This window comes from Quercus suber, unplaced genomic scaffold, assembly GCF_002906115.3.
Source record: "Quercus suber isolate HL8 unplaced genomic scaffold, Cork oak 2.0 scaffold_293, whole genome shotgun sequence".
Classification (NCBI taxonomy): Eukaryota; Viridiplantae; Streptophyta; class Magnoliopsida; order Fagales; family Fagaceae; genus Quercus; species Quercus suber.
The window spans coordinates 54264-107523 of NW_027069749.1; the positions used below are offsets into that span (position 1 = coordinate 54264).

The 53260-nt window shown below is 34.3% G+C and overlaps 3 protein-coding genes across 3 annotated transcripts; all 3 read right to left on the minus strand.

Moving 5' to 3' along the window:
• Positions 1-1819: 1819 nt before the first annotated feature.
• On the minus strand, positions 1820-5867 carry LOC136071192 (probable leucine-rich repeat receptor-like protein kinase At5g63930). Its single transcript, XM_065782192.1, has 2 exons — positions 5396-5867; positions 1820-5269 (listed from the first exon to the last, which is right to left on the minus strand). Exon 2 carries the CDS (start codon positions 5210-5212, stop codon positions 2126-2128), a length of 3087 nt encoding a protein of 1028 aa, XP_065638264.1. The 5' UTR covers positions 5213-5269; positions 5396-5867; the 3' UTR covers positions 1820-2125.
• A 9871-nt stretch (positions 5868-15738) lies between these two features.
• LOC112006491 (protein PIR) lies at positions 15739-48585 on the minus strand. Its single transcript, XM_065782193.1, has 28 exons — positions 48458-48585; positions 48171-48248; positions 46195-46314; positions 46038-46108; positions 45814-45906; positions 40927-40996; positions 40658-40722; positions 40106-40301; positions 39821-39972; positions 38524-38617; positions 38191-38406; positions 34988-35199; positions 32877-33024; positions 31617-31785; positions 31456-31532; positions 29568-29738; positions 27769-27845; positions 27575-27677; positions 25495-25614; positions 25250-25393; positions 24377-24526; positions 23969-24112; positions 23491-23578; positions 22743-22870; positions 20689-20896; positions 17401-17573; positions 16490-16705; positions 15739-16175 (listed from the first exon to the last, which is right to left on the minus strand). The coding sequence occupies exons 1-28, from the start codon at positions 48536-48538 to the stop codon at positions 15981-15983; spliced, it is 3759 nt and encodes a 1252-aa protein (XP_065638265.1). The 5' UTR covers positions 48539-48585; the 3' UTR covers positions 15739-15980.
• Positions 48586-50820: 2235 nt separating this feature from the next.
• Positions 50821-51330, minus strand: LOC136071188 (protein trichome birefringence-like 10). The gene has a single exon (XM_065782187.1). It carries the CDS (start codon positions 51328-51330, stop codon positions 50821-50823), a length of 510 nt encoding a protein of 169 aa, XP_065638259.1.
• Positions 51331-53260: the final 1930 nt, after the last annotated feature.

Here is a 53260-nt window from a genome sequence, read left to right on the forward strand (position 1 = left end):
CGCTTGCAGATGTAAGGGTGTTTATTTGGAAGTGAAATATGGTGGATGGAAAATTTTGGAAGAAAATGGGAATGAAATTTTTTTTGAAGTGTATTTGTTGTGTATGAAGAGAAAAATAAATAGTGAGCCTTAAGTATTTCTCCCTGAACCCACAAAATTTTTCTCTCCAAAATGGAGAGAAAACTAAGTGGGAATGAATTTTTACTTAGATTGACAAAATGCCCATGTGCACATAGGCTTCTTCAAGTTGCCTTTATTTATTTTTTTTTCTTCTCCCTTGGCGAGTAATGTTGCCTTATTATTATTATTATTATTATTATATATGGGAAGTTACCTTTTTTTTTTCCTCTTTTGGGTAGTAATGTTGCCCTTCTTTTTTTTCCTTTTTTTTCTATTTGATTTTCTAAGGTCTGTGCGTGATAATTATTTATTTATTTATTTATTATTACTATTTTGGGACATGATTTTTATTTTCTTAATAAATTTGGTGATTGCTTTTTTTGTGGTTATTTGTCACTTTTTTTGTTTTAATTGCATATTCTTTAATAATGGTATATAAGTAAATTTAATCAAACTCATTTTTTCATCCTCCACTTTTCACTCTCAATCAAAAAAAAATTAGAGAAAATAAAATTTTTTTCTACCTTCCACTTTTTCACCCCTTCAACCAATGGACCCTTAGGGTCTGTTTGGATATCCGTTGAAAACTTAAAAACACTAGTAACAAATAAATTTAAATGTGTGAATAATGTCGTGGAACCTATGTTTAATGAAAAAGTTGCTGAAAAAGAGGTTGTAGTCTTGTGAAAGTGCACAGGACCCACTGATGTGAATAAAGTTTGAGAAACACGCTTCTCCAAAAAAAAAAAAAAAAAAGGAAAACGCAACGCACAAACCTTAGGGTGTTTGGATTTATGATTTCCATAACTCCATAACTCTGTTTCCAGAACTCATAACGTCAAAAATGGTGGGACCCATGACTCAAAAGCTTGTTTGGATTTTGTTTTCTAGTTGTTTCCAGTTTTTGTTTTCATCACTTACAGTTCTCTGATTTTTGAGTGATGAGTTATGGAAATTGAAAACATATTTTAGTGTTTTCAGTTTTCATAACTTTGTTTTCAATGGCAATTTTGTAATTATATTCACATGGTGGGACCTCATTACATTGTATTGTTAACTCAACTCCTGAAACCAATGTCTCCTTCTTTTTCTCTTTCTTTCTTTGCCTTGTTTTCTTTTTTCCTCACTTCTTGCTTTCTCTCCACAGCTTCCTTCTCTCTTTCTTTCTTTTTCTTTCTAACTCCTCACACCGTGCTTCTTCCTTTCTTCTTCATGATAAACACAACGCACTCCACCAGATCTGCCAAGCATCTCAGTGATTCTCGCTGCACCTCTCTACCCTTCATCGGATTTGCTCTATTTTTCTCTTTCTTTTTTCCTTACCCATTTCTTTTCTCATCTTCATCTCTGGCTGTAGGTTAGGCAAGATGATGGCGCCTGGGTTGGTATGGTATTTCATGGTGATTTCAAATTTCTGATCTGATTTGTAGGCGTGAGTTTGGACTTGAGATGTGTTGTGAGGTTTGGATTTTTGAGATGTTGTTATGGGTGTGGGGTTTGATTTGTGTGTGGCTGTGGTGGGTTTGGATTGAATGTAGAGGAAGAGAAAGGTGAGAAAATGTGAGAAAAGTTTGCAGGGTTGCTCTGTTCTTCATCCATCTAGGTTTGGTTTTTTTGTTTTTTTTTTTTTTTTGTGCCGAAGCTAGTATGGTATTTTATGAGAGCGGAGCATTTAAAGAAGTGATTAAATTCTGTGAGGACTTAGTGTAAACCCTTTGGTTTAATTACATCCTACAATAAGGACATGCCACATTATTATATTACTAAAACATAAATACATCTAATTAAAAATGATAACATCTTAATAATACAATATTTCAAATTGTAAATAAAAGGCCGATGTGGTGTTATTAGGTGTGGTAGGGTGTATTAAGTTTTAAAGTAAAAAAGTTGATGTGGTAATGTTTTACACTCTATCCTTACCAAATTCGGACTCCTTAAAGAAATATGATGTGCCAAGAATTTTTTTTTTTTTGAGAAGTGATGTGCTAAGCTAATAAAATGTTTAAATATAAATTATATTTAAATTCAATTCAAATTTATTTATTAAAATAGTGACATATAAAATTGTAGACTTCAAAACTTTATGTTGCACAAGAGGTGAAAAGGGCTGATAGGATAGCTTACCAGGGGCAATGTAGCCATAAGAACCAGCAACTGCAGACATTGATTTAGAATGTGGCAAGTCAATCACCTTTGCCAACCCAAAATCCCCAACATGAGCTTCAAACTTATCATCAAGCAAAATGTTATTGGACTTTATGTCACGGTGAAAAATCCTAGGCTTGCAATCATGATGCAAATAAGAAAGGCCCTCAGCAGCTCCAAGTGCAATGATGAACCTTGTTTGCCAATCAAGACTACAGGATGGTCCATGAAGTAACTCTCCCAAACTCCCCTTTGCCATGTACTCATAAAGCAAGAGACTGGCACCCTGGTGGTAGCAGAAACCATGTAGCTTTACAATATTTCGATGCCTAATTTTCCCGAGTGTCAAAATTTCAGCACGAAAGCTATTATCCACATTGTTGCCCTCTCTGTCTGATGCTAGCTTCTTAACAGCAATTATATGATCTCCAGGCAAGACAGCTCTATACACAGTTCCACAGGCGCCCTTTCCAATTACAAATCTGTCATCAAAATTATCTGTCGCTGCAACCAAGTCCTGGAAACTAAATCCTTCCTTTGGAGAGAAGTAGATGTCAGAAACAGGAGAAGAGAATTGTTTATCTTGCTTAGGAGCAACCGTGTCAATCGGACGTGCCATGAAATATATGATGACTGTGATAAGAATGAGAGAAACCCCACCAATGGCTGCTGAAATTATAGCCACAATTTTTCCTAAACGGTTTCTGTTCTCTTCTATATCTTGAGGTAAAAGAGGTGGTGGTGCTTCATTACAAGGCTTAAGAGGAGCACCACAAAGTCCTTTGTTTCCCATAAAGCTGCTGCTATCCATTTTCTGAATTTGTTTAAAGGGAGGTATAGATCCTGAGAGCTCATTGAATGAAAAGTTGCAGCCAAGTAAGCTTGAAAGATTCAGCAAAGAATCTGGAATTTCACCACTCAAATTGTTGTTGTTGAGCAGAAGGAACTCCAACAAATCAAGACTTTCAAGCTCATAGGGAATCTTTCCAGAGAGATTGTTATAACTGAGGTTCAATGCAATCTGCAAGCTCGAAAGGGTTCCCAATTCAGCCGGTATACTACCAGAAAATGAGTTACCACCCATTTGTAGCTCAGTTAAACGCAATAGCTTGCCTAGTGACACAGGTATTGTACCAGAAAGGTTGTTCTCCGAAAGTTTGAGAAGCTCCAATTGGGAAAGTGTTCCTACCTCATCTGGCAAAGCATCCACAAAGTTGTTGTGACTGAGATCTAGTCTTTCAAGCTTGTTGCAGCTGAAAATCTCAGGTGGAATCTTTCCAAAAAGAAAATTTGAAGAGACATTGAATGTAACCAACAAGGAGAGGTTACTAATTTCTCTTGGCAACTCTGATGTGAAGCGGTTGTATGAAAGATGAAGCCTTTGCAATCTTCCGCAGGTACCAATTTCTGGAGGAATAGGGCCACTGAACTCGTTCTGATCCAACTCAACTGCGGAGAGATTTACCAACTTGCACAGACTTAATGGAAAACTCCCTCTAAGTTTGTTTCCAACAAGACGAAGTTGCACCAATGTTTTGCAATTTAAGATCCCAGTTGGGATATTTCCTGTGAGCTGGTTGGATCCCAGGTTTAAGAAACTCAAATTAGAATTTTGGCAAAGATGACGTGGAATTCTTCCTGATAGAGAGTTCTCTGATAAATCGATCAACCAAATTGAACTATAAACTCCAAGTCCTTGAGGAATGCTACCCTCCAGTGAGTTACTGAAGAGTTGAAACTTACTCAAATTAGTCAGATATTGAAATCCAATAGGAATGGAACCGTTGAAATAGTTAATTGACAGATCAAGCTTACTCAAATTTTTCAAGCTGGTCAACTCATCTGGGATAACACCAGTAAACTTATTTGAAAAGAGATACAGCAATTGCAACCCGGTTATCTTAGTTAGCTCAATTGGCATCTGTCCTAACAAAGAGTTCTCTGAAAAATCGATCTCCACTGCTCGAGAAAGATTTCCAATCTCTCTTGGGATTGTTCCATTCAAAATATTTCTATACAGGTATAATTTTTCAAGAGCCATAAGGTTCCCAAGCTCAATGGGAATTGGTCCTTCAAGATTGTTCTTATAGAGAGCCAGAGTCGTTAGACTTGTGCAGTTGCCAAGCTCAGCTGGAATGGTACCAGAAAGCAAATTGGACACTAGGTTCAAATATGACAAATTCTTAAGCATTCCAATCTCTTTTGGTATCTCACCAGAAAACTGGTTTTCAGCAAGTCCAAGCCACTCTAAGCCCTGACATCCACTTATCTCTGGAGGCAAGCTTCCTGATATCAAATTCTGCCCAGCTCGAAAAACTTTCAATGTTTTAAGGTTTTCAAGAGATGGTGGCAATGATCCACTGATGTTATTGGAGTATGCAATCAATTCTGTCAAGGAAGAAAGGTTTCCAATCTCCGTCGGAAAAGGTCCAGATATTTTATTGTTGCACAAATTCAAGCTCTGTAAACAAGAAAGTCTACCAATTTCCTTAGGAATCTGGTCTTCAAATTTATTGTCGTTCAGGAGAAGAAACTCCAAAGCTGAACAATTTCCAATCTCTTTAGGTATTTTCCGAGTCAAATCATTAAAAGAAACATCAAGATAAGTCAAGTGAGCCAATTTGCCAAAGGCTGGAGACAAATATCCAGATAGATTCTTGGAATGCAAATCAAGAGCGTACACCACCGGATTGGAACCTTGGGTGCAGTTCACACCAATCCATCCACAAGGAGTTGAATCACTAGAATTCCAATTATCCAGATTATTAAAATTGTCAACAAGACTTTTTCTTATTTGTAGGAGGTATTGACCTTCAGGGTTAAGCCCTTCCAATGTACCAAACAAGAAAGCACCCACAATAACATATGTAGTGAACAAATAATATGATATCATTCTCTCCATACTCATCAAATTCCACTGAAAACTATATCCCGGAGGTTGCATTCACAAGATGGATGACTATTGAATTTCCATACCATAGTGGACCATAACATGATTTACCTAGTTTAAGTATAAACACATTTTTCAGAAAACTTGTTTAAGTGTAAAAATGCGAAGCAATCATGTATGCAAGCATATGGATCAAACAAATAAATAAAAAGATTGAGAAAGACTCATTTTACGTACCTCTGAGTCTGTGATCAGTCAGTCAAAGAGAAACCATCTCAGTACTAAAATAAGAATTTTATGGGAATTCTTGCTAGCAAGGAGAAGTTGGATTCCCCAGAAGATTTTGCACTAAGGAAAAACCTTAATTTGGTTTTGACCTGAAATGAGTCATGCATTGAATATGGCTGATATTTTTGGGTTTTAGAGCATGAATCTAGTTCAACAAGTTGCAACTTTGTATAGTCTTAATAATGAAAACAAGTTCAATGGTTAGCACAAACAAGGGGGAGACTGAAGTGGAAGTCACTGTTGTTTGGTCAAACTCCCTCAAACAATAATGATATTGAAAAGTAATGGTTCATTAATTTTCACCCAACAAAATGATTTAGATGATTGCACTCTTTGTGTGAATGAGAATTATATGAGAGAGAGAGAGCCTCAAGAGAATGAGAATGTAATGGCCGACCAAGATGAAGCACGCTTTCTCCCTTCTCTCACTCGCCCTGTCTATTATATTTTAGTGCTTCCCACAGTTCATTCATTTCTTTATTACTTTCATGTTCTCTTTTGTTTTCACACACATAACACAGCACAAACCTATGATGATAATTCTAGGATAGTCTTTGAAAGCCATTATTGGTGTGGAAATATATATGGTATCATTTTCCTTTCATACACTGTCTCAATTTTTTGGTTTGTTTCGATATATATCTAGGTAGTTGAAGACATGAAAAATAGTAGTCATGGTTCTCATGAATTACACTTGGCTTTTTGACCCCAAATGGTCTTAGAGTTTTGCAATAGTTTTCCATTTAATAATGCTATAGATAAGGAATTTCTTATGGTGTTATATTAAAAAAATACTTGAGAGAGAATAATAAATAAAATAAACAAACAAACAAACACAATAATTCACCTTAAATTAACTTGTTCATTTATATAGATTTATTTATGTAGTTGTTTATTGTGTGTATCACCAGTCACTTGTTTATTTATTTACGTTTACGACATCTTTCTCCTACTCTTGCTATTTCTTATTTCTTATTGGTTTCTTAATTTGTTTGGATCTTAAAATCATGTGGATCGAGAAGTCATAGGAATTGTAAATCCAAATTTTCAGTGTAAAATCTAAGAAATTTTTTTCTTTTTTTCTTTTTAAACTTAACCATCTTGGACTAAAAATGCTCATCAACATTTTTTTAATTAATAAAAGTGCTCATTGACTCATTATTCATGAGATATTTATTTTTTATACTGCTGATAGTTAGTCAAAACGTTTTCTTTTAATGATTTAAACTCCTTGTACATCTGACTCTCGGAAAAAAAAAAAGAAAAAAAACTCCTTGTGCATCTTTAATGAATTTTATTTTTAAATGTTTTCTTGGCGATATAAAGTTAAACATTCATTTTTATAAAAGATTTTGTATCTTTTTTTTTTTTTTTCTATTTTTAGCTGAAAAACTTAAATCTCGATCTTTATTCTCTACTTCACAAGAATTTTGTATTTATAAAATGACTATTACATCAAAAGTGTGTGATAATAACGTTTAGGTTTATATCTTAACCTCAAAGGAACATACATATAATAAATATAACTAAAAACCTTTTAAAAAAATTGAAATCAATCTTAGGTTTTTTTAGGTGTCTTTCGCTTCAGCCTCCGTGGCATGCATATACTTGACGATGACACCATAGATCATGTAAAAGAATTTTTACACCTATGATTCCATTTTATCAAATTACTATATAAAATTATGTTTTGTCATTGCTGACGAAGTCCTGCATCATGGTACTTAACATATCCTAAAAAATTTTGAGTAATATATATTTAAAGTATTGGTAATCAGATGTTTATATGGTCCCTCTGCTAGTTCAATTAAATTTCAGTAGAGATATAAAATTAATAAGCAATACGGCTTAAAGGTTACCCTTTTATTTTTGTATGTGTCTTATTATATTCTGGCATTTGCAAAAACAAAAATAATTTTTTTTAAATAGTGTATGCCTTATGGTACAGGTCCACTCCAGGTGGCTGCCACAATTACAAGCACAATGATAAAAATCACAAAAATGAAATTGGATAAATTAATATTACCAAAAGTGATCGTGTACCTTGTCGTCTTCTTTAACTTCATTTTTAGTTTTTTTCTTTCTTTCATTTAATTCCTTCCAATTGCACTACAAAATTAGAGTATGAATTAGGAGACATTAGTTCCACAAACAAAATGGTAATTAGAAGCACTGGTCATTTTAACTGTAAAAAAATTAGCAAATCCCCCAACCATATGGTAAAGTTTTGGACGCATTTTTTTTCTCAAATCATATTTGCTATAACCTTGTCTTGTTTTGAGTTGTGGTGGTATTTTTATTTATTTTATTTTATGGTAACTTAACCATTATAATTGGGCAAATAACAATTATCTTGACTCTTTATTTTATTTTATTTTATTTTTTGGTTTTTGTTCCCCATAACAATCCAAAAAAAAAAAAAAATGAAATTGAGTTTGAGAGTTTCACTTCTCTCTGGGACATACGATTAAGAGTATAATTATTTGTAATTTAATAGATGGACAAAACTTATGTACTGTTTTTTAAATTCTTCTTTTAAGATTCAGTCATATGAAAAGCTTAAAAGAGGAAATTAATGAACAACACATTAGAATTGTAGTTAAATTTTACTCTTAATAGATTATAAGTATAATAGTTATAGAAACTGTGTAGTACAATTATCTTCCATTTAAATAGGGGAAAAAAAAAAAGAGTGTTCCCCCTTGTCTATAGATGAGTTTTATCATTGAAATTTTAATGTTACAGGAAATTACTACAAATAAATAAATAAATAAATAAAAAGTAATACAATATAAGAAATGCAATTAAATTTAATTAATTTCATTAAGCGTGCACCAAACTGTGAGCTAATCATGAGGCATTGAACTCACAACGCCGTCCATGTGCACTCCACCCGTCCACTTTCTAACTATGGGGCCTATTGGCACACTTTTCCAAGCGGATATTGCACGGAATCCAGAGCTTTTTTGTTTTTAATTTTCTGGGTAGAGTGGGTCCGATTAGAGCTGGTGTTTGGATTTAGCCTGTTTGGTAAGATTTAAGCAAAAGTATAGAGTTTAAAAACTATTTTTAAGAAAATTTTATAAGAAAAAAAAAGAAATTAATTTTTTTTGACAGTTTGCATTTTCTATAAAAGTGGTGTTCAAAATTTTCCTAATATGGTTTATTAACAATTGTTCTAAAGACACCAGTTAATATGATATAGGCGTAAATGCACTTTTAATTTCTACCCTTTGCACTTATTCTATTTTAGTCCATACCTTTTATTTTTACCACTTTTAATCTCTAAACCAATTAACGTCTGACATTTAGGTCCTTTCCGTCATTCAACCAACGACAAAAACTGATGTGGCAAACAGAAGTAAAGTAAATACTGACGTGTCCATTAAAATAATATTAAAAATACTACATTAGCATCCACGTCAGCTTCCACGTTAGCATCTAACCTTAAAAAATAAATTCATCAATTTTAAAAATTATAAAAAACAAAAAAAATAATTAAAAACAAAAAAATTTTGGAACTTACCCAGAATCCCAAGACGTCTTCTTCCATCTTCCTTTTCTCTCCCAGAAATCATCCTTTTCCTCCTCCTCCGACTCGCCCAAAACCCACCCCGACCTGAACAACCAACTCGACCAGACAGCACAACCGAAGCTCCATGTCATCAGCCCGGAGCCCTACATCTCCTCCTAGTTTTACACCTTCCACCCAGAATGATCCACTGCCTCCTCGAGCACCGCTTGGCCACACCGGCAGAGATCCACGCCATCTGGAAAGACCACAACAAGGACACCGCGTACCTCACCGCATGGAAGCGAATCCAAGACAAGCACGCCGTCCTCTTTTTCTTGTTGAACTCTTTAAGCAAGTTCCTCCACTTCTCTCATCTCCGATGAAATCTATCTTGGTGCTTCATCCTCGACGTTCGCATTGGCCATATCTAGGTTGAGTTTGCTGTATTTGTTTTGGATTTTTGATAAGTTTGAAAAGGGATGATATGGGTTTTTGAAAATGGAATTTTTTTTTTTTTTTTTTTTTTTGTGAAACTGAAAAATTTGTTTGGTTGCCAAGAAAATGTATAAGAGTATCTTAATTTTCCTTAAAACCAATCTAAGTTCAAGGATGGAGTTCTTCACTACCTTGAGTCCATTGGTTGCCACGGTTTGTATGTGTTTATGTTTTTGTATTTGGTTGACAAGAAATGAAAAGAAAATGCTAGAAAATTTGGGTGTGTGTTTTTATATTTAAATCTGGGTTTATGTTCATTGTGTTCATTCTGGGTTAGTCCATATAGATCTAAGTTTCACAATTTTTTTTTTTAATTATGTTTTTTTATATAATTTTTAAAACTGATAAATTTATTTTTTAAGGTTAGATGCTGATATGGATGCTGATGTAGCATTTTTGATATTATTTTAATGGACACGTCAACATTTACTGTGCCTCTATTTGCCACATCAGCTTTTGTTGTTGGTTGAGTGACGGAAAGGACCTAAATGTCAAGCGTTAATTAGTTTAAGGACTAAAAGTGGTAAAAATAAAATGTAAGGACTAAAATAAAAAAAAAAGTGCAAAATGTAGGGACTAAAAATGTATTTACGCCTATATGATATATTATTAATAAAGTATAATAAAAAATTTTGACACCACTTTTATGAGAAATATAAAGAGTTGTCAACAATATTTATTATTTTATCATTCTCTCAACAAAATGTTTCTAAAAATAATTCATAAACCAGTGCTCTTAAGGCATTAATCGGTTAACATTTTTCATCTTTTTTTTTTTTTTTTTGAAAAGAAAAAAGTAATTGATTATTTTTACTTTTTTTTCATAAAAGAAGTCCTGGGCATTTGTTAGAACATCCACAGCAGAGGAGCTATTTTTTTTTAGCTATTTGGCATCATAAAAAGTTACTTTATCTATTTTACCTACTCATTTTACAAAAAATCCAGTATCAGTAGATTTATTTTAGCTTTCAACACAATAAAATAATATATGCATCACAATAAAATAATGTATCTACTACAATAAAATAATTCATTCCACTACCAAAAAAACACCACAAATTGATCAATGGCACAATCCACAATCACTGCCAACCAAGAACAACCACCCAACAACAACTAGCAAGTCAAGAACAACCACCCACAACCACTGGGTTTACGAAGCTAATTCTGGCAGCAAAGAATGGAACGGGGCCTAGCTTCAACTCAGCTATGGCGGTAGCGGCACGATAAGCCTTCGGTGGCATAACCCCATAAACGACAGAAATATTAACCCCAGCTTTCTCCCAAACAACACTGTCTTGAAGAACTCGACTTATGCCTCCGCCGCCACCAGGCCTCGACCACACATCGTCCTTAAACTTAGCTCCACCATTAGCGCCTTCGATTGCTTTGCACACACTATCCAGTGCTTCCCTTATCATTTTCTTGAAGCAAGATCGGACGGTGGAGGATGATGATGATGGGGAATCATGGTCGTCGGATTCATGGAGGAATGTGTTGGGTCGTTCGGTTTCTGGGATTTCTTTTTCGATGGAAACTGCGAATTGAATTGTTGTTGTTGTTGTTGTTTTGAGAGTGAGATTGCGGGTTTGGGTTTTGGAGAAATTGAAGGAGAGTTTGGTGGTGGGTTTTATTTTGGGTGAGGTTGAGGTGAGAGGGAAAAGAGTGAAGAGAAGCAGGAGAGAGAGAGAGAGAGAGAGAGAGAGAGAGAGAGTTTAATAAAAAAAAAAATATTTTTAGCTATAGCACCATTACTGTAACATGTATTTTAAGTATTGGTGGTGCTAAAAATAGCAATACAGCACCACTATTGCTAGTGCTCTTAATGAACTATTTTAGAAACGTTTTAATACCACTTTCTTAGAAAATATAAAAAGTTGTTAAAAAAATCAATTATATTTTTATTTCCCATAAAAAGATTCTAAAAATAACTCATTAACAAATGCTAATAAGACATTTGTTAATATTTCTCTTTTCATAAAAGTGGTATCAAAACTTTCTTTAAATGATTTATTAACAAATGTATTAAGTACACCTGTTTACCGAACCCTAGATTTAATTCCAAAGAATTTCTCTACCATAATTTTTGTCACAATTCTATGTAATTGTTAACTATTTATCAGTTTTATAAAGATTTACCACTTTTTCTTCACCATTTATTGTTGACTAAATCAATTGTGACAAAAATTATGTCCAAAAGCTTTCTATATATATTTATGGAGAGAGAGAGAGAGAGAGAGAGAGAGATTTAGCTTTTGAGTTAGAGATTGATAGATATTGTGCGAGAGAGATATTTAGAGAGTTTCATAATTTCATAAGTCATTATAAAATTGAGTTCAAATTCTATTCAAAACCCTAATTAAAATTTTGGCACATCATATTCTCTTTAAATAGTATAATACATGGATTTTAAAACTAAACAATTGAAAGAACCGAAAAGAAAATGGATTCAAGGTTTCACCAGGTATTTGGTTGGAAGTGTTAAGGATGAAAAATAAATGAAAAGAGAAATGAAAATGTCATTGGTAAGGGGAGGAAATAAAGTGGAATGAAAATGTAGTGGGGGGTTTTTCTTTTTGTACCCACAAATCTTTTTCTAGAAAACATGTGAAGTGAACTTGAGCCAGGTAAAATGTCAAGATTACTACCACTTTTCCATCATTCTGCTTTTGATAATAAGGGAACAATAATAATAAATCTCTATTCTTCCACCTTTTCATCCTCTCTACCAAACACACATAGTGAAAACACACATGCTCTTCTACTTTTCTATCAAAAAGCTAGTTATCTTTGCAATGTTTTAGAGCAATTACCCAACATAGGTAACCTTTCAGAAGTGCTTTTTCATTGGAAACTCATTGTTCATTATCTATAGTCATCCATATTTGATAGTATAATAGTAATAACCGAGATAAATTCACAGTTGTATATAGTGACAACTTAGAGAAATTCACAAGATTCTCCAAAAATGTTTTATTTATTTATTTATTTTATTTTATATTTTAAATATAGGCTTTTTATATATATATATATATAATTTTAGATCATGGATGTATGAGTTTGTTGAATATTCTTAAGACCTAGTTTGTTTGCCTATATTGGAGAAATCGAACGCATCGGTAGCTTGTTTGGTATGCGATATGCGTTTGGTAGGTAAGAAAGATTGGAGGTGAATTAATTTAATATGAAAAAAAAAAAAAAAAAAAAAGGATTTGAGATGGGTTAGTGAGGCTATGACTTTAGTTTGAAGATNTAAATTTACTATAGTGAATTCTATTTGGATTAAAACAATGCAATAATAGACATTTGTTGAATAGTGTTTTTATATTCTATAAAAATTTTGTATTCAATTAATTTAAAATGTTAACAGATTCCGAAGTAGAATTTTTTATATATTAATTAATTTATTTTATACCTTTTTATACATATCTAATTTTCTCTATATATGCATCATTCCACACGTTACCTTAACGAAATTTATATATTATATTATTATTATTATTATTATCACTTAAGAAACCGAACCACCGTCCATGAGGTGAGATGTATTGTTATGTTACGAACTTGACAAAAGTATGCTTAAAAACCACACAACATGCCATCACAACAATATTTTATATCCTTTCTTTATTTTTGCTTCATAAACTGATTAATATATATATATATATATATATCCTTGAAGCCTTGAAGCCTTATGAGCTGGTGGGAGAATTCCTATTTTGTATGAAAAATGCTAGGACCAAAAAAAAAAAAACAAGTACACAAATTTTGCTACAACTCATCAAGTCACGAGTTATAGTAAAAGTTATATAATTTTTTTGTAGTACTAAGCTACTAGCATTGTTCATTTTCTATTACTGACATTTATTTGACCCTACTTACATAAAAGTGGGTCAAACCACCATGCACATATATTTTTAATCATATGTCCCATATAACAAGTCATGTGACTTGGCTTATTCAAATAAATTTATGAGCGATTTTTTTTTTTTTTTAATAAGAGAGTTTCAATCTATTTAAATAAATTTATGAGCATTGTGATTTAAACATGTAAATGGTTTTTTGAATGACCAATTTATAAATGTAAATGGTTTTTGAATGACCAAGTAATGGGTTGAAGGAAAATTTTCTAGACTGATTTGGAGTGAAAAGTTTGTTCTTATTGGTATGAGTTTGTTGAATATTCTTAAGACCTAGTTTGGTTGCCTATATTGGAGAAATCGAACGCATCGGTAGCTTGTTTGGTATGCGATATGCGTTTGGTAGGTAAGAAAGATTGGAGGTGAATTAATTTAATATGAAAAAAAAAAAAAAAAAAAAAAGGATTTGAGATGGGTTAGTGAGGCTATGACTTTAGTTTGAAGATGAGATTAACGGAAGTGGCTGGATAGGATAACGTGGCTATGGGTTTCAATGTCAATGGTGGTTTTGACTTTTTGGGTATTCAATGGCAATGCGATTAAAGAATAAATTAAAAAGACAAAAAAATTGATTAAAAAGTTAGGTACAATTCCTTAAATTGATTATAATAAGTTTTTCAATCAAATTCAAACATACGGTTGTATTGACAAAAGAAAGCTAAAACTCAATACTTATATATTTGAATTTAATTAAAAAGATTAGCGCACTACACTTAAAGTATTATATCTAAATTTTACGCTATTCTTTTTACTAAAAAGAATTAAAAAAACATAGAAAAAAATTTATTATTATTATATTATTGCAAGCTAATTTGCAACAAGCTTCAATACAACTAACAATAAACTTCCGTTTTTTTTTCTTTGGCGACCATCGTGACTTACTTACTTGGGTGAAACCACAGTAGCCCCTAACCTCTCCCGAGCTGTAATATTATTTTAATGAAGTATAAAAAGCACTATAGTGGCAAGAAAGTGAAAAACTGAAGATGGCAAGCTAATTTTCATCATATTGCCCTATGCAAAAAAGTGAAAAACTGTTTTTGTTGCTCTCTATTTAGAAAGTTTTATCCATTAGTAAACTTCAGTTGCCATTCCAACTTATCTTGCAGATGTTTACACTATTATTATTACTATTATTATAAGAAACCGAAAGGTCCAACCCACCGCCCATGATCCATTGAAGTGAAGTATTTTTGTTATGTTACGAACATGACAAAGTATGCTTAAAAATCACACAACATGCAATCACGTCATTTTTATATAATGTTTTCCTCTAGAGTACGGCAATAATTTTATATCCTTGGAGCCTTCCCTCCTGACCTGGTGGAAAGTGTGCAGAGTAGACCAGAGAAAATTGAAATAAAAACCCACATCTCATATCTTATCACTTAGTAGTTAGTCCATCTTTACCAACAGAGACGGAACTAAGATTCAAACTTAATGGAGGCTGAAGTTCTTTGTTGAAAGATTTTAAAAAATTAGAATATCAATACTAAAAGTTGACAAAGTTGCATTATTAACATTAATTTATTAATTATTATTTGTATTTTTTCTTTTGAAAAAACATTTAATAATAGAATTTTATAATCAAGAGTTTTGCAAGTCAATTGGTACAATTTTAATATTTTCAAGGTTTAACTAATGTGTAAATGAAGCGATTAATATGTAGCATAGTATCTCTATGAATATGAGAGTAGAGTCATTTGAGAGCGGCATAGAGCTCTCAAGTGAGAGGGAGAAATTGGGTAAAGGTTATTGGGTTTTTGTGATTTTGTTATTTTTTTTGTTAGGATTTGTAATTGATTTGTTGTTATTGTTTTTGCTTAGACTGGATTTATGATTTGTCCAAAGATTTTCTTATTATCTGGATATGTGCATTTTTTATTATTATAGATTTTTCTTGTTATTTATTTGTTGGATTTCTTGGGTCATTTTGTAAATTTTTTGGGGAGGGGGGGCCAAGTATATAAATTTAAGAGCCAGAATTAAAATTGTTTTTGTTAATATATGTACCAGTATATATTTTTTTTTCAAAGGTTTTTTTTTTTTTTTTTTTTTGGGGGGGGGGGGGAGGGGGTGGGTTGGTGGTGGGCCCCGCTCAGCCCTGGGTCAGTTGAACTGAAAGTTCTCATCTGTTGTAAAACAATTGCTGGACAGATCCAGAGATGTACTGTTTATCGGTGTGCAAAGCATGAGACCATTAAACTAACATCTAGATAGACAGTAGGATGAGATTTGTAAGATTTGTTACAATTGACATTGAGATAGTGCTTTGAAGCTTTCGTAGCTTCGGGTGCAAAGTGCGAGTACCCATAATTCAGATGGATTTCTGAAATTAACCCTAAAAACTCAGAAGAAAATACTAATCCAAAGTCAACAAAGGTCAAATAAAAATGGTATGCATCCATGATTCCCACAAGTTTGATTAGGCTAAGTGGCTAACAATATGCGTTTTCATTATAACATTTCTCCATCAAGAAATAGTAGTGATCTCTCTCATTACATTTCAATTCCAACCAGCACATATTACTTGCTTGAAAAAAAAAAAAAAAAAAAAAGGAAGGAAAAAAGGGATAGAAGTTACAACTTACAAGAACCAGTAAACTCAGGCTCCCTTCTGTGGCAGTGTTTCAAAGGCAGAGACAGTGTTCTCGAATTTAATCCGATGCAGAGGGGCACCACTTTGCTTGATAGCACAAGCTGTCTTCTCCTCGAGAGGACAACGAGCTTTCAGCATGGAGAATACATGATTGTTCAACCTCCTTGCTTTCTTCATTGCTTCCAACAGTGCTTCCCATCCCTAGTTTAAAAGAAGCATGCAGTCATAAACACCACCAAAGAAATAGAAAAGAAAACTAGAATGCCAGAACTTCGGCGGTTTTCCAATTTATACTGGACTGGGTTCTATAGAAGAAAAATAATAATAATAACAATGGAAAGCAAAAATTACTACTAATTTTAGAGCACATGAACCTTGGTACTGCCAAGATTTCTCTAAAACGAAGATGCACTAATATAACTACAGAAAAGTGATTTCACATGTATTTTGACTCCACAAACCTCCACCATCTCGAGTGGTCTAGAACAGTAAGTTCAAGACATAAAAATATTTACCTGGCCAAAATGAGGACTTTTATCAGTTTTATGTGTCGGTGTTATTGATACAGCTTCAACTTCAGCAACATTGAGGACCTGATATGAAAAATCAAAAAGCTCAAAATGCATCTGTTGCCCAAGCAAGTATATTATGGTGCAACCACCCCAAGCAACTGAATCACCAAGCTCTTCATGATTGTTTGATGGTACTTGAACAGTCTCTTCTAGATATCCCTATGAAGTACAAGAACCAGAACAAGTTAGCAGAAAAACAAGATATTCAAATATGCACATATTCCTAGAACCGAGGTAATGACAAAATTAATAGTTCATTGAAGCTTAGTTCTCAACCATTTCAATCAAGACATAATTGCAGGATTCCTGATCCTGGGGCATAATTATATATAACTTTTAGCTCACAAACATGGTTGGTTTTTTTTATCACAGGTGGAAAGAATATATAGAAACAGATGGAACTTCTTATAATCTGAATTCATTTAGTAAAAGTTTTTCCAGGAGTGAAAATCATTATGTTGGTTACAACTTGACATGATCATTTAAGATGCCGGTCTCTCTATTGATAAGCCATATACAACTTGTATCTTGGCCAAACTGAGATCAGGCTGAAACATACCAGTTAATGCCCCCGAGAACAAAAACCATAAAATACCAAAAAGCTAATGAGACACCATGAAAATGTCAGACAAAAAGCATTATGTATTTCCATTTTTTACTTTGAAACTGTTGCAGTCTGGATATTACAATAGACCCCCTTCAATTATTTAAACTAAATCGAGAAATTTAAGGCACACTCAACACATGTCCTTTTCAAAAAGCAACTAATGCATGGACAAACCTAGGAAGTTACATAGTCAGACCAACTACAGGTGATGTCAGTGACAAACAAGGTGTCTAAAATTCTTCCTTACAATTTGAAGGCCACTATATATTCGGTAGAAATCCTTTGAAGTTGTAATGTCAATGAATCCTGTCTTTGGAGCATTACTCCATTTGCTACAATATTTATCCAATGCTGCACTTGTAAAAGCAAGGGCATATTCCAGCACGCTTCCAGTATTCATGTTGGCCTTGTATAAAAGATCTGCAACAAAACGAATACATCTAAACCCTTAATCAGGAGCCATCAAAGCAATAAACAAGAACTGGGAAAATGACAGAGATGTGACACCTACAGGCAATGGTAAATCATAAATGCAATGACTATTAAAGGCAAAATTCTTTTAGCAAAGAGCTTATATTTCCAGGAATAGCAATGGAATTTTGAAAACACAGATCACAACCTTTTTTTTTCTCCCCATTTTGTTCGTTTTATTTTGCTTTCAGTCATTCACAAATAGGAATGTATAATTACTTAACATTACAAACAAGGGACTTTGGACCAGGGCCAAACTTGGACAAGTCTTTGTGTAAAGGGTGACATCAACCAAAATATCTTATTTTTCTGTAGTGGTAATTCAAGTGAGGTTCCATTAAAAAGCAATTGCTTAGCTCATATGGATATGGCCACTCAGAAGAGACAAAATAATAAGAAGGAACCAACTAATAGACAAGTGGGTATGACTAATGGATAAAGAAATGATACGTGGGGTTGCTACTTGCTAGTATTTGATTTATTACAAAGCAGACATAAAAGGGGCTAGCTTTCAAGGTTTAACCTTTAACCCACCAATTCAATAAATTTTGATCTAATAAAATCCAACCAACACGAATTAATTTTTCATGTGTTGAGTTGAACTGGTACCATATCTTTTGAAGCTTGAGTTTAGATTGGCAAGATTTTTAACCTAAGGAATTGACCCAACCCATACTACTAATAATTTAAAAATTATATGCCTTTTAAACTTGGACAAGTCTTTGTAAAGGGTGACATCAACCAAAATATCTTCTTTTTCTGTAGTAAATCAAGTGAGGTTCCATTACCCTCTACTCAGCAGGTAGGGGCATTTCCTTAATCTTGTATCGCTTTTTATGAACTGTCTAAATTAACTCGGTCCTGAAAATAGCATTTAGAGTGTGGCTGGCCCAACTTTATCCATTTTACATTTAGGGAAAAATATATAGTAAGGCTAAAATACATTTTGATCCCTCCTACTATTGGGCTGCTATTGTTTTGATCCCTCAAGTATCAAAACTTGTAATTAACCCTTGAATGCCAAACTGGTAATGTATCAAAAACAATGATGTTTCACCATAATTTTTAATTTTATACTATTTTTGGACCAATAATAATAATAATTATTATTATTTTAAAGAAAAACAAAAAAAATTGCCACCAGATTGCCACCAGATCCACCAATCCCAAACAACCAGACACCAACATAGCCCCTATGCTGGAAAAAACTGCTCTGTTACTCATGGCCACACACCCATGCACTGATGCCCTCCACTACCTCCACTACCATCAACAGCCTAAAACCATTCATGACCCAAATTCCTGGAATCTGGCCATCCCAATTTAATACTGCTTCACAACTGCTTGTCGCCACACAGCTTAAAACATCGAAGCCCAGGACACCATAGCCAAATTCACTACCAAGGAGCCACAATCCAACCGCACAAGAAGAATACAAAAAAGATCGTTTGATAAAGCAAAGTTAATAACATAATCTAAAAAGTTAAAAAGGAAAGACAGAAAAAACAATCAAGATCACAAACCCACCCATAAAGAGAGCAGAAAAGAACCACTGATGCAGGACAACAGAATCTACGACTCTAGGAAGGAGATTTTGTTTGGGGAACATGTAGAAGTTCTTCAACGTGACAAGCAAAATTTCTGTATTGTCAAAAGCAGCAAGAGTGCAAGCAATGCAAACAACAAAATTCGAAACAAGGTTTTGGAGGTTTTAGGGCTTTTCCCTAATAGATTTTATTCCAAAGGTGCAATTAAAATTGGACAATGTTAGAAATACAAACTTTTTTACAAATTGCTGATGTGGTGAATGGTTATAGGTAAGTAAAAAACTAGAAAGCATGGATGTGGCTCCAAGGCTGCCGCACCCGCACCTGACACTCGGCAACGCGCCGATTCGCCAGTCTTCTTTTCTTTTCTTTTTTTCGTTTTTCGATTTGCGCCGATTTGGGCCATAACCGGCTGAAATCTGCCGAAACTGGCCGAGAAACTAGGCAGAATACATGTTAAAAAATATATATATAAAAAAATATATAAAAACTTGAGTTGATTTCTTATTTAGTTATTAACTTATTATATATTTGTCAAATTATTTGTAAGTTAAAACAACTTAAATTGAAATTATTGAATTATTTGTAGTTATTATTGCTCTTAAATTGGTATATGTTTACCATTATATGAAAATATATTTAATAATTTGTAAATCAAAATATATTTAATAATTTATTAGTAAACGTATCCCACCGCAGCACACCCTACTTTGTCAAAAATTGCCAAGTCTTGCACCCGCATCCACACCCAAACCCAAATCTGCACCCGTGCTTCATAGGTAAAAAATGATATAAATGGTGGGTCCAAATAAGAACCAGTAAGAATTTGGCACCTCAATAGTTTGTAAAACTGTTGTAAGAAAGTTTATGGCTGTAACATTACTTATTAATATTATTGAGGACAAAGTTTAAATATGAAAAACCCAGGATCACAGTAGTTCTGACAACAACAGAGCATGATACTCCTGAGTGTGGAAAGAACCTCAGTAATTTGCTTCATATTTCCCTTTCATTCCCCACCTACATCCTGTACTAAATGCCATCATTATTCATATTTCTTAGTAATCAACTTCTTCAAGCCAATTTGAATAAATTAAGATTTTTCATTCATACATTTGTTGGATTCTGACCATTTTCCCGAGCTTGCTTTCAATGTCCAACTTTTTGTCTTCTATTGCTCTTGCCAAAAAAAGCGGACATGTGAAGGTAAAACAAGAGGTTCCCTTACTAGCACCGGAAAAGGAATATTCCTAGAGTAACTAAGTCTTGTGATCCAATCAGTCTTAGCAGAAAGTAAAGATTGAGAAGATCAAGAGACACCAAGAAAAGGAAAAATAAATCATTATAAACATTAACTGTCAGAACTGCATCACAGACATCAAACAGCATATATTTGACTTCTAACCGATAGAGGTGTGATCTGTATGTTGTATATAATAGAACTGGCATGTGTTCTGTTATACCTACATATAAATGGCATTAAATCAAAGTAAGATAGGAGGATGTGCAATTTTTACCTGCAGCTTCTGCCTGTTTTGATAAGGTCTGGAATGAAGTTGGATGTGGACAACTGGGGTTTGACACAATTGTGGCAGTGGCAGATTTAAAGAGGTTAACAATAGGGCTATCTCCACCATCTTGAGAATACAATATTTGCCCATCTAAACCAGGAAGGAAACCCAGCCACGGGGCTGTTTGCATGAAATGCATGGTATCCACTTCTCTCTGTTGAGCATGAAAGATTTTTTTAAGATCTAATATTAAAAATTGAGCAGTTAGAAACACTGACAACTCATATAAGATAAACAGTAATAAGATGAACAAAATCATTAGGATTAGCCTGGATCAGGACTTTTTGCCTAAATATAAAATCTGAGATAAAACACCTCAATGTTAAAAGGAAAGGTTTATTTCTGTAAAGTAAATCTTATATGAACCTTATTAATGTATATAATTGAGTTTTGTTCACTCTCCTTACCAGAACGAATCTTTTCAATTTTCTTTTGCCCAATCCCATCCAATGCTAAAAAGTTAAAAGTTACATTCCCCATTATCCTCATTTAGAATTATTTTTTTTTCATAAAATAAAACAGCATGAGCAAGAATGGTGTTGGTTCATGCAATTGATTCTCAATACATCACCCCTCTCACAGCCCTTTATTGTTTCAAGAAATCGCCCTCAGTCCCTCACCCAAACATAAAACACAGCTACCACCACCACCACCACCCACCCAACCATATCAACAACAATAACCACTGCAACAACCAAAAATGCTTAGTAGCAAGGAATAACAATGACAACAAGTACAATAACAGCCACATTAAGATCCAAAGGAGCAAACAACTATAATGGAAGGCCGAAGACTGGGAAAATAAAGTCCTCGGTTGAACATTCAGTCCAAAATTTCCGTCTCCACTTGTAGTGATTCAGTTCTGGTAAAGCAAAAAGAGTTTGACTAACAAAAAATGAGAACTTAGGGCATAATATATTCATCAGCCAAGCACCGTTTATGTCTCAGATTAAATTACTGGTACTAGTCAGATTCGGGACTGAACCTTCAAAGCAACTTATCTTCATTCATATATATTAGCTGTACTAAAAATGTTATCAGGTGCATCAGGCTTATCTGATAACTAGTCTACAAACCAGGAATTTCGTAACAAGGAAGACCTGGAGACAAAGTGCTAAATAATATAACCAGAAAAGTCATGGACACAGGTCCAGAAAAAACCTTGAAAACTTGTGCACTTCTTAAACCGAAGATAAAATTCAAAATAACTTTAGACGATGACTAGCCTCTCTAAATTTACTTCTGTATGAAGCTCTCTGACCATCAGTTATTGAATAAGCAACCAATTAACAAGAAAAGGCTTTTTGACACTGTAAACAGCAGAATCAAACAAACTTTTGGTTCATCAGGTTCTTGAAACAAAACTTTGACCAGGTATATCCAGAATTTGGTAGATTTCTGGCACACACTCAAGTAGCCAGCATTTCACCGGCGATATCACCATAAAAGTTCTAACACCAAACCAACTCAGGTTTTTGGAAAGATCATCTGAACCCAGCAGGATGGGGACTTATCGCTTGATTTAGAGACACCCAAGAAGCAACATTAATTGTGCTCAATTATTTTCTAGGATGGGCAACTCTACATTACTTATATATTCATTTCAATGCGTTATTTATGTGTGAAATATTACAAGCCAATGAGCTCTAGCTCAACTGGCACCTCCTGCCCTTGTAAGTGCTAGGTGGAGTGTGAGATTGTGGGTTCAAGACTCATCGGGTGCATGTAACTTACCAATAAAAAAATTAATTGTGAAATATTGTATCTTAAAAGAAGCCTGAGAACGAATAGAAAAACACAGATATACTGAACAGTAAAGTATAAAATTGATGTGTGTTTGTGCGTTTCCTACAAATCTCTAGGAGAAGTTCTAATGAATTATCTATATTTTTGAAGTATGCAAAGCAGGAGCCATTAGTTTAACTCAAATATTTACTGCATATACTTCAGTTTGAAATCCATAGAAATAGTTATTGCCATGAAGAGTTTAGGACACTAACCAACACAATATCAAGAAGTCCCATCCAATAGAGTACACTTCCAATCTCCTTTATCCCACGAAGAACCTCCGCTTTTAGCTCTGTTTTTTTACCCCAATTAAGATGTTCTTTCACAAGCCTCATACAACCTGTGCATGAGCAATAAATTCACAAACTAGGAAAGGTTAACTGAGACAGCAAACAAATGGGAGCAGAAAAGACAAAAGAACATGCATTGCTAAACAAGGATCATAAATTGAGTTGACATGAAAACTTGAACACCACAAGAGAAAGCTGACATGGGTTCTGGCTCTGATCTGAGATACAAGTGAATGAATAACTCATGAAAACACTGACCAGTATAAGGTCATCTTCAATCCAATTTAATGACCACTGGAAATAAATACCGCCAATACCTATGATATATATATATATATATATAAACTGGTGCCAATTTACGACTGCTGTGTTGCACAGATTCAGGCTCAAACTTTTCAGAAACATCTTGGGCACAGAAAAGTGTCCATTTCCATTTATTTAAAAAATGTCGAGGAGACTTCTGATTTTGTTACAGGCCAAACTACACATTTTTCAACTCAAGTGACACTAGAGTTTTCCATATACAGGAATTACATACATTGATTCATAGTATTGAATTACGAAGGGAAGATCATGTTCTATTTCTTTGATCAATAAATTGACTTATCAAAAAATATAAAAAATAAAATAAAAAAATTCTTCAATAAACATTTGCAAGACAATCACATACCTGTCACACCTCCATCAAAAGGAAGCAATCCAATAGATTTTGGCAGAGCTTCTTGCAATCCTGTGATCATTGGTTCAAGTGTAGCTACCTGAAACATGCATGAATGGAACATTAGACGAAACCACAATTGAATATTATCTTCTATTAAAGCTCAACATGTAAATAATATTGAATGCTTTTGCTAGGCTCATGCTAATTAATGAATATTAATGCTTTAAGCACCTGTTCACTAAAGAATTATGGATTTTGGGGCATCTTCAGTGCAATAGCATACTAACATATTTGATGCAGATCATTAAAATATTATGTTTTTAGGTTGTATTTGGGAACTAGGAACACCTTTTTTGTGGAATGGTGAAAACAAAATTAAATATTATCTTCTATAACATTCTGTGCAACTTACCAAATACCATTATCAGGTACTTTTTTGTGTTATTATATATCAACAATAGAATGAATTCATAACAGCATGACAAACCTTATTTGATATATGATCTAGAAGTGCTCGAATTAACCAAGGCAATGATCTAGATCCCAGTAGTCTTATAATGGAAAACATGTGGGGTATTCCAAAGAATCCACAATGCAATCGTGCAAAACTCTGATGAGCAGAATTCAAATCCTACAAAGAAAATGAACACAATAAGAATAAAAAATGTTAGTAAGTACCATGAAAAAGTGAAGATATATTGAGAACAACTCATATAATTACCAAAAAAATAAAAAGGCCAGCAGGTCAATGATACATCTAGTTTACTTTAAATTATTTGTATGAAATGTTTAATAAGTGTCAAAATTCTGGAAAAGTTGCTTCCGCAATTATGTATAATAACATCTCAATTCTCAATGATAAAATCCAGTCAAGTGATTAGTGTATGTTGCTTACTTCAGTACCACAATAAAAGTTAGGCTTGGCATGGGGAACTGATGGCTTCTGAACAGGAACAAGAGGAACCTTTGATGATCGGATAAAACGCTGAGTAGTATTGCAAAGGATGAAGTTGGGTAAAAAATCACTTTGCATCTCTGACCAGATCTAACAGACAAAGAAAATTGATCATGTTAGAACCAGCAATAAATGACTAGAGTCCAAAATTTTCATTTCTAAATGTTCCAGTCTAGTATTTAAGATGCTTCCAAGAAGAAGAAAGTAAGAACATACAAAGTTACAAATAATAAGTTTCACTACTGCAATTAAGACGAGAATCCTCTAAAATTTGATGATCCCCATAATAGAAGTTATCTAGTTAACAAAATCCAACACATATATTAATAATAAGATATATGCTGTTAATACAATGAATGTAATTTTAAGAGGCTGGAAGTAACCAGTTTTCACACTGATTCCCCAAATAAAATGAGTATAATCACAAGTTCAGAAACCATCTTTTGTCAAATGTTAAATTAGTATAAATAGACATCAGCAACAAGGTCTCCTTTGTATCCATCCTCTTTAATGAATTTGATAGAGAAATACATAATGGTCGATGAACAGCCTCCATACTTATATTAAATTATTTGTTCTATTACTAATGTTCTCATTATTTTCCACAATTCACATTACATTTCAAAAAAAAAACACATATGGGCAAAAAAAAGTCCAATACATAAGAGTCTAGAACGTAAAAATGAAATTGGAATTATACAAAACCCATCCACAACAAATTGGAATTATACTGAGAGAACAAAATATTCCAAGTTCAACACAAAGCTTCAGTCAAAATATGTTTGAAGAGAATGAGAGGAAGAGATTCCATACCTGAGAAGCAAGTCGACTAGAAAATGACACAAGAGATAAGTTCTCTTGCATCTCATTCATTATAAGACTGAATGAGTCAATTGAAACGTCTTTGGATAGCAATTCATGGGTGTGTTTTAAGATATCAACCAGCTTCTCTAATTCCTAAAATAAAATTTATCATATTAATCTTCTGTTAATGGAATAGGGAAAACAAAAAGCACTTCTCATTGCAAGAACCCAGAGAACAATGTGAAACTACCTACCACTATTGCACATAGATCCTGAGACTCAAAACGATCAAACAGAAACTCAAGATTCTCCCTAAAAATTTTGTTCATCCGCTCCACAATCAAACTTCTTAAATCAATGGTCCTCCCAAGTAACTGCACGATAAAATCTTAGTCAGGTCGTTGAGAGATAGGTATTCTGATTGAACTCAGATATTCACAAACGCTAGATATATAGCTCTGCGGATTTATGTCTAGAATTATAAGTTTACATCCTACTCAAATTTATGCATCAATAAGTAAATACAATGAAATAATACATAACCTACAGAAAATAGTTAAAAAGACACAATTTTTCATTCCTACCACCATGTGATTTGTTAAGGATCTATTCTTAAAAACTTTTGACTTTTAGAACTTATCAAGAGACACAAAAAATAAAATTCAAACAGGGATATATTTGCCAAAATGTACCACAAACATCAAAAGAGTGTGACAGATAGAAAAAGAAAAGCATTTGTTCAGACATTTAGGGGTTAACATCCATACAGGCCCTAGAATGTTTCAAATTGACGTTCATAATGGTTAACCAAAGAATTTTGGGCCCCCAACTGAAAGAAAATTCCCATCTTCAGGCTTCTGACTGCTATGAAAAAGATAAAGCTCTATATATCAGACCTTTACAGAAAAACAGTAATGAAAATATGACATTATGGCTTTCCCTGTTCCTAGTACTTTTTTATAAGAACAAATATATATTAATTCAAATGGGAGAAAATAGCCGGTAAAAATAATGAGAAATCCAAAAGGACATAAAACTTTAAGCTCCCACAAAAGCTGAGCAAATAACAAAACCCAAACAACCCAATAGCACCAAAAGCCTATAATTTTTTTTTAAAAAATTATAAATATGTATAAAAAGTAAAAAATAAAAAGATAAAACAAAACCAAAAAACAAAGCTCAAGGAGGATGAAAATGTGCCAGAAGTTTGAAGTGATTACAGCACCTCCCTTGGCAAGAAAATCTACCCCCTAATTTGCGATTAGAGCACCCAGGAACAGATGACAATGTCTCTAACTTTGCACAAAATCCATATCATGAATTTCTATATCTTCAATTTCAGCCGAGTCTTCTCCAGAATGCAAACATTAAAAGAATTTTTTTTCATAAGTCACCAAGAGCCCTTCTTGACATACCTTTGACAGCTTGACTTCAATGGAAATCCTTCACCTTTGGATAACAAAAGCATGAATTGCATCACCTTCAAGACCTCTAGAAGTTTCAGCAGCTGCAATAATCCTAGGATTGCCTAAAGAGCAATCATGAAATTTATAACCCAAACAAGGGATCAAGTGCTCCAAAGGACTTTATTTGATCCTAACGGCCAGTTATGGGGGAAAAAAAAAACACTTCCAATCTCTTATGTTTAGAGAGTTAAGATTTGCTTCTTACACTCAGTTTATGTAAAGGAGATAGTAGTTAGAGTAACTTTTGCTATCCTTTCTAATTTGGAATTTTTTATCCTCCAAGCAGCATTGCCCTTCTGCACTCACTGGATATTGCTAGATCAAGCTTTCACCCTTTACCTAAGATCCCAAGCAGGCAGCTGAGAATTTAGGTTGAAGGTATGAACCAAAGGAGGTGTGAAAAACATCTGAGTCCCACAAAAATACTGAGCCAAAAACAAGACTATCTTTTAATGTCTTCTTCTAATGATGAGAAATGTAACATCAGCTATCTTATCTTCAACAGGACAGTGCCCACTTTCTCCAAATTCTCTAAATGACAACCAACACCATGCTTTTCCACCTTACCTTAATTCTCCTCCACCTAAAATTGGGGAAGTGGTCCTTTAGAGAGAGATGCCTGAGGATTACATCACTTACGCTGCCTGTAACAACTTGTGCTCCATTGCCTAATCTATGGTGGATGACACTTGGACAAGAATTTAAGGTCAAGAGGAGTAGACATTCTGGATGCTTTGTGAGAGATAAAACAAAGAACAAAACATGTTGCTAATCATATTTAAATGCTGTACCAATGCTCCATATGAAGTTAGAGTATTTCCACAACAAGGGAACAATTAAAAATATCATATGAAAATTAATTATTTACCTTTACTCTAGTCAGCTTTAGTAGTGCAGAGAATCTCATAGGCTGGACAGAATATTTTTCTCCATTGTCTAAGGCGAAGAGAAATGACGGATCAAGTAATTCACTGCAGGATTTTGCAACCAGAAAAAATAAAAAAGATTAGTTTAATAACTTATAGTGTTACAGGAGAATAAGTCAAAGGTCAAAGGGAAAACCTTGCTGCCCAGCTCTTGTAGTATGTAAAAATAGTCTCACAAAGTTTTGAAACAAATATATCAAAACAATGATCCACCTATTGGAAAAAAAAAAAAAAAAAATTACAATTCATTATTGTCAGTGCAAGCAGAAAGCTTATAAAATAGCTTGTAAGAACATTTATGGGATAGTGCATCTATATATATATATATATAGGGTTTTACTAACATATGCCCTTCGGGCATACATTTAGTAAACCATTTTAGGAAACATTTTACGAGAAATTGAAAAAGCTATCAAAAAAGTCGGTAACTTTTTCAATTTCCCATGAAAAATTTTCTAAAATGGATGATTAATGTATGCCCTAAAGTAATACATTAACCGGACCCATATGTGTGTGTGTGTGTGTGTGTGTGTGTGTGTGTGTCAGCAAGAACATAGCTATGCTTGGACCAGGGGGGGCAATGGCCCCCCTTGGCCCAATGAGAAAAAGCAAAATATAAAAAATAAAAAGCTTGGTTTTGAATTTTCATGCTCCATTTTTGTTCAATATTTCCATGCTTTCACAAAGAGTACACTTTCTTTATTCAAATTTATATTAAATTTTGATTCTTTTTGTGAGTTTCTATCTGAGTTTTAAATGATTTATGAAATTTATCTTAAAGCATTAGCATAGGATAGTTGCAGCTAAGTGTTTGATGAAGTTTCCCAAAGATCCTTGGGATAAAAACACACACACACATATATATTCTTTTATAAGTAGATTGGATAAAAAAACATGGTTGTCTTTGGGATAATCTAGAGGTACAATATGAAAGTTTAGGCTATAACAAATTTTTTAAGCATTTGGGTTTGAGTGTATCTTGCCCCCCCTCAATCGAAGTCCTAATTCCGTCCCTGTGTGTCAGTAACCATTATGAACAGTTCTATGAGATGCTTTAGTGCCTTTTGTTTTATGCAATAAAAAAACCATACCAAACTAACGTGGCTTCAGTTAATCTGGTTATATAATATTTCAATAGGATGCATTACTAAAATTTAATTCTAAATGCAATTGATAACCTGGTCCATGAAAGTCAGAAGGACAACACTGACAATCCAGCTTGATAGTATAATGTTTCAACTGAAAAAAATTAACTAGAGGAAATAAAAAGACAGAAAATTAAAAAGGCACGAATATAGAAGCCTCATCAGTATAGCTGAGACTTCAGCATCAGTTTTCCTACGTTAGTTTCCCTTCAATTTAGGGACATAATAGTAACTATACAGCTACCATTTAATTACTCCATATTCCTGGGCATGTCCTAGCTTATGTTGACATTTGTTTATTTGAGCAAGCATGTCCACATTCAACTTAATCTCTCTCTTTCTTTTCTTTTTCTTCTTTTCTTTTTTTGGCTTATGTTCAGGGCCACCTATTCTTTGATTCGTATTAATGTAAATTATTTAAATTTGGAAAAGGCTTTCCCAGAAAGTAAGGCTTGCGTGGTTGGAGAAAAATCCTCTTGGAAGTTTAAGATTAAGGGTAGTTGGCTGGAGTTATTTCCCAGATATCTTTACAGATTGTGACAGAGTACCAAGAGGTTTTGGTTTTGGTTTTGGTTTTGATTTTGATTTTTTTTTTTCACTGTAGAGTCTATATGATCCATAGACCTTGTAGAAAAACCAGCCACTTAAAGGAGAAAGAAATTAATAAGAAGCATGTAGAACCCAAACAACATGTCAAAGTGCACAAATAATTGAAAAGTCCAATCATAAAACAAAAAATTAGAACTCCATTCCAAATTTTAAAAATTAATTCAGTTCAGACTTCACATACCTCAGCCTCAATTTCATCATAGAGGAAGCGTTGCTTCAGTACAACCAATGCTTGCTGAGCTGAATCATTATAGATGTCAAATGGCATAAGAGCACTCTCAAGAAGACCAGCATTCTGTGACTCAAGCAAATACTCCACCAGCATCCAGGGAAGAGAGCATTCAATGGGAAACTGCACATCAGAAACAAACAACTTTCCTTAAATCCAAGTTAGGGTGGACTGAAGGTAAAAAATTAAAAAAAAAAAAAAAAAAAAAAAAACTACATCCAAGGGAAAAAAAAAAAGAAAAGGAAAAAAGAAAAAATATAATAAAATTATTGTATTACCCCAAATTTTCTAGATTGTATTGGATTGTATTGGATTGGATTGTATAAATGCGTATTATGTTAGTATGTGCTAAGTTCTACATTGGGTGTGTACTATGCCAATTTAGGTTATATAAACAATTACGAGGAGCCCCAATTGCGACTAGTTCTTTTGGGGTATGGAATAGCTTCGGCTAGCACTTTTTTTGAGTTATTACAAATGGTATCTGTTAGAATAATGGTTAAATGATTAAATACACCCCTTCCTAACAGCTTAAGTGTTTGGAACAAGTGTTAGTTTATCATAATATCAAAGTAAGTGACTTTGAGTTCCAAATCATGTCCTCACTCTAACTCTGATTTAGAAAGTTAAGAGGGTGTTTGGTTTAGGCAAAACCATCACTCAAAACTCAATTTCCGTCACCCAATTCTCAAAATCCATGGGCCTCACTACAATTTAGCTTGTTTGGTTTTGTTCCCATAACTCAATTCCCATCACCCAAAACTCAAAAAACTGAGTTTGAGTGATGAAAATTGAGAACATTTTGATGTTTTCCAATGATAAATTATGAGTTATGGTGGAATTTTTGTAAATTTATGCAAACAAGTGGAACCAGCTCTCATGACTTGTCTCATCAAATCAAACCTCTCCTAAGGATCTAACCTGTGCTCCCTTTCCTGATCTTCTCTCATTCTGATCTCCTCCAAATCGTGTCTAACCCTTTGGGGTATAGCGTAGATGTTGCTAGCTTTTTTCTTGGTTCTCAACATTTACTATTGTCCAATTACAACATGAAAATAAAAATGAAAATTCTAAACAAGTTTATGAGACATTAAAGAATTGGAAGATGGCTAAACAAAAAGCATGTGTGCTAAATAGAAGGTATGCAACCATATAGGTAGAAACAAACCCCATTCCATAGAATAAAAATACTTCTTGCCAACTAGGGGGGAGAGGGAGAGAGTTGTATAGAAAGTTGAGGTGCTATATGATATTAATTAGTTAGTCTTCATTAAATCATATAAATATCAAATTAGCAAGTCTAAGTATCATATCAAAACTAGGGAACACACAGCTAGCAAGTACCACTGTTTTATATATGTGTGTGTATGTGTGTCCAAACCACAGTACTTCTTCCCAGATACAACACAGTTGTGTTGGCAGCAGTAAGAGAGCTATTAGTGAAAGTGTGGAATGTTCAAGAGACCATGCTTTGGAAAGTGGCAAGTGCTTTCAATTATGACCTTCCCAAAAATAACAAAGGACATTTTCCTAGAAAAAATGTTCCATTATAAGGTAACTTTGTACTTCTATGTTTTTGACATAATAATTGATAATCAGACTTCATGAGTACATATCAGTTTGATATATTCAAGAAGGTTAAATATTTAAACTGAAGGTTCATTTAAACTATCTGGTTAGACTTTTTAGTCATTCCAAAAAAAGATTTGAGTTCATCATACGCTATAATCTAGAAATGGCCAGCATAATATCACTTTTAGTAAGTCAAACTAACAAAGATACAAATATCTTAGTTTGAACCAAAAACATTAATCTAACCATTACGATGTATAAGTTGTACCTGGATAACCCGAGAGGACTCCAAATAAAATTCTCTAAACCACAAGAAACCAAGATCGGACAAAGATGCAACCGTAGCTGTGATCATGACAACAGGTTAAAATTACCTATGTTACAGCTCATGAGGACAACTATTGCAAGAAGTAGAGTTGAGAAGAATACCTGTGTAGTCCAAAATATGGAGGAAAAAGCTAAGCTTGTAAAAAAAGGTTTCCAATTGTTTCAAATCATTAACAGGTATCTCAGACCCACTATTCCCAAAGAGCCCCCCTGGCTTCCTAAGGTTACCACCAGAGACCACCTCGTATATCAAGAACTGCAAGCAGTGGATCTACATAAAGAAAATGAATCTATCAATTCTTGCAACCTTCATCCAAATTATATGTATATTCATGTACATATGTCCATCTAAAAAGAGTTCTTAGTATTATATGTATATTTATGTACATCTGTCCATCAAAAAAGAATTCTTGGTGAGAAGGGGTACATCTGAGGAAGAAATATCACCATACCAGTTAAGTGGTCATCTGCAAGGAAATCTTTGTACGTCACTTATGCAATATTGGCCAAAATATACTAATTGAGAAAATCATGAATCTTAAGATATGCTTGTTCTAAATTTGAATATGTATGGATGAAATCCCAATCATTTGATAATAAGATAGTTTAGACCGTAGGACATAAAATTACCAAAAAGTATACGCTTTTTTTTTTTTTTTTTTTGGGGGTGGGGGAGGAGATGTTAGAGCATTTTTTTTTTTTTTTTTTTTGGGGGTGGGGGAGGAGATGTTAGAGCTTGCCATCTAATAAGGAACTCTTCTGGTGGTGAAAACCAATACTTCCAACTTATTATCAAAACATTGAGCGAGTGAAAAGGTTGAATTAGCAAGCAAGAAGATTTGCTCAAACAAGATACATTTATCAGTCTTTCTTCTTCTTCTTTTTTCCCGATTATTTTAAGTTGAGAATGTTCAGTGAAATCTGAAGATTTTGATAGAACTAAAGAAGGGAAGATAATTTCAAATACTTTGTTTACTTCTTTTTCGTCTGTTTTAAGATAAAGAATATCAAAGCAAGAGAATTTTACAGTCTCTAAAAAAAAAAAAGATACAATTATTTGGAAAAGTGTAAATGGCACAAGAAAGACTACAAATGGGAAGTCAGTCACACCTTCAAGAAGCTTTGCCAACACAAGCTGTACTACCTGTCTCTCAAGGTTCATTTCCCCCAAACTACCAACCCCTTTAGTGTTCTTATTATTGATTCATATGAACTTGTGAATGATTTTATTCATTTTCCTCTCTGTTTAATAAAATTACTCATTTTTCCTTTCATATGGCATATGAATGAAGTTGTGCTAGATTTTATGGTTCACAGCCTTGAAAGTACATGCAGGAAAGAAGTTTAAAAATTGGGGAAAACCTGAGCTGCCGTTGGTGCAACTGCCCTTGGATAAAAGAAGTTCGCTTTGCTTTCTTCACCCCCATGCTGTAAAGATTGTAACTCAGGTTCAGACTTGCTAGTATTCGCCATCCAGTCAGCTGAAAGGGTCCGCATATCGGATAGAATCCTGAGAGTTAGCAATTAGAAGAAACATATAACCAAGATTTAGACAGAAAACTTGATTCAAGCAGCTGGCAGCAGGTTTTGACAAGAATTAGCCACATATATACATTTTCCAAACTACGTCATCACAAAGGTCAATGAGCTATAGCTCAACTGACACTTCCTTCTCCCATGATAATAAGATGGAAGGTAAGGACGTGGGTGCAAGACACACAGAGTGCAAGCGTTACTTACCAATTAAAAATAATAATGTCAATGCCATCACAAAGAATAGATTGATAAAATTTTAGTTTGGCTAATCACTTCAATGAACATTTCAATTTTGTGTGTTTGTTTATGCAAGGAGATCCAACGTCCATGTGCAGTCACACACCTCCACATACACATTGGGTACTGGATGCCCATTAAATGAATTAACAATTCACTTAAATTTCAGGTATTGTGAGTGCATATGCTGGCTAGTGCTACATGCAGTTGTTTGGTATTCAAGATTAATCCATGTTCACAACAACTAACTTCAGATCTTGAACATGTTTAAACTGATTCCATTCGATTAGATATTCTAAAGTTTCAGATTGTTTTACATCCTTTCCCACAAGCCTATCACAATATCATGAATGTTGGTGTGAGTTGTACACGTAGTTGTTAGATGATAGCATTGTTTTTCTCCTTTTGATAAGATGCATGAGGTTGTATAGCATTTCACATGCTTTGATGCTGCAGCAACAGAGAGTGACATTTCTCACAAATTTCCATTATCTTTCTACTTCTGTCCATGACTTCATGTGAGAGAAGATGTCGCGAAATATAATCTCTTGGAACACCTAATCTAGGCATTCAAAGGTTGAGTCCAGGCAGAGACACATCTCTTCAATCAGGCACCTATATCATGCATCCTCTCTTCCAGTTTCAGCAATTTGGACAAAAATAGAAACAGAGATCTTCTAGAGCAAACGGCTTTTTTCTGCAATTCCCAAGTCCTACCATCTTGAATCAATTTTCGGTAAAAGTTAAACAGGAATCATCCCTCCGGGTCACTTTGAAGTGGCTAGAAGGTATCAACAATAAATCATGTACCCCAACTGCTCAAGGAACAAAACATAACTCTTAATTTGGAAACTTTATTGTGAATCACAATGACAAGTTGTTAGTGCCAACCCCATAAAAACCAAATTTAATGGGGGTCCATTTGTTGGAACATATCCAAAAATTGAATTAAGGACCAAACGAAATTTTAGGAAAAAAAAAAAAAAAATTTTTTTTTTTTTTTTTTTTTTGACGTAGAAAAACTTCACTCAGATTAGTTGACATCGCAGAGCATACGGTCAACAATCTTCATTGCTAATTAGACTCCTACAAGCAACTGACCCATCAACCAAAACCAGTTACCAGGTAATCCAAGGGCTTTTCACCCTTGACGGGATAGGCAATTTATCCTCATGCCTAGGAGGCAATATATGGGTTTACTATTAGGTTACCAACAATCATTTTGCATTCAAGTTTTGGAGGCCCACACCCAAAAGTCACTTTTGGAGGCCAAAATGTGGAATCAAACATAACTATCCTACCATCATGCTCATCAAGTTTTCAGACAACTTCCACGGCAAATATCAGTTTTTCATTTACAGGTCAAATTTGTGGAAAATAAGTTATAAAACTAAGTTATATGCTAGAAATATTTTATAAAAAAAATATATGAATTGTAGTGAGTGTTAATAATATTTTTTAAAATCTTTAGAGCTATCAATGGTTAACTCAAAATCATAAATATAGTCAGACCAAAAGTAATCTAATATTATCCCCTATATATTAATAACGATAATAATTTTCATAACTTATCAAAAAAATATGATAATATTTATTGTATCTTAATTGCATAACAATAATGACGCTAACAGACTTAACTTCTTAATGGAGCATTAACAACAACAACAACAACAATAAAAATAATAATAATAAATTCCCACCTTGAAAGATCCTTCTTCTTTCTAAAGGTAGTCCGCAACATAGTTGCCAATGTGTTTTGGACAAAATCTTGGACCTCAGCATGTATCGTTTCCCATAATGCATCAGCTACCAAAGTGTCGCACCGCTGCATCATTGATCCTACGCTCTTTATGTAGCTAACAAGTTCAACCAGTGCTTTCCTTTCCTCTGCACTATAATTATAACGTACAACCTACAGGGAATGTAATAAAATGCCACTATCAAACAAAACATAATATTAAGATAGACAACATGTATTTATCCACCACTATAGTGCTCAATTTTTTTATAATTAATTTTTTATTGGAAAAGTGCAAAAAGGGCATAGTACACATGGAATATACAAGAGATAAATAACCATCATCTAAACTAAAAAGATCAATCAACTCAACTAAAAAGATCATGTACATGGGGTCCCTGCATCTACCTTGGCCTCCTGTTTGATCAACACCCCCACATCCTCTATTACCATATGACCTCCACAGCCTCTATTACCTCGGCCTCCAGTGGAAGTAACAAAAGCAGATCAATCAGAAAAATAGGAGCAAAATTCGTGCTAGATTCAGACAACAGGAAACACAGTTAAAAACCTGACTCAAAGAAGGAAGCTCCTTTCTATCCAAGATTTGGGACTTGACATCAATGATGGAGGAAGGCCAGAAAGGAACCGGGCAACATGCATACACTTTCATCATTGTTGCATTGCAATAATATCTGTACAGATGGGCTGACAGATATTAAGCTCCTCACAGATATTTCTGAACTGAGCATAATAGTCTTCTAGTGTTTATCAGTCAACTAAATGGAGAAACAATTTTGGTGAAGTAGATAAATCCAACAAAGATTGCTCACACCAGAGTATAGCTCTCATATTTATTCCAACACGAGTTTAGCAGTATCTAGAAAAACTAGAGTACTACTAATTCGAGGTTTCACACAATATCACAGAAAGCAACGAAATTGAGTACTCTCTACTTTCCAATCAGCATATTTAGGATTGGTATAACCAGGAGGATCTGACAACAAGTATTGAAAATCTTTCTTACCCAGAAAAACACTTCCACTTCCTTTGAACATAGAGCATAATTGTTTTCACTTGAATCAATTGAGGTCATTATATACATTTCAGGAGTGAAAAGTATACTAGAATCTAATTCTTTCTTTGATTCCATACCAACTAATAACTAAAAACTAAAAACTCCAAACACAAAACTCAACTACAAGAACAACTTATCAACAAATAAAAACCCAAAATCCAAGCAGCCAATTCCTTAATTCAGGGGACCTAAGTAAAATGACACTAGCTAATTAAACAATCATCATACCAAGTTTTATTATTCAAGCCAAAATCAACACACACACACAAAAAAATCAAAGGTAAGAATCCTGGGTCCTTGGTGACCCTGAGTCTTAACTAATCCATAGTAACTAAAACCTTCGCAGTGGCAGACCGGTATTGGGTCACTACAGAATCTTACTTGCAAAGAAGTAAGATTGGGATGACAATAAACATAGTCTTGAAACAATGTCGTTCTAACCAACCACAGTCCAAAAGAAACAAAGAAATTGATGTAGAGGAACAAAGAATATCGTATTCAAGAGACTAGTTGAAGGCTGAAGTTACAGCAACAATAATCAAGCATGATGATATCACGATCTTACAATGGTCACGATGGAGGTAGTGTCAAGATTGTTTGTGGTAACTATGATGAAGTAGGGTCAACAGCGGTTGAGGGTGGCATGTTAGTTGTCAGCAATGGTTGACTATTGGCATCAGCCGGTTTACAGTTCACATAACACTCTAATACCATGTAAACTGATCAACAGATCATTTTGCTTGGTGTTAAAATTAGATTAGTAGTTTCGCCTCATTTTTACGAATAAACTGTAGGTGAGCAGGAGAATCAGCCCATTCCAAGCCCAAGCTGGGCATATCTAGATTTAAGATCGGCCCAGGCTTGATTGGCCGGGGCTAGGCAAATGCCCCTTGCTGCTGAGGATGGAAAGTAGTGCCTTGGGGGAGTCCACCAGCTGAACACAAGATTCGGCATATAGCGCAAGTTACAAGAAAGTCATTTCAAGCGCGTGACCGTGAGCCCTATCACTGATGCATGATTAGACACATAGGAACGGTAACTTAGACTTAGGAAACCACCCAAACACTATAAGTGGGGGGGACCCACGTACATGGCAAAAATTTCATCATCATGAGAGCCCACTAATGCAAGAGTATAAAAGGAAGGGCAAAGGAAAGAAATGGAGGAGGGGAACAAAAATTCTGGGGAGAGAAACATGAGAGAAAAGGGAGATGTTAGAACTTAGTATTTGGGGAAGGTGATCAAGCTCAGTCATCAAAGGGGGCTTCTCGGCTGTGAGCTAGCCTCCTTGGATATATACATTTCGAGCAAGCAAACATTATATCGCTACCAAAAGCCACCAACCATATGCCAATCTGCTTTCGGATTTCCCATTGTGGGCTATACCCAAGAAAATGTACAAATTAGTTGGGGAGTTAGGCCCAACGAGCGCAAGGATCACTGGGAACTTCCCCCACATAAACCAATGCCCAAATATTATATGACACTTCCTCAAATTGTCCAATATTAGAAATTTGCCTAATGTCATTATCCATATTGCAAAATCCACTCTTGTTGGAACTATGACCTTCCAAAGGAAAGAAGGGCATCCATTAGAGTTTAAAACTTTGTGAAAAGTTTAAACGTTGAATAATCGTCTTTAAAAGGATTTCAACACAATATGTCCTCTACCCTCCCAACTTTGGTGGAGTAGAGAATATCAAGAAAAGAAAATAGAGACTCCAACTCCCAACCTTGCATTGATTCTAATAACATTGATACCTTTTATTTTATTTTGTTTTTTTGGAACAAGGAAACTTTATTAGAAAAAAGGAATATAATAACATTAGCATCTCAATTGAAGTAACAATTAGAAGGCTGTGAGAGGAGGAAAAAGAAACAGCAATACAGCTTCCCAAATGAGATGAAAGCAATAGCTAACAATTCAAAAAATAAAATGATAGACAAAATTTTAACCATCTGTGCTAAGATACTGATTTGTTACTTCAGTGAGGCTGAGGATCAGAAAAAATTGTGGAAAGCCAAAAGAAATTTCTGTTACAGATCAACCGGAAAAATAGAAGGAAAAAACATAAAAGACATAATACCTTTTCATAGTCAGAAAATGATGCCGAAGTCTCGTGTGATTCCAAAGGAACTGGATCCTTGCATGGACGAGAAAATTTCCATGCACATTGTTCCCAAATGCGTGCAGTCCATCTGCTTAAAAGTTGAAAACCTTCAACAATTACATCATACATGCTTCCCTTGACTTCTTTGCTCCACTCAATATCAGCACTGTCGGTTGACTTTAACAACAATAGCTGTACAAACAAAAATAAAGAGAAAAGCTATGAAATTTAAAGACATACAGCTGGGACAGAAAAATAACACACATAACATATCTGTAAGTAAAGAATTTCCTTTGGAGGGGTCAGCACCTGATTCATTGATGAAGCAAAACGAATTGTGAAATCATCATGTTCAGCACGGATTGCTCCAATGTGATTGATGATCAGATAATGTCTCTGATAAGTAATTTATGTCAAGGTTTCATTAAAAATACAATGGAAGTACTAGTATTGTGCAGAAATTCATATTTTTCTTTATTGTTAAGTTATAAATGCGCCTAGTGGGTTTTTAACTCATGACCTCACCCACCACCCACTCTTCTGGGAGGACAAAGTTCCATTTGATTGCATTTTGTACATAAGTTCGTATATGTTTTAGAATCAAACGGTAAAGTACCATAATATATTTCCTTGCGTCATCCTAACCATAATTCTAATATTCCCCCTCATGTATAGGCCTAGACTCCCCCTTAATAAATGGGGCCCAACAAGTGGGATTTTGAACATTTTTAAACAGAGTCAAGGTTCAAACTCATGACCTTCTATCCTGATACCATAATAAATTATTGATTTTCACAAAAGCCTAAGTGGTAAGTAATTAAATGAAATTTCAAAATAAGGTACATGCATGATTTTAAAATTGAAAAGTGATGCCCAAAAAAAAAAAATAAAAAATAAAATAAAGCATATAAATAAGCCACATGGACAATATTTAAACAAAGTTATGAGTAGATTAGTTTCAACACAATGAATTAAGATTGATGAGGAGGCTACTAATCTAAACCCCACATATTAGTAGTCAGGGGGGTAAGGAGTCGGACAAAACCATAGGTTTATAAATCCCCACCCCAAACTATTTACTCTCAAACAGGCCAGAAGGTGCATATTAGTTCCATAATTCCTACTTTTCTATCAGCAATTAAGGAAGTAGCAAATGCAAACAATTTTTTTTTAATAAGTAAATGCAAACAAAATTATCACACCCCAAAATCTGAGACCTGTAGTTATACACATAAGCAAGCTTGTCAAAGCACCACAAAAGGCGAGGAACAGTCGTCGATGTTGTTTACTTTGTTGGTCATTATTATGTTCATAATCCCATTGTACTTTCTAATAAGTTGAAAGAAAGGGGGCTGCATCTAAAATATTTTTTCAAGCTGGCTAAACTGGGACTCCAGCTTCATATGTTTGCATTAATAGTACTAACAAGAGAGGGGGTAGGAGGAGAAAAAAAATACCAACAGGAACCAACATTATTTTCTTACATATATAAGAAGTTGCAGCAAAAAGTTCATTAGAAAAGCAGTAGATAAGCAACCATTGATGAATTTAACCACACATACACACACATACATGCATATATATGTCAAAAGAAAAAAAAGGATATTCTTGTGCCTCACGGGGTGGAAGCTCATGAGGTGCTGGAAGAGTGAGAAGACGTGCTTGGGAAGAAAACTTTTGAAAGTACATTGATAATTCTTTCAAGATTGCAGCAGGAGAAAGATGAAGATCTGGAAATGCAGGAATTACTGGATCATTCTGCCAAGAAAACAGACAAATTAATGCAAGCTCCTTATTCAATTCTACCAAAACACATGTAAAGAAAGAGATACATGCTTCTTGTTGCTTCTTCACTCATTGACATTTAAATCATTTTACATAACAGCAATACCTTAAATATATTGATCAGTCTGTTGATTTTCACCCTCTTGTACAAAGACTCACTGTCTTTCTCTGATGATGTTGCTAAAACAACAAGAACAGGCAAAACACGTAGAAGAATGTGCCGCTCTGGAAACAGAAGTGCAAAATCCAACTCCAATGACTCAACCGCAAAGACTATGAGAACTTGAAGAATGTCTTCCACGCTATCTCAGGTTAAGGAACTTTATAGGTAATAAAATGAATTATCATCATTTACACACCAAAAAAAAAAGTTGTTAGTTACACTTGCATCCAGTGTGTCTTGAACCCAAAACCTCACCTCCCACCTTGCCCTTAGAAGGGACTGGAAGCCTACAACTCATTGGCATCATCATTTATATGTGTTATGGACAATATAAGGCAGTTTACATTCAAAGTTCTAAAATGTTTACCAGCACATGTAAAACATGTATCAATTTAACTATCAAACAAGGAAAATGTAACCAACCACTCCAGGTATCATTTAGATTTTTCCACAGTAGTCAATATATCAAAAATAATAGTAACATAGACAGGATACTTGTTCACACGGAACATCTCAACATGCAAATTCAATAAGATAGCCCACCTTGTGCTTAAGAAAATCTGCAACAAATAGTGAGAAGATAATTGTAATCAATCCACTAGCAGAATGGCACAATATCAATTGTAAATGTGAAACCAATCCCCCGGTTACAAAAAAAAAAAAAAAAAGAAAAAAAAAAAGAAGGTTCCCAAACAAAAACAGCCATACATTAAATTCATCTTGTATCTACATGTAAAGAAACAAAGGGAACCACACTTGCACACCTGTAAATCATCTAACTCCTCCCTCATTGAATCAGTGTCTTGCCACTGAATGCTGACTTGTGTGAATGTCCTGAATATTCAGAAATAAATTGAACGCTGACTTGTGTGAATATTCAGTTAAAAAATTTTAAGAAATAAACTGCTAATAATTGTGGAGAAATTTTATCTAAGGGGTTTATAAATTAATAGCAAATCTTGTTTTCTTTATGATAAGTAACGTAATTTTATTCGAAAGATGAACTACTTCAAATACACAAATGTGCCCTAAGTAATTACAATCTAAGATTCTAAAGCTCTAAAAATTATAGATAGGAGGATGCAAGGATACTACCCAAAGTAGTCATTCAGTCATACCTTCCTTCAACTAAATTACTTAAGAACGTGATTTGGGGGTTCAACCCCATCAAAAGTTCAATTCCTCCTCTCATTGTCCATAATACACATAACGGTAGCACTTTCCATATCTTGGAACTCTTGTGTTCCAGCAACCGTTGCAGTCTTCAGCATAAACAAAGCTACCCAGAATAAAGTAAACACAACTAACCAAATATTCAGCCACTTAACAGTGAAGTAAAAGGTGTTTCATTGACCCAATCTTGTCATTTTATGAATTTTTATTTTCCAGTTTTGTTTCATGTTCTTGTTAACTCCACAGGCTTGTAAAGAAGTAGTATAATGGCCTTTTTGAGTACTTGCCAAAAATCCAAACTTTGCAATTTGGGGAGAATTTCTTGTAAGTATATTTAGAAATTTTAAACTGAATAATTGGGGCATCAAATTCTATTACAAGGACTAAGCCTGGACTACAATAATGTTTCATTGACACTGAGGCCGATCTTACTTAAGCTATATCTTGTATTCCTAAGCACAAAAAAATTCAAATTCATTATTATCCTAAGCATAAATATATATATAAAAAAAATAATAATAATAATATAATAAGGAATACGTTAGGTGTTCCAAATATTTTCTAAAAATTCAGCTGGAGGTTAACAGAATGTCTATACAAAAATGCTAATAGGAACAAGAATGAGAATAATGTCTACAGTTGGACTTTAATAGCTTTAAGTTCAGTTTCATTCTTCAAAGTACAATTGCAAGATCCTATTGGCTTTTCTATATGTGTGTGTGTGTGCGCGCACTGCTTGGCATTCCTAATTCTATATTACTGGGAGTCCACAACTTTCAACCAGCAAAGCCAACTATGAAGTGCTTGCCAGAGGGTGGAATCTTTCTTTAGTTTTATGCTAAGGAAACTCTAGGTGTGACTACTTTAGGCTTCCTATTGTTCTTCTTTTCTTTCTTTTCTTTTGATTGGTACATCACACACATAGACACACCCAATGAGTCTTGAAACCATGATAGACTTTCTCTTGCTATCCTTATTCATTTTTTATATTTTAAAAACAAAAGCACACCCAGACCATGAAAGGAAAGGGAGTTTCAGCACCTGTCAACCAGCATGCATCCCCAATCAAGGAAGAAAGAAATCCCATCATTTCTTCAGCACCATTGTTTTACTAAATAGAAACCTACTTCCTTGTATCTGAGAATGAAAATTCCAGTGCGTTCTCTCATTGTCTATCCTGCCTAAGATTTCTGCTGTGAACATCTTCTGACCCTATGAAAAGAGCATACCCAATTAATATGAGCCTGTCCAAGACTTGCCATTTCCATCGTGGAAGAAAGTTTTTCTGCACATTTTTCATTTCCTTCTTTTCTATCCAGAGTCATATTCAGATGTCTTTCTTCAGTATGATCAGTTTATTATTCTTTTGTACTCTCTTCTCTTTACCATGTGATAGGTCAACAAGGCATGAATGGGCCTCGAGAAGGCCAAACACTTTGGCCCAACAAAGAATGAGCAACAATCAGATGACGAGATGAGGTGCTCCCAACACCCCCATGCTATCCCAATAGGCTAGCAGGAGGAACAAGAGGGCCCGGCAATGTTAGCACCACAGTTGAAAAAGTGTTTTCCCTTCAGATGACATGCATCATAGGCCATCCTTGGTCTCTTCATTTGGAATCTTTTAAAAGATATGACTTGCGCTCTTAAGAATCAGATTTAAATCCACTGCAGGACCTATAAAATCTGTCAACTACTACTCTTAGATCCTGATTATATGGTGGCTAAAAGATTTTATAATTTTAGTACAAAATTGATGAATAATCTGTGCAACAAGACAAATTTGCTATAATGACGTAGAAACGATCAAGATAGATTTTATACATATTTATCCTTGTTCACTATCCCCACCAGTGTGGCCAATAGGATTGAGAGATTTTAAAGGAACCTCTTGTGGGGTGGTTGGGGAGATGATTTCAAACATCATTTGGTAGGATGGAATAAGGTGTGTACTCCTATAGCTAATGGAGGATTAGATAAGGGAGCTTACTACCTTCAATCAAGCTCTGTTCGGGAAGTGGCTGCAGCGATTTGGGGTGGAGGAAACAAGATTATGGAGGCATGTAGCAGCTGTGAAGTTTGGAAATGAGTGGGGTGGTTGGTGTACAAGACCCATTTGAGACACACATGGATGTGGTTTGTGGACTAGCATTAGGATGGGAAAGGATAGATTTTTACAGTACATTCAATTTGATGTTGGCTCTGGCAGTCAGCTGCGGTTTTGGCAGGACCATTGGTGCGGAGATCAACCTTTGAGGATGGCTTTTCATACCTTGTATGATAGTTCCATACTTAGACATGCTTCAGTGGAAGTCTTGTTTGTGAGATGGAATGAGAGGGAATGAAAAGAAGAGGAGTTGGAATGTAAGATTCTTTTAGACCTTTAATGATTAGGAGTTAGATTTGATGGCTTCGTTTCTCCATCTTCCAGATTCTCATGAACCCCATAAGAGAGGGTGGTGAGCAAATACAGTGGAGGCTGAAAAGGAGTGGCAAATTCAGTGTCCATTCTTTCTATCCTACTCGAAGGGGTTCAGGTTCAAATGCTGTACTCCCCCGGAAAGGCATTTGGCGGGTTAAGGCTCCACAAAGGGTCTCATTCTTTTTTGCACAATGGCGTGGGAAAAGATACTGGCTTGTGAGAACCTGCTCAATAGTAAATATATGGTTGTGGGTTGGTGTTGCATGTGTCGGAGTAGTGTGGGTAGACAGGTAGATCATCTCCTGGTACATTGCACTGCTGCATTCAATTTGTGGAGCTTAGTTTGTAGATCCTTTGGGATTCTGCGGGTTTTACCAAAAAAGATCATCAATCTTTTGTTTGGATGGAGAATTTGGGTGGATAAGCATTCATCAGATATTTGGAACATTGTTCCATCATGTTTGATGTGGACCATATGAAGGGAACACAATCGAAGCACTTTCTTTTTTGATAAGTAATAAAGATTCATTGATATCAAAAAGAGAGAAACAACCAAGTACACAGGGAGTATACAGGGGAGAACAAATCAAAAACAAACATTACAAAAATCAAGAAAATCCAAAAAAGAAGAAAAAGGATGGTTTCTCCACATAGAGAATCAATCAAGTAAGGTTCTAAAAAAAAAGAAGCTTGAGATTAGGCATGGAACGCTCCTTGTACTATCTCTCCTTCCAAATACACCACATCAAACAATGAGGAACAACCATCCATAAATCTCCATTATGATGGCGACCAAAACGACCTTGCCAGCAAGCCAAAAGCCCAACAACAGAGAATGGCATAACCCAACAAACTCCAAAAAACCCAAAAACCATATCCCACAACTCCAAAGCAACCGGGCAATGAAGGAAAAGATGGTCAATAGTTTCACTATTACACTTGCACATGTAACACCAATCCAAAATGCAAACCTTTCTTTTCCTTAAGTTGTCAATTGTTAGACATTTCCCCAAGGCTGCAGTCCATACAAAGAAAGTCACTCTAAAGGGGATCTTCTGCTTCCAAATGCTTTTCCAAGGGAAAAACTGCTCACTATGGCCAACTAGAAGATGGTAGTAAGCACTGACCGTGAACCCCTTACTCTTACAAGGCAGCCAACATCTCTTATCCTCCCCGTTCCTTCTTACAGGATTGCAATAAATGGAATTGATGAAGCTCCTGAAAGCTTCCAATTCACGGTTATGCACCTCCCTATAAAACTGAAAATCCCAACGGAGGACTCCATTGGTGAACCTCATTAGATCTGCTACACTTGCCTCTTTGCTATGACAAATCCTATATAAATCAGGATAGCGGTCTGCAAAAGGAGAAGATCCACACCAACGATCTAGCCAAAACTGCACTTTTGATCCATCTCCAATTTCATACAGAATAAACTGAGATAAAGAGTGCCACCCCCTTCTAATATTTTTCCACAAACTAACTCCATAAGGACCAGAGAAAGAGCTAGAACACCAACCGCCCCAATCACAACCATACTTCACCTCTATCACTTGACGCCAAAGAGCATCCCTTTCTTGTCCAACTCTCCATAACCACTTCCCTAATAAAGCTACATTGAAGGTTCTCAGGTTCCTAATCCCTAGCCCACCTGAAGAAAGCGGAGTACACACTGTAGACCAATTAACCAGATGAAATTTGGGCTCGTTATTACAAGGTCTCAGTTATTAGCAACCATCACCAATTCCATATATGAGTGTTCTAGCACTTAAGATTTTATGAATAGTAATTCAATTTCATCATTTTTATAGTCATTGCCGTTTTGCCTACAATTTTTTTGCTTCTTGTAATTCTTTAGGCTTCTTTGTGTCATTTGTACATGAAGTAGTCTTTCTATAATAAAATTATTCCTACCAATAAAAAAAATGTAGAAAAAATAGGTCATTAATGATCAAAAGAACAAACAAAAGAAATAGTAGGTAAACCCACTTCAAGGAGCCTAGGGGATGTAACCAAGATATAGCAAAATAATATAGACCAAAGATGATTTCCATACCTCTTATACCAAGAGAAATCATTAGGTATGCTTGCTTTGGCGTTTTTGAGATGATCAAGTTGCACCAAGACATCAAGTAACTTCAACATGGACCTAAAATAGAGAAAGATGTCTTAAGGGGATAGCTACTAGCCATCATCACTTGAAATGAGGTAGTATCAAAAACAGAAAAATGAGGTATCAGTTCCAACCCAAAAATAAATATATAAATAAATAAAACGGACCAGAGATGAGTGATTGTCGGGCCATTTATGCGGCGCTCAGGCCTAGAAAAGCGTTGCATATCAGCAGCTAACTGCATCACAGAACAACTATAATCAGAACTGGAAGTTTGACTCAACCTTAAAAACAGAAAACAAAAGAGTAAACAATAGCTCATACTTTTGATGCAGCCGATGCTTGCCATCGTTGAATTTCACGCAAACGACTCATCTCCAAGTCCAAAACTTGATACGTTTCCAGATACAAGTCAGCTTGACTTTGCTTCATAGAATCAGGAAGCTGCCAATATACGTTTTTATTTATAAATTATCATAATCCCACAAGCCTATGCTGATGGAAGAGGATAAATATAATTTTAATCTATATTTTAACACTCTGCGTCTTAATGAGTGGGATCCAACACGCAGATTTATTAACATAAATAGAAGGTATAGAGTAAAGACAGATACAAAATCAATACCACCTGCACTGCAAATATGATAAATTACTAACAATCCTAAAAGTCTAAGCTGATATTTAACATTCAATGCATCTTCCAACTATACAGCAGTCCTTGGGCCATGATAAAGTATATAAGTGATTGAAAATATACAAACTAGGAAATTCATTCATTTTGAAATACCAGATTTTTGTGAAAATGTAAAAGAACTTCCAAGTTCAAACAGATGGGAAGGTTCTTTCTTTTTTGGACAGACACAGACCTGCCGGGTATAAATTCAACCAAATTGTATGTTACACATTCCCAGTACCCATACATTTTTCATGTCAAGTCCAATACTAATACCTCACATACTTTAGAATGCCCATGTTACATAGATTGTCCCTCACTTCCCTAAAACATAATTTATTATTCCGAGTTCATCAAGCCACAATAGCCTGTCCACAAGGCTTGAGATCATCTTCAATATCAGATTAAAGTATGTATTTTTACTCGTTAGACTCCAGCAGTCCCATATAAGAATAGACCAAATCAAAACCATCTTAGGGTCTGATGAATATCTTATGAGGCCAGACTGCATTGAAACTTTTTATATCTGATCCCATAGACCCATACCTCTACACACTGTCCAAACAGAAAAACCTGAGATTGGCACCTTGAACTCATCAACATTCTTAGAGAAAGAAGCAGGACTCAGCTTATCATGTTTAGAAACCTAAGTAACTGCCTAACTTAGTTAATTCTGCATGACATAAATGCAATAAAATATAGATAAAAATAATGACCCATATTTGTGCGAAGGGCAATGTAAGTTGATCATATAACAACTGCATTATTGTCTTATAATTGGCTTGATTTTAGTCTTACTGTTGTGCATGGAATTTTTATTTTTATTTTTTAAAAGCCATGATAGAATATATATATATATATATACACAATGCTGAAAATCAGTATATTTGTTATGCAAGGATGGAATAAAACTAAGCCCCAAAAAATAGAATGTCACAGAGCCAGAGGCATTGGGTCCAAATCCTACTTCGAACTTGTGACTACCAAAAAAAATTTTATTCTTTTTTCTAATAATGATATGACTGAGAATTTTGACATACATAGGGCTCTCTTCTCAAGTGAAGACCAGGTGATTATCTTCTATCAATAACCATGTAACTTTGTTATTAAAAAAATTCAACCAAATTTCCAATATCTATGTAACTAATAGGCGCTAGTCAGCATACAGTTCTGATTTAAAAGCAGAGAAGGCATGCTATATATTGCACACCTCAAAAAGATTGCGTGTGCCTTACAAGAGGCCCAGTAAAATTTTCATGCATTGGGGCAGTGTTGGCGTGCCTCACCCCAATATATGTCGAGCCATGCAATTTTAGAAACTGTGATATGAATAATATATGCAACTCTATGTATGCACGCACTCATATATATATACATAAATACATACCACAACAACAACTAAATTTTTTGGGGTCGGCTATGAATACTCAACATATTAGTCAGGTTAAGCCGCACACACATTTATATATATATATATATGCATAAAGGACTAATTTTAGATAAATGATTGCAGGCACAGTTCTCTATATAAGGCTAATTAGCAACAATGACCATGCATACACTTGAGGTCCAGAAAAAAAAAAAAAAAAAAAAAAAAAAATTATTACAAGCTAAACCCAAAACTGACCTGAGGAAGCGCTTTGACACAACTGCGATATGTATAAAGCACAGATGCCATATCCTTCCCCTCTTGGATAAGGACATTCTGCACATCTTACAGAGTCACCATCCCATAAAATGACAATAGTAGAATAATTCTAAAGAAGAATGAGTCAAATTGTAGTTATAGACTTCAATTTGCATTTACATCTGACATTTAAACATCCCAATTTTCTGAAAAGAAGCTAAATTCTTAGACAATAACTTCTATGCTTTCAAAAGACAAAGCAAATTGAGAAAACAAGAAGTGCATACCAGCTGATTGAGAGCTTTTGTGTCCTCTGATAAAGATAGGCGGTATGCAGAAACATCACTGTACTCTACAAAAGGAAGCATTTTTTAATTACAGTTCAAACCATACTATGCCCCCAGAAACACACAAGCACATGTTTGTGCGGGCGCCTGCCTCTGTGTGTGTGTGTGTGTCTGTGTTCTAACCATGCTATGTCCCTAGACACATACATTGCTCAAAGAAGAACAACAAGCTGTGAAAAGAGGATCTTTCTAAAATAAAATAAAAAATTCCTGGAGAGAACCCATTTTGAGCTCTCTGAACAATTATCCTTGCATTCAAACATGCACTTATCCTTTTCCAACCAAATGCTCCTCATCACACACAGGAACACTACCCTCCAAGCAATAGTATTCTGTCCCTACCACAACTCCTCCCTGAGAACTCTAAAAGCCTCACAGACATGCCCTTCAGAACTAATTCCCAAGTCCAAAAAAAATTCTCCAATCCTCTGCTTCCAAAATCATAAAAGGCATAGCACTGCTCATATGTTCCACAGAAAACAAGAACCTCTACTCAAAATCCTATCCTGAGCAGAAAGCATTTTTGCACTGAATAAAATCTTGTTTTGGCCCTGGGGAACCAAAAAAGTTCCTGCCAGGAGGGCCCTTTTTGTACTGTTAGACTTCAAAGAAAACCCACCCCCCAAAAAGCAACTCAAATAATTGTCCTTAACTATCATGTCATGGACAAATCCAGAGGAACATCTATCCTTAATTCTAACAAACTTTCAGTTCTCACCATTGGGCAATTCCACCCATGACTATCTACAGAAACCCAGCAGCATGCAAAATTTGCCTCTGAAGTGCGTATAAAAAAACCCAAGTGGCCTTCAAATATGACAACAAAACCTGTTATAAACTTATATATCATCACTACTCCAAATCCAACCAAACAAAATTATTTTTTGTTACCAAGAAGAAATGAGCTTCATTATAACTCTGTTCCAGATCACCAATCTTCTGAAGCCCATGTTGCTTTTCCTTAGGCACACACAAATAACTTCAATATTACTTCAAGCAGTGTCCAGTTTCATGTTTGTGGCATTTTACTCATCAAATGAGGGAGGAGGGGGGGTCTTCTATTCTTCTTCAATCGATGGAACCAAGTAACAAGTCAAAACCCAGATTCAACTTGTTAATACCAAAATATCAATAAGTACCCTCACTACCTTTAAACCCAATAAGTTCAGTATCTGACCTTTTATATGAACCCCTACCCTTAGCAAAGAAGATTAGCAAACCAAATGCCAATGCTAGTCAATTGATGAAACAGTCTCAATATCCATAGATGGCAAAGACAACTTAACATCTATAAATAATAATAATAATAATAATAATAATAATAATACCAACATTAACAGATGAGAACTTCTATCCAGCCATTGACATTCTGTGAAAATTTGCACTTTTTTTTTTTTTTTTGCCACCTTTCACCATTTTCTTCCTTTTCCTTTGGAGCACGGGAGAGGAGGAGAGTAAACAACAAATTTCAATTTGTATAACAATGGTCACATACATTCTTTTTTTCTTTTTTCGTCACCTTTTTGTTAACTAGTCTCTTGGGGTACACTTAAGTGACTTCACAAACCCCTCATGAGAGAAGAGATTCAAGAGAAGGACAAAATCTGGATAGTGAGGAAAGAGATTCAGAGAATTTTTTTTTTATATATAAAAGATAGTAGCATGTTTTCATTAATAGGAAGAGGCTTAATGCTAGCCACTACAATGTAATGTAGGAAAAGAAATGTGGACATGCATCCTGCCATAGTAGAAATGTGTGCTTGTGCATGTGGAGAGAGATAGAGCTTGGAGGTGTTAGCTAAAAAAGAGGTACAGTGATGTCACGTTAATATTTGGTTATATAGCAATATTTTGATAATTAATATTATTTTATTCTATTTTATGTAATTATTCATTCTATTTTAAGTAATTATTAAAATTCTATTTTACTTCATTATTAATAGTTTAAAAAAATTCTATAGACTATTAATTATTAGGGTTTTTTTATAAGACTATTAATTANAAAAAGAATTTACAACACAACCAATTGATCATAAACTAATCCACATGCATATATCAAAATAACCATATCATTCCCGATTCTACACAAGTAGTTTTGACAGATTAAAGTTTAAAACAAGGGGAAAAAGACCAAAAACAAACAAACAAAAAAATATTGAATTCCCGATAAGAAAGTTTAGAGGCCTCCTCTTCACAATGGTCTAATACACCTATTACTTTACCTGATGCAAAATCTCCTTTCTTTGGAAAAACCAATAAACAACATGACATTCAAAATTTGCTTAATAATGATACTATTTCTTCTAAATTTTCTCAGCAACCAAACTGAAGCTAAACAAGAAAAAACAAAGAGATGAACATGTACAAAACCTGGGCAAGTTGCAATCTTTGGGCTGCCAACGCCACATAGTGTAGAAACTATCAGGCCTACCATTCTCAGTGCACCTAAAACCTCCATCCAAGAAAGGACAATCCTGGGACTGATAGAGTGGATAGCTCTCATCCCAAACCCAATTCCCATCAAAGATATCACAGACATCACCAGCTTCATCAAGAAAATCCAGACTTACACTCACATTGGCTGCTGCTGATGTAGAAGAAGATAATGGACCATACAAATTAAGCGAGGTGATTCCTCTAGCAACAGTGTGGTAATCCAAGTAATAGAAGCAACTAATGAAGAGAAGGGTGACCAGAAAGAAGCCAAGAATGGCTAGTGAAGGCTCAAGAGGGTTCAAGCGCTTAAATTTCTTGAAGAAATCCAAGTGAGTCATTGTGCCTTCTTGGTCTTTTGAAGTTGTGCTCTTTGTCATCTCTTTGGATAGATGATTAAAAGAAAGATGCGTATGTTATACAATGGTCTAAAGGGTGTTCTAAAATGTTGGTTTTAGAGAGAGAGAGAGAGAGAGCATTAATGTCAAAAACTGCTTTGCACTATAGGGATTCTTTTCTTTTTCTTTGGTTCAGCTAGCTATTGTCAAAAACAAGAAAATGAAATGCTTTTATAAACATTCAGAACGTTGCTGTTTTCTTCTTTATTATATAGTCTTGTAACTCAACTATTAAAAACATAATTATCACCTGCAAAAAATAAAAAATAAAAAATAATTATCAGAAAAAGAAGACAAAGTCATAATCTTTACCAAAAAAAACAAAATCCCAGACTTCAGAAATCTTCAAATGTAAAAGAAAGCAATTATATTATTATCTAAAAAATTCAAATTAAAAAATTGATTTTTAGATTCTTCAACCATATAAAATCACAATATTTAAAACAAAACGAGAACTTTATAATAAGTGATGGACACAGACAGAGCCAGTTGCTAACAGTTTGAGAAGGAGGGAGTTGGAGAGAGAGAGAGAGAGAGAGAGTGTGAGGTGAGTGGATGGAGTCTTGAATTTTGATTCTTGATGACTCACACTTCTTTCTTTAATGGTTCGGTTATAGACTAGTGGTGCCTGAATCTAGAGTTGGTAAGAATATAGATTACCCAAACTAATTTTATTGCATAGCTCTTTCAATTTTCAAACTAATTTAAACCTTCGGACTCATTAAAAATATAAATATAAAAGAAGAAAAAAAAAAAAAGTAATTAACCTTTCTAAGCTTCTTTCCTTTTTATGTAGCAAGTATTTTGGGTTTAGTTTGTTTTTAGTTTTAGCTTTTAGCTGTTAACTTTTATGTATAATTTTTTAAATTTTATTAATTCTTTTACAACCAACTGAATTATGGAAGTCCCAAGTGTATTGTTTTGAATCTAGTTAAATAATTTGTATATAACTACTATGTAGTATCTTTTTTTTTCTCATAAAAAAATTTATTTTTAAAAAATTACGAGGTCCCCTTGCCTCTATGTAGAGTATGTCCAACTTTACTTGTTTTTGTGAGTTTCATGACAGATGAGTACATTTCAAATTTCAATAATTTTTTCTGTGAGTTTAGGTACTGGAGAAAAAAACTATTCTTAATTTGGAGAGTTTAGGTATTTGAGAGCATTTTTTTTTTTTTTTTAAGATTGCTAATATATAGAGAAACAGACTTCATTTAGATCGAAAAAAGTATTAAAGAGTTGATATTTACTCATAATTGTTCTTATTTTTTATATTATTTGGAAACCTGAACCCTTTTAAAAAATTAGGGTTTAGGAAGGGAACTAGAATTATATTTTGAGTGAGAATTGATAAAAATGGAATTGAAAAGAATTATGAATTAAGAAAAGGGGCGAAGAGAGGGCTATGGTCTCTCTCTACGTGTCTCACTATAATATCTGAACAGGGTCGACATGTGCCCCGTTTGGGAACTTTTTTTCATTAATTTATTAGGCTAAAAAAATAAATTAAACAAAAATACAGTTGTATTTAGAAAAATATTTTTAACAAATTAATGAAATTATTATACATAAGCTAAATAAGTTGAATAAACAACTAAAATACTACTCACCCATACGGACAAATGCTCTTAACTCAAGGGCCGAGGAAGTGTGGCCACAAACTATATATGATTCTATATTTCTATATTTCCATATTCTATTGTCTTTCTTTTCATTTCTATTTATAACGAAGCATGGATTTTCATTCCGATATGTTGCAGTTGGACAATACTAATTAAATTATTATAAGGTAAATTCTTAACTATCTAGTACCATAAAAAAAAATACTGCTTATTAGTCACATTCATAATGGAATCACTATCCTTATTATTACGTAGTTTTAAAGTTTGTAAAAATTATTTCAATGCCACTT

Coding starts and splice junctions, on each gene's coding strand:
- LOC136071192 (XM_065782192.1), bottom strand. CDS start 5,212: ATGCAACCTCCGGGATATAGTTTTCAGTGGAATTTGATGAGTATGGAG.
- LOC112006491 (XM_065782193.1), bottom strand. CDS start 48,538: ATGCTTCCTTTTGTAGAGTACAGTGATGTTTCTGCATACCGCCTATCT. Junction 25,615..27,574: donor TAAAGCTGACTAGAGTAAAG/GTAAATAATTAA, acceptor TTTATCGTGCAG/TTACTTGGGAGGACCATTGA. Junction 24,527..25,249: donor CTAGTCGACTTGCTTCTCAG/GTATGGAATCTC, acceptor TTTGTCTGTTAG/ATCTGGTCAGAGATGCAAAG.
- LOC136071188 (XM_065782187.1), bottom strand. CDS start 51,330: ATGACAAAGAGCACAACTTCAAAAGACCAAGAAGGCACAATGACTCAC.